This window comes from Cuculus canorus, chromosome 2 (assembly GCF_017976375.1).
Source record: "Cuculus canorus isolate bCucCan1 chromosome 2, bCucCan1.pri, whole genome shotgun sequence".
NCBI lineage: Eukaryota > Metazoa > Chordata > Aves > Cuculiformes > Cuculidae > Cuculus > Cuculus canorus.
Genome location: NC_071402.1, coordinates 128,391,014 through 128,463,102, shown reverse-complemented (window position 1 = coordinate 128,463,102; position 72,089 = coordinate 128,391,014). Strand labels below are relative to the sequence as shown.

At 38.8% G+C, this 72,089-nt stretch overlaps 1 protein-coding gene across 5 annotated transcripts; it reads right to left on the bottom strand.

The window, feature by feature from the left end:
* Positions 1-22,236: 22,236 nt before the first annotated feature.
* On the bottom strand, positions 22,237-42,335 carry TMEM196 (transmembrane protein 196). 5 transcript variants are annotated; one of them, XM_009570843.2, is made up of 5 exons: positions 41,811-42,335; positions 30,198-30,254; positions 28,129-28,383; positions 26,203-26,276; positions 22,237-23,881 (listed from the first exon to the last, which is right to left on the bottom strand). In XM_009570843.2, the coding sequence occupies exons 1-5, from the start codon at positions 41,967-41,969 to the stop codon at positions 23,875-23,877; spliced, it is 552 nt and encodes a 183-aa protein (XP_009569138.1). In that variant the 5' UTR covers positions 41,970-42,335; the 3' UTR covers positions 22,237-23,874. The 5 variants fall into 5 exon arrangements, with proteins under 5 accessions (XP_009569138.1, XP_053916666.1, XP_053916667.1 ...); XM_054060691.1 differs by having other exon boundaries at positions 22,239-23,881; positions 41,805-42,332; XM_054060692.1 differs by having other exon boundaries at positions 22,244-23,881; positions 41,823-42,325.
* Positions 42,336-72,089: the final 29,754 nt, after the last annotated feature.

Sequence of the window (72,089 nt, the reverse complement as noted above, 5' to 3'; positions counted from 1 at the left end):
GTCACAGTAATAACAAAAAATAAAGCTTGTTGTTTTATAACCAATAGAAGTTGTGGTTGGTTAGTAAAGAATTTATCCATGAAAGTCAGACTTTTATGAGCATGAAATTGCACACTATTGCCTTAAGATTTGAGTTTAAACTGATTTAACTGAAGTGGTGCAAAACCTTGAAAAAGGTATTCTTTCTGCGATATAAATCTAATTTATATCAGCTTGACTTGGTTTAGTGAATGTAAGCTTTCAAACTGGTTGAATCCACATGGAGAGTTAAATGATTTTTTGGTGTATCAATTTCATTAAATGTGTTAAAATTCCTTTTATGTTGTGGGGGCCACAGAAATGCTGTAGTTCTATAAAAACAGGACTTATGTCAGATACTAGAAATCATTGGACTCCCAATAATACATTAAGTGGTGAAAAAGCCTTTGAGACTACTCAAATACTGTGTCACCAAAATGTTTTCTTTGAGTGAATGTTCTGTGAAGACAGGACTTAGTTTTCAGAGGTAAAACAAATGGTATAATTTGCAGTACTTTACTGCAAGTAAGTTGGATTACTGTTAAAGAACTGACATAAAAACAGCTTTCAGGTGTCAGACTGAACTTGCAAAACTGAAAGAGAAAATGTCTTCATTTACTGTAATCTGTATTCTCTGGTGGCTTTAATCCTTCAAGGTAATTAATGTCTGTTGAAATTAACTATGTTATATGCTTTCAGCTTGCTGGAAGAAATAATTTATATTTTTTATTTCATCTGTCCAGGTCATATTTAATCCTTGCAATGTGTTTTCACTTTTGCTTGAAGACCTTATACAATAACTGCATCCACTTCTATTCCTAAATGAAATATGTGTTTTGTAATTCTTATTTATGAGTGGATTTAGTTTGCATTGAGAACATATAATACTCTAAGGGCTACACTCGGTTTTATCCAGGATAATAAAAATGTAAATCTGCTCCTTAAATAAAAACTCCAAATAAGATGGAAAGGCTGTATGAACAAAAATGTGAATGTCTGTTCCTCCCTGTAGGCAGGCAGGGCAAGATGATGCCCTCTGTTCCTGCAGCAGTCCTGGGTTATCCCTGCAGAACGCTGTCACCAGAAAACTCCCTTCTTGTGCATGCCGTGCCTTGGAGGGTGCAGCATATGCACTTTCTGGCAAACTACAGGAAGTCGCACTCTGACAGGCTACAAAAAAATCTTTTGCTTTATTTCAGGCACTCAAAGCTGAAAGCCTACATCAAATAATAATGTTTTAATGTCTTCAGATAGTTTATGTGGCCTCCAGAGGGCTGGGCTAAACCCTAAACTATGTGGACAAGGCTGGTAGACTTTAAGGAGAGTTGTGTTGCAGCAGCTGCATTGCTGCTTCGCCTGGAAGCCAAGAATTGCTCCCCAAGGCAGATTGTGCTGTGGTTGTGTTGCGGGTATTTTAGTTGAGATCGGATCTGCACTTTCTGACTGAATCTGTGTTTATCCCTGCTACTGTGCTTTGGTTTTCACTGCAAAGTATTCCTGGAACTTCCAGATTTCCTTTCAAGCTAAAATAACTTGGAGGATAAACTTCAAATCCTAATGGTCATTAAGTCTTTGGGGTCAGTCCACTGCTAATTCGAAGTAGTCTCCTTGAAACTCTGCTAGTGTAGAAACGTGATCTGTGCATCAGCTATGTTTCCATGCAAATCCACATTTGTCAGGTCACACTGCCTGCTGATGCAGCATAGCATATCTGGACCGAAAGCAGTGTTGACTTGCAGACTCCTAGAGACTTCAGACCCAGACTTGGGCTTTTGTTACCTAATTATAAAGATGTTCTGACCAAAGAGAGGAATCTCAATCCAACTGCAACCTCCCCCAGTCATAGTTCAGTTCTGAAAAGCGCCTGGACACTAACACTTAAATCCTGATATCCTCACATTCATTTTTAATCCTTTTCTTCCCTAGTTATATATCTGCTTTTCACTTCTTGATGTTAGCTTTCAGTTCAAAAACAGTCTGTCTCAGCTGACCTTTTGGCTGTGCTGCAGGGAGCCTGTATCCAAAAAGACAGCTAAAATCAATGTCTAAAACAGCACAGCATTGGTATGTTTGCCAAGTCTCACAGTGGCTGATAAAACTGTGCTGAGCCTATTTTTCTTTAGCAGTCAGGTTGCCAGTAACAATTGGAACCAAAAACAAAAGCTGCGTTTTCAATCACTGTTGTTCTTTTCCTTTCTGTTTTATCTCTGTTGGTCTTGTTTTCTCTATGGAAAGGTCAGACTCCAGTAAGGAGACTAATTAACAGCCACATATCCAGCACCTCTCAGCTGGTCTTTTCTTTTATTCCTTCACAGCCATTGCCATCAATCCACTTTTCTGAATTGACATCATATGTTGGGTAGAAGCCTTATCCAGCTGCCCATTCACGCTCTTTTGTGGCAGCTACAGCTTGTTCCTTCAGAGGGCAGCCTCCATCCAGTATTAAAATCCTGCAAGTCTTAGTTACAATGGAATATACTGCATCTTGTGCAGAGTGGAAGAGAGCCTGTGGCACTGTGCTTTAGTAGAAGATGCACCACTTAGAGCCATGTGCTCGAAGGACTTGGTACGTTTTGAAATTGAATCCATAACAGGTTCCTCATCATACAACTCGTGCTCCATAAAAAAGAGAAATGAAGAAATGCCTCACAGTTAGAAAGAAAGGGTGGATACAGTAGAAAATTCCTGCTCAGTTTTTTTTCTAATATTTTAGCTGGCTTCATGTTTTTCGTGTGGTATCATAAAAACCTACAATATTTTTAATGACAGTTATTGCTGTGGTACCTAGAATGAAGAATCAGTACTTAAAACTCTCAGTTTCATTTCAAGTTATAATAGCTTTGTTATAATATCTTTAACTCTCATCCCAAAGGGAGACTCATCCTGGCATGTTTGTTCACTGAGAATTAAGCATGTAACTGTCATTGAGGGTCTCAGCTTGTGACCCTAAATATGGAATTCCGTTAGGCTAGTTTTGTGGAAGGTTGATTGTTTTTTTTTGAGAGCCACCATTCAATTATATATAAAATCCATCGATGCAAGGGATTAGCTAAAGTTACAATAGTTAAGAATAGTAAAATCTCATTTGAATGGAAATATGAAAGGGGTTATTACTCTCAGGCAAAAACCTAATTTAAGCAAATATGGGATGAAAATGCAAATGCTGTTTTTTTCTCTAACAAAGACATTGTGCAACAATGGTAGATACTTCTGTCACTATACATCCCTATCAGACATCCCTTTATCACTCAGTTTGTACCTGAACAAAATGCTGAAAATCCACCAGATGGCACACTAAAGCCTTGATACCGAAAACTGTAGTCATCCAAGAGAAGGATAGTAACTGCATGGCAAGTTGAAAATTTAATTTGTATTACAATATGTGGAGTGTGCGTTGTTTGGTTGGTGATTACTAGGTCAGTCTTTAATATCTAGGAAATTGCGTAGGGAAACATTAAGGGAAAGAAATAGGATAAACAGCAATTATGTGGGGGTTTGTTTTTTTTTTTTCAGGTAATAATTTGTCTTGATTTCTGGTCACATTTATGGTGTTTGGAATGGTTATCTCCTGACAGTTAGGGACTGACTAGACTTGTGTTTGGCCCTTGATTCTCCAACAGGTTGTTGCCTGCCAGGAAATGTCTGATATGGCTGGTGATCAGTATTGCCTACGCTGTGAATCTACAAGAGATAAAATGTCTCATCAATAAATATATTACTGAAAGAACTGTATCCAAGTAGCTCCTTGGCCTTACACTATGAATATAGGAGAACCTGCTGTAGGATGGCTGGTGCTGGCTGTTGTGACCCTTTACAGCTTTGCGAGTGTTTGAAGGCATTGTTTTTCAGTCATAGGGATATTGTGACCTGTGAAGATCTGGCTGTTGATCTGATGCTGAATCTCGCCTCTATGCTTCCAGCCAGTGAGTAAACTGTGTTCAGACACTGGCTGAAAGTACAGGAAATCATATGAGAACATGACTTTTCCCGTGTGTACAAGAGATGATGTTGCCACAGAAACAAGAGAGGGAAGCAGCCTATGCCAACATAAGGAATGCTAAGGCTTTTCTACAGCATTGTAAGTGCTTCTGATGAATGGTGCTAACAATTGAAATGGATGCACAGGTTGTAAATCGGGTAAATTACCTATCTTTTAACAATCTGGCTGTACTACTTCGCAGTTCATACTCTGAGAAACTTCAAGAAGCCCTTTACTCCATTTTTTTTTTTTTTTAAATTGTCAGGAAGGACAGGAATTAAGGATTCACAGGGGGTTGCCTCCTGAAAAGCCAACTGCCATTAATTTTAAGAGTAGAAAATGTATTTTTGCCATCCTGCTATATTACTCCTGTACTTCTTCAAGATACTACAGAAGCTGGTAGAGAAGCCAAAATAATCTTCTGGTTCTACTAGTTCTCTGTCGTTTTAGCGTTAATATCCTGTTAAATCATATAAAGGATTACAGAGACATTTATAGTGAAATGAAGAATATTCAGACATTTATACTTAAATCCTTGCTTAGACAAAACTCTAGAAATTATATAGGGTTTTTTTCAGAAATTTTTAACTTGCGGCGCTATTCTTAGTTTTGCGTCTCCTACCCTACTTTTTTTAGCTGAAAAAATGACCATATCTCTGATCTGAGTAGTTTGCCATTTAAAAGAGATCCAAAGTAACCACCCATTTGATTGAAAGGTATTTGATTATTTCTGCTTTCAAACTAAAGTCCCAGTCCTGCAATCTGACTTTTGCAAGTGAGTTTAGGGGTGGTTGATGCTTGAGAAGTATTAATAACAAGGATGAAGAATTCAGTTATGTGGATATTTTTTTTTCTTTTCATCCACAGACATTAACAGGCAAATTACCACTTGTATTTATAGTGACTAATTATTCAGTTTTCTTTTGTCTGTATTTTCTTCTGCAGTTAAAGGTATATGCTTTTCTATTGAAAGACCAGAAAACCTGAAGCCCTTACACCAAATGTAATGGAAACTAGAGACAATTCTTTTTTGAGGTTCAAAAATATGGTTAGTTTTTGTCTTGTGACTCGTGGTTTTGTTTTGGGTGAAATATGGACTTGTTTGGATATAATTAAAAAAAGTTGTTGTTATTGCATTTCTAGCCTACAAGACTTAAAAAAAAGGTATACCTCAGATCTGATGGGAGTTCTTTTCTCATACTGTAAAACAAACACACTGAGTGTCATAACATTTGACTCTTTATTGTTTATTCCCCAAAAATATTGAGATTGCTTTTCCAGGAATATCCTTTGTTAATCAAATATTAAGTTTTTAATTGCTTCTAATCAGTATATGGTGTATAAAAATCTGCCAAAACGATGAAGAATTTCCTCTTCAATCTCTGCTTGAAGATGAGCATGAAAATAACAACACCAGTGTAAAACATTTCCAGATTTATTTTTCTGCTACTCTTTTCCAGCAGCATATGCTACTTCAGAAAATCTTTCATTGATGGTCTTAGAAGTGCTGAGGCTTTGGCTATCAATAACAGCATTATATACCTTCGGAAAATAAAGAGTAGAAGTCATTATTCTGAGTGGATGCTGAAGAGCTAGGTGTCATCCTTTGCATTTAAGTACAGCAGCTCCAAGTGCTGAAGCAAATGCACCTGCAATAGTTCAGGTAATCTCCAATGTACCATCCCTATAGTAGCTCTTATCTTGAAAACTATTAAGAGTCAGTCACCTCTGAGCGATTCATTGCTAAGTATCGCTTGGTGCCTGACTGATATCTCTAAGTGGCAGGGCTTAAGAACAGACCTAGCATACCATTTAGGCAATTGCCAAGTTGTTCTAATTTAAAGAGAAAATTTTCTGTTCTCGCTTAACTTTCTGCTTAGTTCATGTTTTAGTTTGACAATTCACAGAGTTCTCACTGAACTGATTCAACTGCTTACCATCACATGCATCCACCCCCACACAAAAATCCCAAGATAACGGAAGTCATGGTTATAGTGAAAAAAAAAATCAAAATAAAAAAAACAAAAACATAAACCCCCCATATTGACACAACAACCAAAGCAAAACAAAACATGAGAATCAGGGACCCTTCTGTGGTAGGCATGACAATTTTAGTGATCACTGAAGTTTTTTTGGTTTTTTTTACCCAAAGCTGGTGAAAGTATTAAAAAAAATAAATGCAGTTTGGGTAAAATCCTGATCTCATTTCAGGCTCTCTTTTCACTCACCCAAATCCCTTAAAAGCGTGAGAAATTTCTGAAATGAAGCATTGTCCTTTATGTAAATCTAAATGTGATATTATTCACAAGGTTCTAATTGTTATTTTTACCATCCTCCTGGAAGCAGATGAGATGCAGTAGTTAAATATAAAAATAAAGATATTTGTTAGTCTTCACTCGAGCAAATTTCAACTGAAGTTAAAGGAATTTGTCTGAGTATAGACCAGCATGGCATGCTTGCTCCCATCAGAGATGAACAGCAGTGCAGCATGCTTTCTCTATTGGAGAGGTAGCCTACTATGGTCTTTGACATCACACCCATTCTCCAAGGCAAAGGTGCCTGTTTGATAGAAGTGTAGCCCTTGGTTGCCATCTGGACAATGCCATGCTCTGCATTTCCACTCCGCCGCAATAGATAGTATCCTGCCAGCTCTGCCAGTATTGGCTTGCACACAGAATAGGCAGTCACTTATGCACGAAGTAGCTGGAGAGGAAGCCCCTCGTGTGTGATAGAGGGAGGAATAATGCCTGCCGTGCTCCTGTTTGCTCTAGAGGTGGACCTCATGAGTTGACTTATACTAATGCACACAGGTAGCAATGATTGCTGTTACTTTAAAATGTACAAAAGACAGGAAATACTAGTGACATCTTCATGAAACAATGGTGATGGGGAAAATGGGTGTAGTTATTAGTATCAGGTAGAGTAATAAGATATTACGACGCAGTGGATCTGCTTCTATTTGGACCTTAGAAATCTACTGAGGGATCTGAAGACTTAAGGATACATTGTGAAAGTACATCTATTCTCTATGTGAGAACTTGCTTTCTCTTTAATTCCTGTTGGTCCATAATGTAGTGGAACTCCTTCCAAGTGTTTGTTGGACCAATTGAAAAATACCAGATTGACTTTGAATTGAGAAAACTCCTCTTTTTCTTTTTCATTGTGAAAAAAAAGATGTAAAGGATCTGAAAACGTGAGCCTCTTTACTTAAAGCCAAGGCTAAGTGTTCACTTTGATTTCAGTACATTCTGGATTGGGCCTTTAAAAAATGACTTCTGCCTGTGCTACACAGGATTAACATGGTAGCAATCCTTAAGCACTCTGGGTAGTAAAGACACGGACAGCTGAATCCCACTTAGCCAGATTTGCATCATCGAAAATATGGTTAATAAAATATTACTAATATCTTCAGTGAATAAAGAGCATACACTGCTGTGCCATATTTAACACAGGGAAACAGTAGCACAATGACTATATAATGGAGAGGCTAGGAGAGTTAGGCTTGTTTGGTCTGGAGAAGAGAAGGCCAAAGGGAATTCACTGGCTGTCTTCAACAACCTAATGATGAGCTATGGAAAAGATGGACCCACAGTCTTCCTGGCAGTGCACAGTGAAAGAATAGGTGGCCATGGTGCAAGTTGTGGCAGGGGAAATTCTTACCAGATACAAGGAAAAGATTCTTCGCAGTTAGGGTGATCCAATGCTAGAACAGGTTGCCTGGAGAAGCTGTGGGATCCCTGTTCTTTGAAATACTAAAAAAATGCTGTGGACCAGAGGGCCTCCAAAAGTCTCTTCTGATTTAAGTTATTCTATGATTCTAGATTAAATGACAGCTTCAATACTGAAAAATAAACAGCAGTGACACTAAGAGGGCCTTGGTCTTTTAAATTGGAGTTTATACTAGTAAAAGCTGAGGAAAGCAGAGCAGATCACAGAATCACAGAATCACAAGGTTGGAAAGGACCCATTGGATCATCGAGTCCAACCGTTCCTAACACTCCCTAAACCATGTCCCTAAGTACTTCATCCACCCGTTCCTTAAACACCTCCAGGGAAGGCGACTCGACCACCTCCCTGGGCAGCCTGTTCCAGTACCCAATGACTCTTACTGTGAAGAATTTTTTTCTGATATCCAACCTGAACCTCCCCTGACGGAGCTTCAGGCCATTCCCTCTAGTCCTGTCCCCTGTCACTTGGGAGAAGAGGCCAGCTCCCTCCTCTCCACAACCTCCTTTCAGGTAGTTGTAGAGAGTAATAAGGTCTCCCCTCAGCCTCCTCTTCTCAAGGCTAAACAACCCCAGCTCTCTCAGCCGCTCCTCATATGACTTGTTCTCCAGCCCCCTCACCAGCTTTGTTGCTCTTCTCTGGACACGCTCCAGAGCCTCAACATCCTTCTTGTGGTGAGGGGCCCAGAACTGAACACAGTATTCGAGGTGCGGCCTCACCAGTGCCGAGTACAGAGGGAGAATAACCTCCCTGGACCTGCTGGTGACCCCATTTCTGATACAAGCCAAGATGCCATTGGCCTTCTTGGCCACCTGGGCACACTGCTGGCTCATGTTCAGTCGGCTGTCAACCAGCACCCCCAGGTCCCTCTCTTCTGTGCAGCTCTCCAGCCATTCTTCCCCCAGTCTGTAGCGCTGCATAGGGTTGTTGTGCCCCAAGTGCAGGACCCGGCATTTGGTCTTGTTAAACCTCATCCCATTGGTCTCGGCCCAGCAGTCCAGCCTGTTCAGATCCCTTTGCAGAGCCTCCCTACCCTCCAGCAGGTCGACACTTCCTCCCAGCTTAGTGTCATCTGCAAACTTGCTGAGGGTGCACTCAATGCCTTCATCCAGGTCATTGATAAAGACATTGAACAGAGCTGGACCCAGTACTGAGCCCTGAGGAACTCCACTTGTGACTGGCCTCCAGCTGGAGTTAACTCCATTGACCACCACTCTCTGGGCCCGGCCATCCAACCAGTTTTCAACCCAGGAGAGTGTGCGCCTGTCCAGGCCAGAGGCTGACAGTTTCTGAAGCAGAATGCTGTGAGAAACTGTGTCAAAGGCTTTACTGAAGTCCAAGAAGACTACATCCACAGCCTTTCCCCCATCCAGTAGTTGAGTGATTTTGTCATAGAAGGTGATCAGGTTAGTTTGGCAAGATCTGCCTTTTGTAAACCCATGTTGACTGGGCCTGATCACCCGGTTCTCTTGCGTGTGCTTCATGATAGCACTCAAGATTACCTGTTCCATGACTTTCCCTGGCACTGAGGTGAGACTGACAAGATAAGGCTGTGCCCTGCAGCAGCCCTCAATCTGTCCTGTGGTCTGAGAAATTATTTATACATCTACAAGGCAGCCATCAGCGGAAGCATTCTAGATGCCTCCAGGAGTGCTCAGAAATACTCAGTAGTTGCAAGATGAGATAGTAGAGGATACACATAACTGTACTCTTCCTGCCCCAGGAACAAACAGAGGCCCCTGGCTCAATTGTGTCAATTCGTCATGGACAGAGACTTTTCCATAGAACCAGGGGATTGTTAGCTGTCCTCCAAGTGTGGTCTCACCAGTGGTGAGTTGAAGAGGAGGGTCATCTCCCTTAGCCTGCTGGCAATACGTTGTCTAATGTAGCTGAGGCTTCTTTGTAGCAGGGCCCATTGCTGGCTCATGTTCATCTCAGTGTCTACCAGGACCACCAGCTCATTTTCTGCCAAGCTGCTTTCCAGCTGAGTTGCACCCAACATATACTGGTGCATGGGATTGTTTCTCCACAGTTGCAGGACTTAGCCTTTCTCCATATTGAGTTTGATAAGGATCCTGTGAGCCCATTTCTCCAGACTGTCAAGGTTCCTCTGGATGGCAGCACAACCTTGTGCACTCTTCAACATCAGCCATTCCTCCTCTTGTGTTATCTGCAAACTTACTGAGGTTACACTGTGTCCCATCATCCAGATCACTCATGAAGACGTTAAACAGGATGCCACTGTTCAGTTAAACAGATGTGAAACAGTAATGCCCCTGTGGTTGTTATCTTTAAAATAGGAAACCCCTTTCACCAAAAATTGCAACACTCTGGCTGCTGAGTTCTGGAGTATTCATCGCAACTTAAATCAGGAAATAAATCCCAAATGCCACTATGTGGTTGCTGTTGGTTCACTGACATTTATTTAATGACGTTTGTTGTACCGCTGCTCAGCAGATATTTCAGCTTGCGTAGTATGTGGTGGATGAGGCAAAGCATAACTAGCATGTTTACTCAGCACAACAGCAGTGTATTGCATCAGCATACTTCGCAAATTGAAACAGGCTTTTTCAAAGCACTCTGCTCCAAAAATAACGTGACCTGCCATTGCAACTCTCAGTGCTGCTTGGTATAGTGACGTTGCTGATATTTGCTAATGGTCAGGTGCTGAAGGAAATTCAGAAATGTCACACTGCTAGCCTCCTGTTGCACAGCATTTAAAATCTCAGCTTTTCAACATTTAGGTAAACATTGCTTTGTTCTGAAAATGGACTGCAATGAAACTGCTTGTGCTAACAATTAATCACATGTCAAAGTGCTGGCAAGGGCTGGAGTCTTATGTATTTCCATGAGCATTGTAGCTGCCCAGGCTAGGCTGGCCTTTGACAAAGAGGGCAATCCAGCAAGATTTTGAATTAGGAGTTTGAATTATTCTCTCATCAGTGAACCAGTCTCCTGGGCTCATTCAACAATCTGCAGTCTTCTGTCAGCGCAGTTACTGTGGAGCATGTGGGGGGAGTCTAGATCAGGAGAGCAGGGCACAGAGTAGTTACTTTAATGACTTGTGCTTAATGCTGACTTTGCACATAGTCTAAATACAGATCCTGTGCTTCCATTATTTCTTCTTATAAGTCTTGTAAGACATATAAATGAGAACTTCTATTGAAGTCAGTGTAACATCCCACGAGGTATTTCTTCATTGTATGTGTTTTTGTAAGGATAAGGACTTTGCATAGTATGTATATGTGAAAGATGAGAGATGTGAGTGGGAAGCTGAAATGCTATATTTGCAGGTTCTTTCATCAATAAAAGAACTCAAATATGCTGAAAGAAAATTATCTTGATTTCCTGAAAAACATCAATTAAACATGTCGCTAAACTGTTTGAGTATTCTAGTTGCAAAATCAACTGGAAAGCATTCCTGTTGGGACTGGCTACTATTATTATGGCATTATTTGAGATTAGTAAGAAACTCAGGGCATGTTATTTCCTTTTTAGTTTTTGGCCACTGCTGGTTAGGTTAATAAGTAGCTAAAGGGTATAATAGCCCTGTTGAAGTGGTAAGGCAAAGCATGCTGAAAGTTCTTACTGGTAGTGATTAGAAGCCAAATATTGCAACTCTTAATACACTTCTTTCCACTGTTGCCATGAAAATTTATCAGATACCTTAACACTCTGAGAATATAACAAATTTTTTGTTTGAAATTATGGTCATGTAATCAGTGGTTTCCAGAACCATTTTTGCAAGCCTCATTTTGTGTTTTTGTTGACATGAGTGTAAACGTCTATAGGGCATGTTGTCTAGTAGTTAAGCATAGATGTTTAATTCATCCATTTGGACCTGCTAGTGACTGCCAGGATGTAGCAAGGGCACCATCCCACAGGCCCTTAGCTAGAAGAGAGTAACTAGTTTCCTTCCACTAGTTCCTTGGTGGTAACTAGGGTTGGGGTCCACTGTGAGCCAAACATATTCGTAAAGCCTAAACGTCCAGTTGCCAGGTCAGGGTTTGGTTCAGAGTCACAGAGATTCAAGATCAAGCACATGTGGACCTGCAACAGGCACCAAGGGTGACCCTCCGCTTAGATGCACCTCCCAAGAAAAGGGCAGAGCTTCTGCTGAGGCTTCTTCCAGCTTTTACTCAGAGAACTATTTCTTCATAACCATTTCAAGGCCTGACAGCTGCTTGTCGAAGTTGGGTCTGAGGCCAATGAGTCAAACCCACAGGAAGGAGGGAATGTGCTCAGGGCCCTGATGGTGACTGAGTTTGAGACTTTGGGCACATCAACCTGACTGTATTTATCTTAACTTCAGATTATATATCAGTTTGATACAATAGCAGCAACCTCACACAGATATTGTAAGCCTTAGTTCATGCTCATTAAGTACTTTGACATTAATAGATTAAATATGCTTTTCTACTTATTTGGACATATTATTTTTATATGATGTTCTTTCAGCCTCTGAGCCAGTAATATGGTATTTGTATTTGAATCTTAAATAGAATTTGAATCCCGTCTTTCAGTATTCCTTATATAAAGGCAATGATTTTGTGTAGTCATGGCTTCCTTTGCAGCATTTGCAGGCAATTTCAAATATACTCATCGGAAAGAGAGACTGAACTATGGCAGCATTGTTGTTATTAAAGAAAGGTAGTTTATCTCACTATGAAAAGACTGTATGAGTAACCAAAATGGTCGTACTTTGTCATGTAGTTGTACTGCTTCTAGGTCTACACAAGGTCTTTTTTTTCCAGTAGCCCAAACTATGAGGCACAATTACATATAGTTAAAGAGAGCTTCAGACCTGAAAAACTGCCGACTGTTGTCAGCATGCAAAGAATCAGGTAGTGCCACAGCAACAATAAGACACAAAATCTTGAGGAAAACTAGCTTGTCACTAAACAATGGGGGAGGCTCAGGAGTGGGAAATCTGTCCGGTCCCTTTGTGGTCAGGAAGGATTAAGAAGAAAAGTAAAAAATGACGGCTTTGAACCCTGAGTTTCTTTTCATGAACAACACCTTTGTACAAAAGATTCAGGTTAGTAATGATGCAATTACCTCAGGTTTATTGCAATAAATTATCAAAATTCAAAGTCTTTTTCATGTATAGTATTTTAAAATTGTTTTATTTTTTATCACAAGTAGAAGAACCAGGTGTTCGTTATCTTTAAAATAATTCCAATGAAAGATATTTTCCAGACTGAGTCTCTTAGGAAATCTGACCATGATAGTGGGTTATCATCATTCCTTTGGGCAACACTCTTATGAAGAAAGGAATATGGAAATATTGGACACAGTTGTTTTAGGAAATAGTAGTAAGGGACAACCTCAAAAACACTGCCTTCCTCAATTTATTTATGGTTTCAGTTGCAGCTTGGATTATTTTGAAAGGGTCTCGGTGTCTGATTCTTCTTCCATGTCTACTTTTCACCTTACTGACTTACATGGAGGTAATACAGTTTTTCAGCCAGGGTAAGAAAGAGGAGATAACAAATCTGAGTGTTTTGGTTTAAATCTTTACTTCTGAGAGCAAAAAAAGAAATTGCTAATAAAATCTGCAATGAAATTTTCAACTAATCCACCTCCCCCCCCCCCCCCCCCCCCTTTTTTTTCTTCTTTTAACTGCGTTGTTTATGGCAAGGACAAAGGATCAGTGATGTTCTACAGGTTCATGCCTGAATGTGCCAGTGCAGGAACTGTTGTTAGGTTGCATTGTGTTGGTGGAATAAAGGTCTGAACTCTTGTACAAAAAGAATCAGATCCTGTGAAAGACTTAAACAGATAAAATGGTGCTGAGATGGATTTCAGGTGGCAATTCAAAAATTCCACTTTAACCCTGGACAAAAGTCAGTATGAGATGTTTTGTGCTGCCTGAATGCTGAGTAGTGCACTGAGATGACCTGCCCCGCTTCAAAAGGCTCCTTCTACAGCTCCATCCTAAACTTTGCTGGGAGCCAGTCTCTAAGTAGAACATGACCTGAGGACCCTACTCTGTGATGTGATGAGAATACTTGCAAAATACATGGATAGTAGCAGCTGTCTGTTCACCTTCCCACCACTGCCACTACCATATTTTTAGTCCTTTTTTTTTTTTCTCAGATGGGGGTGGATGACAAGCTGTTATTTTATGCAGTGGCTAGAAGACTGAGCTGGGAAATGTTTATAAATCCCTTCCCAGCTGGAGGAAATGCAAACCTTCAGTATCAGGGAGTGCTTGTAACAACCCATCTGTAAGGCTGACAGAGGACAGGAAAAATGAGCGGGATTAAAACTGAGCTCTCCTGCAGCTGCTGGAGAGGGAGGTGGCATTGGGTAGTGCTGATTTTTTTTCAGTAGTCCGCTTTTGTTTTCAGGTTTGCTTAGGCAGTTGTGGAGGAAAGAACCACTTTGGCCACAACCCACAACACCTAACCCTGAAAGAAATGCTGTGACAAGCTGACAGAAAATCCAGTGCTTGGAGCTGACTGTCCTAAACCAGTAGTTCCCAGAGCTGTGCTGCTTTAAGTGCTCTTCTGTGCAGTAAATCATGCATACTTCATTTCGACAGAAGAGGGCCTCCCAGTTTAACCTTTGGAAAGACATTTGGTGAACAATCCTGAGAAGTGGGGATAGGAGCTTGCGAGCATTCAGATTGAACAAATGAGCTCTGGCTGTTGAGATGTGATTTAAAAGGTAGAACCATGAAGTCCTCTCAAGGCAGCCTCAGTTTTAAGTGCCCAGTTCCTTCACAGGTTCCTGATTTAAGGTAGAGATTCAGAGTGTTGGATCTCAAGAGCGAGAAATATTTCCCTGACTAGCCAAATGTATTTGGATATTCCACTTTGAGAGCAAGGCACATAAGATAACAGGCTTGCAAGGCCTAGCTTGCAGCTACACACATTAAAAAAGATTTATCAGAATCTAATACAGCTGTACCAGACTCATCAGTGGGAATGAACTTTGCATGGTCTTAAATTATGCTTAGCCTCACTTTGAGTCCATGCAATGCTATTTTCTTTGGAGACTTTCTAAGAAACTCCATATCTGTTGTCTGACTTGAACTTACCAGCAGGACCAGGCTGATGCCAAACTCCAGGGAAGAGTGGTATGAGGACATTGTGTGCTTTGGGGTGTTCCCAGCTTCATGGCTGAATGAGTCAGGGATAATGTTAGTGGATGCATCCTGGTTCACTCACGGGCAGCCAAGGGTCAATTCTTCCAAACCAGTGACCCCAGCAGCAAGGCTGATGCAAACAGTGAAGGCCACAGGGTTCAGCCCACTTAAACCCTTGCTCTGAATCTCTTGCTGCTGATCTATCAAAAAAAGTTTAAATTATCTGGGCCAAAACAACACTATGCTCATTCTCAGTGAGTAGCATCTACTACTGCAGTCACTCCCTGTGCAATCAGTGGCACTGTGTATTGAGGGTGTCAGCTGGAAAAATACACTTTTTTTTCATTCTGTTTTCATTCTGTGTCTTGGAGCAGAAGGCAAGGTGCCTACGTCAGTGATGCCCATTGTTGGACCATCTCCACAGATATTTGCTGAGAGGAGGAACTGAACAGGTCTCTCTGGAAGCCTCCTCCCTGCTGGGCTGCATGCATACCAGTCAAGAGAACGACTTAGGGTGTCTTTCTCTTCCTCACATTTTGCTAATTTCCAAAAACAGCAGAAAACTGTGGAAATCTTAGGAGGAAAGGTCTCCTGTCATTTTTCACCACGCTGTATTCCAATGAACCTATGGGATATTCTCACATAATTTTCCTGGCAAGTCACTGCTATTTCATGCTTAGCGGCTATTTATTTATTTACCTTTACTGGACACATATATTTGTAATATATAAGCCTGGGTTGATGCTTTGTTTTGGATGTGTTGTCTTGCACAGATTTATAGATTGAGAATAATTGAACTTCTTGGCTATCATACACTTTTGGTAGGAAATATTACACTTGTTTATATGGAAAAGGATTTAAAGTTCTTATATTTATAAAGTGAGCATGAGCCTGCCAAGTTATGAAACTTTATTTGGAAATAAATGTTCTACTTAAGTGTTCTTAAGACAGTAGTATAAACATTGAAAATATAAATGCCAAAGATATGAGTGTCAGCAAAGCAGGAGATTTGAAATTATGTTCTTAATTCCAAATAAATATGCTGTTTTGACAGAAACTCTTCTCTTTGCCACTAAGCTGGTGAGCATCTGTTGTGTTTCCATTCCTTCACAGACCAATTAATATCATATCAATATCTGAAATCAAAAGTAAATCCTTCCAAACAATCCTTCAGAGTTCACACACAAACCTTTTTTGCAGTTAGAAGTAGTGCATTTGGGGCACTGTTAAAAAAAGTAACCTTAAAGACTTGCAAGTATTGCAGACTATAAATCCTGTGAGGGGTGAAGGATGGTACAGTCTGCCTTGGGGGACTGTGCAGGCAAGGCAGCTGTGATTGCGTCTACTGATATAAATGGGCATTTTTCACTACTGGGTGCTAATGGAAAGGAGGGGAGAAGGCAGTCGAAATCCCTTTGTCCTTTTCTTCTTTTTTTCCCTCTAGTAAATCTGTACTTGTAAGATTCACTGATTGATCATTTCTGTGCCTTTTGTCTGCATATTCAGTTGCTGCTTTTGCACAGTTCAAGGTTACGGGCCTGATTCTTACATTGACATCACTGCAAACCAAGAGTGCTTATTAGTCATTGGACTCATCTCAATGTTAGGCTGTCATTCACAAAAGGATCCTTGTTTGAGACACTTTTCCAGGTTTAAATTTAGACGTAAGTCTTAGTCCCATTGCTCTCAGTACAAGCAGTTCCTTAAGCGCATGTTTATATGTAGTCCTCGAAAGGGACATTAATTTAGTATTTAATAAGTTGGGTCCCAAGGTACACTTATGTAATACCCTCTGTTCCTGAAGCATGAACAATTATTTTTTTCATTATTTTTTATATGTGTGGGATTTTCAAACCAAATATTGATTATAGTATTACAAAGCATGGAGGATTCCCAAATTTATGACATAAAAGAATAAATTGAACAAAAAAAGAAATCTGTTAAAATGAAAGTGAAGAATTTCATTGAACAAGCCTGTCTTGGTTTTCCTTTTTTTTTCTTTTTCACTGCCATTGGATGTACGAAACATAGATATATTAAACCCTTTTTCTCAGAATTAGGGTTTTTTTTTTTCAAATTTTCCAGTCTTAACACAGGGATGCAATTGGTTCCTTTGTGTCTACACAAGCTCATTGCTGTAGCCATAGAATTAGTACAGAATTAAAAATGTTGCAACACTTTTTTGAATGATAAATTGCAACAAATTAGTATTTCTATATCCTGAAGCTGTTTTGTTGGATGTTCATTCTGGCTGCATTGATTGCCAAGAGGTTCTTATGACCCAAGTCCATAGCACAGGCTCTGAAAAAGCTTATATATATCAAAAGAGGGGGGAAGAAAGTTCATTCCCTCTTGCAAGCCATTTAACATAAGGCAAACATCTTTCTTTTGACAGATGGAGATGTAATCTGCACGTAGATTTCAGCTTTGTTTGGCAGTTGGCTTTGAAAGCTATCAAGAGCAGAGCTCTCTCTATGCGGATCTGGGCATGGATTTGAAGCAATAGAGGTGTGCCTGTGCCACACAGTGCATTACTGTACATGGTATATAATGTGCAGAAGGAATATGTTCGTATGCATGTGGTTCTGTGTTCAGGTTTGTCAGCCCTACCTCTCAGCATGGCTAAGTAGCTCCGGTCAGGAGTGCCTCATTATACAACTGCACCCAAACTGGTTCAGCCTCTGAGGATCATGGGTATTCTGCAGAAATCCTTGTTACGTGGTATAAACCTTTTATGATCTTAAGTATATAGGTGTCAGTAAACTTTCCAGACTGAAACAAGCTCACACAGAAGATCTGTTTGTCTATTGATGGAAATCAGGGAAGGAGATTCTAAAACATAAGGAGTTCCTTATTTTCCTCATTACTTCTAGGGGTAAAATAGGCTGGTTTTCTGAAAAGAAACTGGAGAAAGAAAGCTGAGAGGGTACGAAATTTTATTCAATTTTAAAATCCCTATAGTGTATAGATTAGTTCAAAGCCATCAGGGAAAGAGATGAGATGAGAACTCTCAGCCTGCTGACTGTAGGTCCGATGTAGCTTTGGTAAGGCAGGGGTAAATAGAATAGGTAGTTAAAGATACTGTCATGATTCCTTTGCATAGGGAAGAAAGAATAAGTTTACATGGAAAAATGGGAAAGAGGTGAATATATATATATGTGTGTGTGTGTGTGTATGTATATATGATGTCTAGAAATCTGTCCCACAGTGAGGGATTTTAAGAAGCTTACCCAAGAGAAAGTTAATACATGGTTCGATTCCAGTTTCTCCCAGGCTCCTTAATTTAGCAGGCAAGAGCAGAGTGAGAGCCTGTGCCTGGGAAATAAAGCAAAAAAAATCTGTGTTGAAACGAATAATTTTAAAGTAGGGAAAATCCTTCTCATTAGAATAAAAGAGGTGATAGATTTCATGTTTTGAAGTCTTTAAATAAAGATCAGATTTCATTCTAAAAATACATATTGCTTACTTGGTTGTTATGTGATTGATGCAAGAATTGTCAGATAGTATCATGTCTTGTGCTATACAGAAGGAAGAAGTAGTTGGTCATAAGGTGTTTTCTGGTCTTAAAATTTGTTCAGATATTTCTTCATTCTTGAAAGTTTTAATTTGCAAACTTGGTGTTATTCATGGTTTTATACAATAATTTTAGCAAGTATAATATAGAAACAAAACAATCTGTTGCATAAATACAATCATACAGAATCCCATGTCTTTTCTAGCATTTAGATTGAGAACTCTTGGGTCATTGCAAGATTCCTGCTGCTACCATTGTGGGTATCAGTATTAACCTGTTGTCCTTTATGTGTGATGGTTACTAAAGGAGCTCTGGCACATAGATTTTTCCAGAGTGATACACAGTTAAGAAATAGTCCTCAGAAGAATATTAGCTGTCAGCATTCCTGGAGTTTATGCCTGGATTTAGAGGGTAAGACAGCAATGATATCAGTAAGTGTAGCAAACCACAGGAATTTAATACTGTTAGTCTGGGTGCTTGGAATTCATGATTTAGATTTAAATTTGCCTTGTTTGCTGTCTCTCTGTAAAATGAGGTCAATTATCTGTTTTTCCTTTCTCTGGACAAAGAAGGTAAGAATTTATTCAATACTAAACACTTTAAAGGCTGCAGCTGCATTTTAGTAGACGAGAAGAGATAAGGGAAGATATAAAACATGACCTCCTAAGAGAGAAAAAAAGAGTTCATCTAAAGATGCAGGAGAGGAGCTGCACAAATTTGTGGTCCCAGGTACACAATTTGATTTGTCACATGCTTGCTAGTAGTAGTGCGTTGTGAGAAAGAGGGCAGGAAATCCTAGTAGCTCTTAGCTCGTTTTACATCTATGTCTGCTTTCTTAAGGGTACAAAGAGAAGTTGTGTTGACTCATATACCTGTTTTTTTATCAGCAGAAATATATGCAGCACTGTAGTGACACTTCGCAGCTCAAAGCTTTTCCAGTTGTGCCTGTGGTCCCTCTTCGTGCCTGCTTTCCTAGAGTGTTCCCATTGCACAATAAGCCAGTTCATCAAAACAGCTATTGTCATGGATGCAGTTATTTTTAACTAATGTACGTGGTCAGCCAGCTCAATGTGCCATAACCGCGTATAGTTTTAGAAGGACACAGGTTACAGCTTGTGGCAGGATTAAAACTGGATTTTAGGAAGGATCTCTGTGAAAAAAAGAAACCTTCTACTGATTACAAAGCAAAATTACACTGATGTGGAAATCATTAAAGCAACATGCTGTGACTCAGTGGTTAAAGGACATAAAAGATACCTTACAGCAAATCAAATATAGTACAAGGCGAAAACAAACAAATAAGCTGCCAATCCTGTATATGCTCAGGGATCATTTGAGGGAACAACAGAGCAATTGTGAAGCTGCTCTGCACAGCTTATTGTAGTTCCCTGGCAGAAGTAGATATGTCTATCCTGTGTCTTTGATCTTTCTTTGACTACTTTATAGGGAGATGACGAGAAAGACCTTGGTGTGGCCCTCTGGACTATTTGCTCCAAATCAAAGCTTCTGTCTGAGCAAAACAACACCTCCACAGGCAAACAAATCTCTCCAGGAACATAACTTTCTGCTGAAATTCCAGCTACTGATTCATTCCACCCAGTTCACTCTTTTCCTCCAGAACACTGATTCACATTTTCATGACTTTATATTTAGGGGGAGAAAAGGCCATCCTGAACAAGCTACTCAAGTTCACTCAGAGTTCCTCAGGCTGACAATGTTAAACTAGGGTGAATTTAGCATCTTCAGTCTAATCAAATTATGTTCTACCAAAAACTTTATTGTTTTATTGCTGTTTTTTTATTTTTCCCTCCCCTTGGAGATCTGAGTATGCCTGCCTAGTACAAGTTCTAAAAATATTCTTCAGAAATGTCTCTCTAGATGAATGTAAAACTACCTTGTGGAACATGTTGGAGGTTTATAGAGGAGCTAAAGATGTCATTTTGATACAGTAAAGGAAAGCTAACTAGAATCATTTTAGGCAGAAAGATTGTGCAGTAATATCTACAACAATATGGTAGTCTAATACCAGTCTGCTTTTAGATATTTTTAAGCTTTAATTAAAAAAGGCTCCTGTTGACTCCTTAACCTGCTTGGGACTGGGATCTGAAAGGATTAAAAATGGCTTAAACCATCATCCTCTCTTTTCTCTCTGTTTTCAAAATCACACTCTCAAGAAAAATCTTCGTATAAATATGACTATTTGTGATTATGGCTTATTGCATTTAGGTTTCCTACTGAATCTGATCTGCTTCACTGTCCTTCATACCATCCCAGACCATCTGAAGGCAAAATCATATGTCCTAATGCAACAAATATGTATTGGACAGTGTGCAAGACAAAGATTTGAAACATATTATATGCCCTTTTCTGCACAAAGAAACTGTTGATTGTTGTAAATTCAAAATGTGTGTGTTTCTCATAGGCTGAGGTTCTATGAAATGCCAAGCATAGCCTAAAATACTGAAACATAGACTAAGGACTTATCATCTAAGGACTTATCATCTAAGTCCTATGCACAAAGTTCAATAAGTAACCTCCTTGAGGAAGACTATTGCTTGACCTAGTAAACAACTAACTATCTCTGAGAGAATCTGAGCCAGCATCTGCTTCTACAGCAGCATGAGTCAGAAATAACTGCATCAAGGACAATACGTGCTTCATCTTACTTAGGTTAAAATGGATTTTGGTTCCCAGACTTCAAGCTATTGATGTAGATATGTTGGCTGGTCACATTCTGCAAACTGAAAGTTTTATTTTTCATGCAGCTTTGTAAGTGGAATGAATGTCCTTTTCAACTGTATGAACAATGAAAACATACAGAAAATATTTCCATCGTGGTTGAACTCTGTATGCAGCTATGGAACAGAATTTAATTTCCTAGAATTCCCCTACCACATCCATATATTACAGTAATTTATGTTGAATTTATGAATTCTGATTCTCTTTTTATGTCTCAGGTAGGAGCAGTCTTCTTTATCACATTTGTTCCAAAGTCTTTTGAATTCCAGCTTTGTGTTTTCAAGGCTTTTATTACTGCAGGGACCAGCCAGTTTTTCAGCGTTCTGCAGGCTTGGCAGTAAAAGGAGAAAAAAGCCCCAACCCTAAACAATGGAGTCTTTTGATCTATGGGGCCTAGACCTCTCTCCTTCCAGCACCCCCTGGAAAGCAGCAGAAGTGGTGTGGTTGTATTTCCTAAGTTACAGCAAGGCTTCTGACGTTGTGAGCATAGAGAGTGTATCCTCCTTTTCCTTTCCAAAGCATGAGAAAGTGGCGATTGCAGTGGACTACTGTGTTGGATATAGAAGAATCACTTATTCCCTTGCACCATCCCATACTTTTACTACCATGCTAGAAATTAAATGTTGTGATGTTATGGTCTGTTCTATCAAGTCATTCCTGAGCAGATACTGAACTGCAATTTTGAACCACTATCTGGTATCTGAAGCTACCATTTGCAGTCCTAAGGTGTCACAAGATACCTCTCCACTCCACAAACTGTAATTCTGCATCTCCTACAGAGCTAGTGATGAACCTCAGCCAGGTATTTCTGAAGTGGATTTTTGAGTAATTTTTATTTTACTCTTGCTTTCTTTGATAAGGCCCTTATACACTCTTTGTACTAATGCAGTGAGGAAAGTTATCTTGCAGAACCATTTCCTCTGGTTTTATGTCCAGCGTGGATTGCTTCAACCGGTATGAAACTCTGCAGCCCAGGTTGTGTCCAGACCTGCAGAAAAAGTCCTCCCAGAAGGGGCACATACTGGGAACAAATATATCCAATGTTTCCTGCTGCTGAGGAAGAGGAGCATAAAGCAGAAGAGACAACAGCATCTATAAAGTAGGCTGGAATGTAGTAGGAAAGACAGTCTAAAGGCTTTTAGAACCTGTAAGGGGAGTGCTTTCCTTGAGCAAAAATACCTTTAACATCTAATTCTTTTGCTATGACAGTATCTGTATTTTTAATGAACTTGCAACAGTCTCATTAGCAATTACTAATACATGTAACATATTAGCATATCAGGGACTTAGAGAAAAGCCCTTTGAGACAGTAGATAAATGAAGAGAAGCCTTATGAGATGGACTGGTTTTTGACTCACAAGCTTATTTGCATAAAATTTAAGCATGACCTTAAATCACAGTGAAGATGTTTTCTATGTTGTAATTAGATGGGAAGTTCCCATGCAAACTTAAAAAATCCTAAGTTAATTGAATTTAAGTTTGTATTTTGCTGTATGGTGTCACCAAAATTGTAATTTCTAGAGGTTTTTATGGCATGGTTTGTATAATAATAAAATTCTATTCACGGGGGTATAAATGGCCAAATGTTGCCAGTCATCAAGAATGCTCATATCTCAAATTCACATTGAAGATCTGAGCTTTACAGCACATAGACCCACTATGTAATATATGTGATATTTTATGAATATTTTATATGAATATTATGCTGTATACGTACTGTTACAAATTACTTCTTCCTTTTATTCATGGTTACATGAGCCAGTTGGTCCTGCAATAAAGTTTGGGGTCAGTTAAAGCTGCTGTTTTAATATAAACACAGCTTTAACAAACCCCAAACTCCATTGTGAGTGTGCAGAACTGTCAGCACATTCTGACCTTGACTCTTCAGTCTTCTGCATGCATGGCAGTTCAGCTTTGCTAGGTCTTTCTTACAAGAAAAAACCCCAAAAAATCTCTCTGTAATCTCTGTGTTAGACTTCATTTTATTTGTTATCTTTTATGAACAAATTACGAAATATACTTCATTCACAAATTGGAAATATTTACAGTTTCTTTACAACAAGGCATTGTTGAGGTTTTGATTTATGGTGTTCTTAGAGCATTCTGTCTTTCAAAACAAAGACGATGTTGTTTTCAGCACACTGTTCATTTACACACCGAGTGTGAAATGGGAGCCTTTTGGAAGAGTAATGTGCATTCTCTTTTAATACAATCTACTAGGAAAACTGAGGCTGGATGCATTTGCAATGTAGGGAGAGGGACTGTGCAGATGCATTGCTGGTACTGTGCCACATGATCTGGAGTTGTCATGTTACACCAGATGCTGCTAAGTGGGGAAGAGAAAGATTCCCCTGAACCATTCTTCCTTTGCCCTCTTCTCTTTAGGAATCCTGTGACTGGGCTAAATGTAATCCGGTTTAATTATTTTTTCCTGGGTTTTGAGTCTTCATGAGAAGAAGAGTCGTGAGAAGTCTATTTCAAATACTATCACAATTCTGAAAAGTTACTCAGACCAAAAAAACCTAAAAAGAGTAGCCAGGAAATTAATTAATATTGTATATCCGTAAAATGTTTTGGAGATAAATTTTGGACATGTATCTAAAAGGGAAATGCAACTGTGCTGTTCTGCAGTTGAGACATTTGAGCCATAAAAGCTAAGACAGTTCCATTTTCTCAATTTCTTGGAGTCTTTTTTTTTCCTGAAGAAAAGTCTAAAACCACTTCCTTCCATGGAGCTTTTAAAAATCTCTTAATATACACTTCCATTATAAATCAGATGTGGGCCTCCATTGCTTAGGTTGTCTGTCATTTCCTGTAAAAAGAATAGAAAACACTGATTAAAATTACAATTATTTTGTAGTGTTTGAAGCTTAGTTAGCTAAGGTTGTAACAAAAATTTAGCAAACTCTGAATTTCAAACATTCAGAAAAACTATGTTTTTTATTTGGCTTGAGATATCTCTGTAAAAAAACCAAACAAACCAGAAATCACATTTCTTGCGGTATAAATTAAATACATTTGAAAGTTGATATACTCATTGATACTGTTTGATTTGGACATTACTCTCAGAACATATATACAGCATTGATGGCATCCATGCAAGTTTTGTGATGTTGTCTTTTGAAAGTGCATCAACTCAAGCTTGTGTGGTCATCTTCAAAGGAACAAGATGGTAATCAGGCCTTCATTTCAATTCAAACTTTTTTCTGTGCTGACATGCTACAGATTCATTCCATCTGATGCTAGCTACAATAGACATTCAGGAAGCAAGTCTAGATCCAAAGAGGATCTTAGGGTTTTGACTACGTGCCTTGGGAGGGGACTGATTTTAGTTTTCACTTAATATGCCAGACTGCAATTTTTAGCAGTTCAGCAATTGCTACTCAAGAAGCAGATGAATCATCCCAGAGTAAGCTGACCTGATCATGAGTCAGAATCCTAAAGCACATAAACCTAAATTTGTTTGGAGTTAGATTTTCTAATTCTCAGATTACAGTCCAAACAATACCCACTTAGCAGCTGTCTAAGCCTGGAGATGGCTACATTAATAAAGCACTTCTCTGACCCTCAAGGCTGCAAAGCCACATGAAGCTTATGCTCAGAACTGCCTTATTCTGAGCAGTTCTGGCCTATTTCATACCAAATTAAATCACAATGCAGAAATGAAGTGCTCTTCTGCTTACGTCTAATGACAGATCCCAGAGAACATCCAACTATGCCGAGAGGAATGGGCACACATAAAAATAAAATTTGGGCCATTCTTTTTAAAATTCAAGTAGATAAGGTGGAGGTGCAACTATTGGACTAGTCCTAAAATATTTGCATGAGAACTAGAAGCTTTTTTCTGTATGGAAAGATTAAATTCTTCCACCTCCTCAGTACAGGTGGAGAAAATGTGGAAGCAAAGGGATTTGTTTGTCCCCCTTCATGGAAGCTACTATGAAGGTAAAAAGGAAGATTCATTTAGCTGAACAGAAAGAAAGACAGAAAGAAGGAGTCTGACTCTATCACATAGTAGGTAAAGAGAAGAAAATTACATAACCTAATCTGTATTTGTAGTCTGACTGTTTCCCTTCTTTTAATCCTCAATATTTTATTTATAGCTAGTTTGGGAGGCAGAGACCAGAATTTGAAATTTTCACATAAACTGAAGCACTGGTGCCTCCTTTCTGGGGTGTTACTAGATACATTTTGAAGTAGATCGCAACACTTAATTGTTGTCTGCACAGTTTTTGAAGAAGGGATGTGCTATTCCTCTCTACAAAGTAAACTTGGGGCCATCAAACCAAACAGATTTGCCAGTTAATACTTCTAAATCAAGAGTAAGCTTCAGAGAAAAGACAATGTGGAAATTTACTGAATTTTGAGCATTTCTACCTCCCAGCTCTCCTCTCCATTTGGCAGATGATGGTGTTGGATGTTTTTTGTATGGTGCTTTTTTCTCCTCATACACTGAAGGGAAACATGAATGCCTAACACTGAACTCAGGATCATGGTCTGGGGGCTGCCTGGGCTGAAAGAAGGAAGTATGGTTGTATATTTGTAGGTGCCCAAACCATTTGTTGGATCTACATTGAAGATTCAGTCAGCTGGGAAAGGGGCTAAGAAGACCAAAGCCATTTAATGTTAAGTATCAGTCAGCCACAGTTTAATAGCAATCTGTCAGAAGACTACTGGTGACTGTGCAAGTTTCCTTTTGTAAGCTTTATCAGTTAAGTTCTCTGCAGACATCAGCTGTTAGAATATCATCATTCCAGGAAACATTGAAAATAATTTATTTTCCCCAATATTTCTGTTGTCAAAAATAAAAGTATTAATAAATTTAAAAATGTTACTGAATTCAAGAAATGAAGGAGCACACAGATTAGAAGCAGAGTGAGTCAGTGGTGGTAACATCCAAATAAGAACATTTGGATGCCCATAACTAGGGTGAACACTTTAAATACTCAACTTACTTCCAGATTGCAGCATTCACCATGTAGAATTATGTCACTGCCTGGAAGCACCATTCCTGACTCAGGGTGACATCACAGCATCAGCCAACTTTGATTAGCTGAAACTATGACTTCAACGTAGAAGTGGCCCTTCCTGAAGTGACATAACAACATGGTAGCTCCCTAGTGTTCAGCGTACCTTGGAGGTAACTCTGGTGTCGGGGGAACCACCGGGCAGCTGGGCAGGTCGGTTATTTCAATACCCCTCAATCTCTAATATAAATATAACAATTATACAATAAATATAGCACAAATAAATGCACATGCAGTAAACGTCTATTTTACTGTACATCAGTATAAAAAAATACAAAATTGTCTTATATATATAACACTTTAAAGCTTTTTTCTAAATCAGGGCCTTGTTTTTGTAATTTAAGTAGCCTTCATTAATTTTTAGGGGCATACCTAAAGAAGTTGAGCTAATGTGTTCAACCTGCAAGCAGCAGGAAGTCCACAGGCCATAGGTCTAAAACATCCTAAATCAGACTATCAATGCATGCATACTTGATTCTAAAACACACATGCAAGGAGTCCACCATCGGTAGGGTGCATCCCACGTTGCTGAGCATGCATCATGGCTTTTCACCCAAGATAGGTGGGCACCTGGCAGTCCTCACTGCTAAGTGTCTAAAAGCTCAATAGATCAACAGACCAGAAAAGGAGGCAGTGAACTACAGCTATACATGGTCATCTTCAGCCCTAATTGATAGGGTTGGCATGTCTCTGTATTTTGAAAGGGTTTTCTTCCCAGGCATTTTTCTTTTATCTCTCTCTTTTTCTCTCAAGTGAGCTTCAGCTTTACCCTGGTTTAGGCGAGAGCCTCTTTGAAAGACAGCATATAACCTACCATCTGCAAGACCATGGTAATACTTGCCTACAGAGCTCATCAGAATTCTGCTTCATTTTAAAATGAAAGATGGGAATGTATCACTTCTCTTGATTTTATCACCCTGTTTTATGTTAATTTTGTAATTTGACTATTTAAAATATGTTTCAAACATATTTTTAAGGTGAATTCAGTCTGTATTTCTACTTGGAGTCTCATTTTAGTTAAGAAACCAAAGAACAGTGACAAGTCATTTTTACCAAATTGTCAGTTAGCTCCTATATCATGTTGTTTCAGGGAATCTGAAAACATTTTACAGTCTGAATGAGTTAATCCTCGCTTTGCTGTTACTAGTTTTCAGTAGATATGATGCAGACTGTTGAACGTAACTTTAATGCAAACTTGCATGTGGAGGTTTAGATGGACAGTCCACTCGACTTTTGTTCCCTTCTCTACTCATTTCTCAAATGAAAGGCATTGGAGACGAAGTCCAAACATAAAGCACAAGGTGTCAGTGAAGGTTTTCTCCTGAAATACTGATCAGATCTGTAAATCCAGAGAGCTGATTTCAAGAAGTCTATTGAATTAATTCTTTTGGCCCTAAGTGCTCAACTTTGGGACCTTAAGTTTCAGTACCTAAACGTAGACCTATGTAAACACCTTGGTAAACTTCCTTTTAACAGAGAAAGGCAATAAATGCTCAGTGGTGCAAATTCAACCAGTTTCATTTAGGTGTCTAAATATGCCCTTAGGTGCCTAGGTTTAGTCATCCAGGTTTGTGAACTGTGGTTTTTGTGTTTAAATAACCTACTTTATAAGCTGAGTACTTGGGAGAGGAATAAATTGATTAAATCCTGGAAGCATGCAATGATGTGGTTACAGAAATCGTTCTGTGCTTTTTCACAGTACAATACATGATAATCCATATTAATAAAGCTTCAAATTATTTATGAAGTGCTATATTTAGCAGCTAAGCCCTTGAATAGCTGTACAATGGAATTACGTTGAAAATGGATGTACTTCATTGAAATGGATGCACTGCAAATATACAGTACCTAAAAATAGCTCCATATAATGCAACATAATAAAGTTTGCACAGAATGGCAGTGTTTCATTTCCCAGAAGTTCTTTCTCATATAAATCTGAAAACTGAATACATCTCTTGCCAATTGTAAACATGAACACGTACAGAGGCATTTTAGGAGAAGCAGAACAAATAAGGGAGGACACACAACTCACTTTTTCTGCCATTTCATGGGAGTGATGCAATGAATGTTCTCTTTCTGAGAACATTCTCCTTTGTTCATAGCTGGCTAGCCGACAAGTGAGCCATGAAGAAAGGGTGCAACCACCAATTCCAATGCATGCAAGAGACATGGAGGCAAGATGCAAAGAATAGAGAGCAGACGACTTCTTTGTCAGAGCACGAAGAAATTGAAAATTTAGGATTCCTCCGATTAGTCCACAGATGCAACAGGCAGAAAAAAGTATCATCTGTCAGGAAAGACAAGAGAGGTTATGTCACAGTAACATTTTTCAGAGACAGATTCTTTCACATAAAAAATGAGACTAACCATAATTCAATGCTTTGATAGCATCAGGGATTGCAACACTTCACAGACACTCATTTTTAACTCACTCAGCTCACACAGAGATGCAAAGGAATACAATACCTTCTGGTATACAAGAGTTAAGACTAGCCTTGCATGTGAAATAAAGCTGGGTAGAGTGAGTTGCTCATGTTAAAATATAGTCAATGGAAGGACTAGTAGGACAAAAATCTGATTTCCAGAGTCTCATCCAAAACAGTAACGTAAAAGACTGTGTCATAGTTTTTTATTGTACAGTTTCTCACCACTCCTCAGGAGTGATCACATCATATATTCACAGTGAATCTCTCTTGCTTTGCATGCCATCTGACTCTGCCTCTTGTTCATTTCTAATTTGTTCAGTCAGATAGCAGTTTGGAGGCTTCCTACAGATGTTGTGCGGACTTCAAAAGCATTCAAGGTGAATGTGCTGAACAAAGAAGCAACAGAAACAACAAAGGAATCTGTGATACAGCTCCTTAGAAGGACAATGTGGTTTTTGTTTGTTTTTAACTTGGTTTAAATGTTTCTGAAATTTCAGGAGGATGTGAAACAGGCTGCAATTGAGACGTTTAAAGACCTCCTATCGCTTTAATCACAAAGATGTCACGTTGGTTCACAATATCCTTGAACCACAAATGGTTCTTGGACTTGAGGGCAAAAGAACTTATGGAGACATTGCTAAATTATCGTCTTATTCACCTCCCTTGGTACGGCTGGCCCATCAGATGTTGATCTAGATGGACCCTTGATGTTACTCAATACAGCTTTGTACATGTATCTAACTACTGTGGTAGGAACAATTTATAGAGCTTTACAGACCACTTCGGTACACAGCTGTACCGATGAGAGTTTCATCACAAATGTGGCATACTTACAGTACGTCACAATCCACTGGGAAGTGACTATTCCATAAGACCACCAGAACAGACAATTTTTAGAAACTAGTTATGGTCCACATACTTTAAGAAATGAGGCCACCATTGTAACAGAATTTAATTCATTGATATTCAAAAATAAACTGAGATAGATCTTGATTCCCTTCACACTTTTGCTGGTTTTACATGACTACCATCAGTATATGGCAGAATAATTAAGCTGACAGAAAATTAAGCCAGACATTATAATTTATGAAAGGATCATGTCTTTAACATAAAGTTCTGCTGTGACTTGTTTAATAATAAAACCATTTTGCTGCAGTCAGAAAATTTACTCTACTTCTAATTCTTAGATGAGACAGAAAACTTCCACCATCACCGTAAAACTGGCTTATTCATGATTCTGATTGCAAAAAGAACTTACTAAAACAGTGAACAGCTGTGGTATCTAGAATCAGTCTTGGTCAGCAGCCTCATTGAGATGGCAGCCCAGTTGTGCCACACTTCACAGAAATAGGTTTTTGAAGGAGAGAAATTACAATCCAGTGAAGTTATTGGGGAACATTTAAATTTCTGTCAACAGGTTTTCATATCTATGCAGACAGTGATAAATAGGGATGCATGTCTTAAATAGGCATGACCTAAGTAGGCCATTTCAGAACTGCCTTGTTTTGCTTGATTAACCCAAACTGCTTTTTGTTTTTTTGGAATGCTGACTTGCAATTTTTACTGACTTTTTATCAGAAACAATTGTACACAGAAAACTCCCAGTAAGGAGTTCGAGTTAGATAAGCATGACTTTCAGATACTTATGTATTGTATATGCAGTGGAAAAACTTACAACAAGTCCAGATTTTTTTTTGGCGCACAATATTCCACATATGCCACAAAGTAGAAACTGTAAAGAGAAAAAAAAAAACCACAATTATTTCATCATTTAAAGTCTCAAGCTCAAATCCTGCTGTATTGGTGACCATAACGGTAGGTTAGGCAATGGTTACAGTTGCTAGCATTTTTATCACGAACCATATGTTTCAGGAAGTTATAACTCAACCATAAACACACTTATCTGAGAAGAAAAAAACTGGAATGAGAAGTCAGACCGAGGATTCAGGAAAAAAACCGAAAACCTACTTTTAAGCTGCTTGGGTAAATAAATCAAGAAAAAACGCTCAATGTTGCAAGCAAAACTTGGCTTTTTAGTCTCTTTTTTCCTTCAGAAAACTTTAGCAAGGTAGTAGTCAGGGATCCAAATAATCTACTTTGAAGCACAGCTGAAGTACTTAATGCCCTGCTCCTACCATCTGAAACACTGAAGAAACTTACTTGTATTTTTGTCCTCAAGATAGTGGAATTCTGGGAAAAAATGCAATTCAATCACCTCTGTGGGTGCAGGTGTAAATACAAGTACATCTGTTGATGTAGCTACGCTAAGCAGGTAGGAAAATTTGTTTCAGATTCTAGATAGCCCACTTTGCAAGAGATAGCGTGAAGGTGTCTATACTTTTTTCATGTAGTTGCCTTTCACAAACTGATCTGCTAATTATTGCGTCAAGCATTAGGACTAATTAGCAGAACCAGAAACACCCCCTACCAAATAGATGTTAATGCTTTTTAGTCACCTGCATCAAAGACCAATGACATTCTCTGATACCATTTTTTCCTTCTATAAAAATGTTTAAAGAGAGAAACAAAATAGTCCCTGAGGGAGCAGTTGTGGAGGAACTACAGTAGTTGTATGAAGGCAATAAGGCCTTCTCCAGGTGTTTGTAATAATGTCAACAGATTTCTTTGACACCTCATAAACTCCTTCATTAAGAAATCTGTGCTACTTATTTTCAGTAAAGCTAGCCCTATACCTCTATCGAGAAGTAATTTTAAAGTTTAAAAAATGGATTTTTCCACATTCTCTTTTCACTGAGATGGTATTTCTAGTGAAATACTCCTAGTCAGTAAGTCCAGCATCTATAGCAGTAAGCAGCCCACACTGCATTCCAGGAAACTGACGGACAATTGGTGCACCACTGTGTTGTTCTCCTAACAAACGTCCAAATGTCAAATGTTCTAGTGAAATACCATCTGCTTGATCTCGATTCAGGACTAAATCACAGAGCCTGGCTGTTACATAAGAATTAAAAAAAAAAAAAAAAAAAGCAGTTTCTATAAAGCATTTAGAGTCCATGTGATGTATGCCATGCATATCCCATTTGTCCTCCAAAATTTTGCAACTTCAGTATCTCCCTTGATAAGATGTAGTAATATCTCCCTCCAAATGAAGTAGTTCATGCTTACTGGCAAGCATAAGCCTTGAGATGTATTTTTACTCTGAGTTAGGCCCATTAAATCAGTTCCCCACAACAAATAGGGTTAAATTTTGTATTTTTTTTCTCTCTACACTGAGGATGGGATTGTGGATTGTGGATTCTGATGATGGAAATGGCTGGGTCACATAGACCATGGTGCTGAATGGCTCAGGACATACAACTGCTAATTGCTACCAGTGCTCACTGACTGGAGTGAAAACCAAAAAAACTGATGGTAGGGATTGCTCTTTCATTTTCACACAGGCAGAGGAGATTTCAGCTCAGAACTGTCATGCCTGCCTTGTAAGTTTTCACTTATGCTTTCAGTGAAGTTTTGGAGTTTCACTCCCAGTCCTGTCATTGCAGATTCCCTTCAACTGTAGGCATGCTTCAGATTCTCACATGTAGTGTTTTGTATTTCTCAACATTAATGGAGAAACCTAAAAAAAAATTATTGAAGACATCGCTGTAATTAAGTTCTATTCAGTCAGATTTGATAAAGTGGATTAATAATATAATTTCTCTCTGCAGTGATTGAACAGGACTAAAACAAAAATCTTGTATAAAGAAAAAATTATGACTTCTAGAAAGCTTACAGAAAGTTTCTGGAATATACCATCAAAGATATTTTCAACTTGCAACAAGTATATGTTAACAAGTTTAAAAAGTCGGAGATGGAGTGGAGTGTTGTTGAAAATTTACCTTCAAAGCTGAAAGAAGAGGTCACCTATTTTTTCAAGAATGCTCTAATTCTGCTCCTGTTAGACTCAATGTGTTTTGTTTTTTTGGTGTTTTTTTTTTTTTTTTTTTACCATTGGTCTCAAGGAAGAAGACTTTCTATTTCTCTGGTACAGTGTTTGTTAGCTAGAGGGCAGTGCCTTGCATATGACCAAAGGAGCAACAAGCAAATTACAGATTCACTCAGCATTTAAACCATCAGTTTAGGCAGTTCTGCTATACTTTACTGTTTATCAAGGACAGGACACACACTCTTCCAAACCACCTTTATGTAGAGCCATATACATATATATTACCTAAGGCATTTCCCACTTGAAATCCAAGGAATAGTGAATGAGACAATCTGCAAGCCCTAAGGTACTGGCTTCTCAAAAGCAAGGGGTAAGTACCATATCCTATAGTTGTTAAAATATCTGAGGGACTACTTGAAGTAAATATCTGGATACAGGAGTTGAATGCATATTTAGTAAGTTTGCTGATGATACTAAACTAGGAGGAGCTTTAGACTCCCTCAAGGGCACAGAGGCCTTACAGAGAGATCTGGATAGACCTGTTGGCCAACTGCCAACCATATGAAATTCAACAAAAGCAAGTGACGGATTCTGCACTAGGATGTGGTAATCCTGGGTATACACAAATAGTGGAGGACAAGAGGTTGGAGAGCTCTTGTTGAAGCATAGATAGTCGGTCAAGAGAGATGATTGTCTCAGTCTACACTGCGCTGGTGCAGCCCACCTCAAGTACTGTGTGCAGTTTTGGATGCCTCAATGTAAGAAGGACATCAGACTATTAGAGTGTGTCCAGAGCAGAGCGGCCAAGATAGTGAAAGGTCTCAGGGGCGAGACTTACAAGGAATGGCTGAGGTCACTTGACTCATTCAGCTTGGAGAAGAGAAGACTGAGGGATGGCCTCATCTCAGGCTACTACTTCCTAAAGGTAAACAGTGGAGGGGGAGGTGCTGATATCATCTCTCTGATGACCACTGATGGGACATGAGGAAACAGAATCAAGCTGCTTTGGGGAAGTTCAGACTGGACATTAGGAAAACATTCTTCACTGAGAGGGTGGTCATTCACTAGGACAGGCTCCTCAGGGAAGACATGGCACAAAGCGTGTCAGAGTTCAAGAAGCGTCTGGATGATGCTTTTAGTCATATGGTTTAATTTTAGGGAATTGGACTCAATAATCCTTATGGGTTCTTTCCAACTTGAGATATTCTATGATTCTATATTCTACAATAATATTTTATTGTGACAGGATCTGTATATGTAGTCTGCATGTATTTCCTCTCTCTGTATATGTACAATATTTATACAGAAGGAATAAGATGTCCTATGGTTAAAGAACTCAACAAAGAACCAACGGAAATTATTCTACTCCCTTCTCTTCTATTTGGTTCAGTTCAGTTCTAACTCAGAGGAGTTCAGTATTCCTGGTTCTTTCACATTCTTCTGTGTGAGCTTGAGAAGGTCATGCCAATGTTTTATCATCTGTATGACTATAAGACAAGCAAGTTGTGAAACTGAATGTGCTAGTCTGCCTGAACATATTAAAAATACTTGGAAGAAAAGCACTTTGGCAGTAGCAAAGGAGTAATATTATTTGGCGTTTTTTTTAGATGACAGTGTGCTACAGTTATGGAGAAAAGGCTTGCCCAGAAAACAGTATGTTTTTTTTATTTATGACAGCCAGCATTTTTTTGTTAAAACCAATGGATGGATTGGAGCCATAGCATCAGGCAATTCAACCTTATGTGAAGATTTGAAAATTATAAGCCAAGTTTACCACTCTTTTCTGAAGGTGAAGAGGATTCTTATTCACTGAAAGCAGTGCAAAGCTGTTTTACAGAGAGAATAATAGCAGTACCTAGGGTTCAAGAGCACTGCTCATGCAGAGTTGACTTATACAGGTTTCTTGGTGTAGAGACCTCTAGAAAGGTTAGGAGTTTAATGAGACATTATGTGATTGACTCTAATCATTGCTTTTTGATAGAGACTTGGGAATTTTTTTGTTGGTGCTGTAGTAGTAATTTCCTGTAAAATTTTTGATGTCTCAGTGATGTGATCAGCAGTACTGAAAAGTAAATGGGAGAAACTACACTAGGTTTTTGCCCAAGAAAAAACATGTAAGTACAACTCAGACTCAAAAGGAATTCCCTATGTTTGTTCCTGTTTGTCTTTTAACTCTTCTGTTTTGCAATACTGCCAGCTGGAACACAGCTACTGGGGACTGTGTTGTCTTGCCACTCTCTGGCTGTTCTTGGCTATCCTGAAAGATGTCATGTTCATGTCCATATGTCATACCAGTTAAACTTGGCTTGTAGCTGTTGAGCTACACTGTACTACAGTTCACCCATGACTAACTGATATTGTCGTGGTGCAGACTTGCTCCTACTTGATCATTGATTAGCCACAGTCAATTTTTACCAACCTCTTGGACTCTTTAAATGTAGTTACATTTTCTAACCACATCAACCCTAAAGTAAGTCAAGGCAAACACGCTTATGCTGAAAGTACTGTAGATCATGACAGGAAAAGAAATATATCACTGTAGATAAGCTCCTCATAAGAACAATCAATTCAGTTGAAATGTTCACAGCTCATGCCAAGAAAAAGTCTAAAACATTTCATGAAGGATAAGCTAAATTAATAAGCCCTCCAAAATGCTCAGGGAGACAGAAAAAGACCTTTAGCTGGACTTGTTGAAACAGATATTTCACTGTTGGACTTTTGATTTAACTATTATTCACCAGAAAAATTGTGAAGGGCTAAAAGATCCAAAATGTCACTTAAAATCCCATATAGTTCACTATTTGCAATCAATTTCCATTGCTTCTGATGTTACTTATGATTGAGGATCTATTTTTACCTCCTGTGATATATGATGTTTCATGTCAAGACTAGCAGAGGAGGCAAGGATTGACTATATCATCCAGTAACAGATAGGGGCAGAACAACTCTTGTTTTTTACCAGTAAGGTAAAAAATTCTAAGATATTACAAAGCACAAAAGCTACTTAGAGACTCAGTGGTCTATGAGTGCCTCAGTCCCGTATTCAATGAAGATTTACCAGAGACCTAGGAAAGTCAGAGTCCCTCTGATAGCACTAATGTGATTGCAAGGTGATGTGGTGGTGTCTGTATGTCTACGGAGCCTTTACCATTCACACTGCATCTGTGCCTGCTTATGTTCAATATAGATATTTGAAAATCTCTCTTTTGATCTGTTGAACCTTGTAATAAAGAACCAAAGACCTCCCAGAAAAGGAGAATGTCTATTTTCAGCCTGCTTTAATTTACTTTATATTAAATATGGGCTTAAAACAAAACCTCAGATCTAAATACCCAGAAATTTTGTTGAGGTGGCTGAACTCTCAGTTTAGATTGCAGTTCTGTGGTTTGGATCCATCCCTATTTCATATTTTCTGGAACAAAATACTTGGCCTCTTTCACTTTCTCCTAGAAAAAGGGGGCTTTCTCTCTGGTAGTCTGAAGAAAAAAATCAGTTTTAGTTATATCTGCTCAGAGCCAAAGATTTGTTGGTTTCTATCATGCAGAAGAAAAGGAACTATTTTTATTTTATATATTGAAGCTAAGAAATCTTTCTTCTGTTTTGATAAGGCAAAAACAATGGTAAATGTAATTCCCTTGAGAAAATGAAAACTGTCTATGGAAATTCTTTCAGGAGTGAGGCTAAAGAAAATAGTAGCAAAAACCTGTTGATTATAAGAACCACATGATCCCTAACTACTGTTCATGACAAAGAAGAAACCCAAACTACATACGCTGTGTGGAAAGCCCTCCAACTTTTACATATGGGTCATGCATATGTATCTAATGAAATAGAAGAAGGGAAATTATTACAAATTTGAATATAAAATGGAGAAAATGCAAGCATATCGTACCTATTCAAATAATGCTCTACTTGGAAGAATAAACCATCAAGCAGAATAAACAGCTTCACTTCTGTCTGCTCTTGTCAGGTGGTAAACAAGAAAAGTCTGTGTTTTACAATAAAATTGTATAAACATATGACTGCCATGAGAATACCCAGGAATTTGAAAGTAGTTATGTCTAGAAGGAACCATTCTATTTAATAATATTCTTGCTAAAACTCCACCCAAATGAGAAGGAAGATTAAACCCCTAATGGGTGAACTGAGCAGAAAAGGCATCTCTAATTGCAACTCTTCTTCAAAGTAGTATTTCAGAACAAGGATGAAGTTTTCTTAGTGTAGGTATAAAGGACACAGAATCCACTCATGAAAACAAAATTAGAGAAAAATGACAACAGGCAAAAAAGAGCGAGCCTAGGTAGTAGGTTTGGTTATTACATCCATAGAAAAACAATACTTTTTGCGATGATGTTGCTGTCACATGCAAGGTGTTGTGGGGACTAGAATGTCTAGCTGGCTGCAAGTCATCCAGACACAGAAACAAAAGCAACAGCATTGCCACAACCCAACCCTGTGTCCCACCAAATCTGTCATGCTCTGCTATTTGAAGTGAGACATAGTGTTAAAACATGACTAATCTGAGCTAAAACCTTGAGTTGGTAGTGTCCTGTTTGGTCATATCAGCTCAGGTGGTGCTACAGTTCCTACTAGTTCAAGCCATATTCAAGGAGTTTAAATTCTACCCCGTTCCCTGGGATTAGTGTTTCCATTCATCTCGTTCTAGGCCTGCAGAGATGCTTTACAAATGGGAAATATTTTTTAGAAATATGTAAGGAAATTAAGAAATTAGTCTCTGAACCTGAAAGTCTACCTATCATCAGTGATTCAAAAAAACTCTATTCATCTGGGAAAACATTCAAATTCTCAGCCCCAAATAATAATATTTATTTACTGTTTAGGGCCTATCAGAATAGCAAGCAGTAAGTAATGCTTTTTAACAAATATTTAGTTTAGAGCATGACTATTTTCATCTCAAAAAGTAGTAAACTAAAGATTTTTCCCTGCAGGTGAACTTAAGTCTTATCTCAGCTAAATATTTAAACATATGCATAAGTCAATCTATATTCAACAGATCCTCTCGAACACAATGTGGGGACTACAAGTTCCCTTGGATAGATTGTCTTCCATCTTGGCTTATGCTTCTGCAGTGTCTGAGTAACAAAGAAAACCTACTGAAAGACATCACAGCTGGAGTGAAGGCAAGGCAAGGAGTTCCCATGCTTGGCATGTCCTCCCTTATCTATAGGTAGAGAACTCTCTCCAGCTTTCACTGAGATCACTGACAGTGCTGCGATTCATCAGGAGCAAAAGCCAGCCATAAATATAGTCAGTTTGATGAAAATGCAATGCACATGTTAAAATAAAGTAGGATCACATCTGCATTTTGTCCGCATGCTAAACAATAATGTGGATTTTTTAGTGTTCTTTTGAAAAAAAAAAATAGTTTGACTGTTCTTTCCAAAGGAAACTTGGCAGCAGTAAAAACTAGATGCGAAATTTAATGTTTTAAAATTTTAGGCCACCAACATTGATTTACGGGTCTAAAATTATTTTCTTCTTCTGGAAGAGTTCCATGCTGACTGAATCTTTTTCTTTTCCTTCAATTCTTGGGTCAAAAAAAGTCACTGAAATCAAATATTTCAAGTGTCAGTTTGGAGCAAAATTCTGTAGCCAAACTATAAGTACAGATTTGCAATGGGTGTGTGGACTTCCATTATGCTACAATCACAAATCACAGAAACAGTAACTCCACCCCTACCAACAGATAGGCCAATCAACATCCAGAAAATGCGTTTAGATGTTTGTGTTTGTAAGGGAAGAAACTATTACTCTTGAGGGGCATAGCCATAAGCGAATCCTCAGGCATCTCTCCTGCATATAAAGATAGATGGCATATTTATCTAAAGATGTGGCTTTTGTCTGTCACACTCTCTCTTTCTCTGTGAGAGAACCTCATTTATGACAAGAATTCATTCACCACTGCAGAATAATTGAGAATTAGAGCCAGATGCATATGTGAATATATGACTATATAGTCACTAATTACAATGATAGTGATGCAACCATTATGTTCTAAATATAGATTGGAAAGTATGTGACTATTTTAAAAACATCTGTGAATACTTTTTGAAGGATCATCTTTTTTTTTTTTTAGTTTGTGCAAAAGCTTTTGCTATGGATGCTGTCATTCTTGCTCTATGAGTGTAGTGGTTCAGCACTCATTGGTTGGATAACTGTCTTTGAATGTTGGTTTTCAGAAATAAATCTCAATTTCTGGAAAAAAAGAAATCTGGGGGACACTAAGTACAGCCTGTGGAGCAGATTATACCAAAGCAATCATAAAAAAAAAACAGAAAGAAAATCCAGAAATCAACATTAGGTTCACCTTTGGTTTTGTGGGACTGTATTTTTTTCCCCCTATTAGCAGCCATGGCCTATTTTTAAAAGAACAGATTGACTATGATGTAAAATAAATTGGATAGTTGTGTCCACATCCTCCAGATAATTTAAGAAGTCAGTCACACCTTTAGTTGCTTTCTTTTGGCTACTTTTTAAACAACTCCTATTATCCTAATCTAGCTCAACTCCAATGAGAATAACGAATTTAGGAACTGTTTTCCCATTTCCCAGAATTTTTTGATGTAGATGTTGTCTAGGCTTTCCATTTCTTCATTCTTGTCTACTCCACTTTCCCTGGCTTGCTTATACATAATGCAGGGTATGCAAGATCAGAGCACTTGAGCCCATGCTTAACTTCACTGGCGTCTCTAATCCTGTGGGCAGGATTCACATGCTTAAAGTTAGGTCCATTCCTTAGTAAAGTATCTGGCTGAATGGAGACAGTGAACAATAAGGACTCTTTTAAGAAGAAAGCTAATCTATGTCAAATGCAAAGCATCATAAGGAGGCAGACATAGGAGATAGAACGTGTGTGATTTTAAGATGCTCACATTTCAGGAATTCAGGTTAAGGTTTCCATGGTGATGCTATCTTCATCTGCTTTCTTATGAACTTGGGCCTCTGCTGAGTTCCACCCACGTAAGTGAAGGATAGAACGAGGCCAACAGTTTTCCAGGTAAATTACTACAGAAGACGTGACACTATTCAATTTAACTTCAGTGTTTTGCATATACTACCATGTCAAGTATTAGTTTTTCCTTTAATGCCCCTTTCTTTACCTTATTTTTCATTTCTCAAAGGAAAACCTTGATTCAAGAGTGTGAATTGGAAAAAAAATCCCATATTTTTGGCAAGACATATTCTTTAATACAGGCCACATGAGATCAGTGTGAGATCCAGTGACCAGAAAGGTGGTTTATACCATTTCTGCAGCAGGATAATGCTGAGTTTCATACAAACAAACCTTTCTCCAGTTGTTTTAATTTGGACCTAGTTACTCATGGCCCTAAGCATCCCTGAAGAATGGTAGATGTCTAGCCCCTTTCCTCTCCTATCTCACCTGCTAGTAGTCCTCTAGTCAGAGGAACACAACCTAATAGATAATTTGAATTGTTGGAGTGGTACAGAGAGGGTGCCATAATGGTGACAATATAGACCAAAGATCTTTAGTTCAAGGCAAAGTAAGTACACTTTTATAACCATATTAACCGGCTTTGCATACTGCTGTGATTTCTCATTTCCTCTACTACGTGAAACATAAGCTGTTTGCTTTCACTTTATAGTTTCTTCGCATCTTCTCTCTGCCTACACAATATGCAGCTGTTTGCCCAGTTCCTATAAGGTGGTGCCTGCCTCTTCTGGCTCTGGTAATGGGCATCCTTCACCCATTGGTTACATTTTCAAACTAGTCCCTTTGAGTTCCCTTCTATGCCCCTCCACTAACATATGGGGTCAATTTCCTATAAATATCTGAAAAATCACTTCACTGTCCTCTACTTTATACCTTTCTAAAACTCAGTGCTCAAAGAGCTTGAAATCAGCCAGACTGCTGGTGTGTGTTAATGCAACCACCTGTTATACCTATCAATTGTGGTTTGTTGTTTCTTTATACTCACTCATATCCTTTTATCCTTCATCTGTCTCTTGCTTGGATTTAGAGCTAACATCTAATGTAATAGGATCTTAATCTATGGCTAGTACAAACTCTGGGGTAACAGCAACCATAAAAATGAATGAGGCAGTTGTGCAGGAAATGTGCATTGTCATGAAATGGTATCAGCTGGGATAGCATTGTCACGAAACGCAATCACTGCATAAAATACTGATCTCACTGACTGGTCTAAACTCTTTGACTTCACTGAAACCTAGGATATTGCCCTCTATCGTTAAATCTTCAGAGAGACACATGTTTCTGAGCAATCATTTTTCTTCATCAGCAATGATCAGAAACCTCCCTCTTTGAAGTGATTTTGGTAATAACATTACCTGTTGGCCAATATCTCATCTTATCTGGTCTTCATTCTCATTTCTCATGTACCTGTTCTGCAGTACAGAATTATGCGTGTGTTTATATACTGCCAAAAATATTTATGACTGTCGTCAATAATTAATAATTATTGACAGTGAGAATATTACCTGAAGCACTTTGTCAGAATGAATCTATAAATTACAGGAGGTTACGCTGATGAATAACCAAAAGTGTTTTGCATTTATCATCTTATTTCAAGCAAAGCAAACAATCCTTTTAGAAATATTGCTGTACAACCCAAGCTTCCCAAAAGCAAAAGGAGTTCAAAAATGCCCACTCATGTTTAGGAATATTCAATATTTCCTTCTCTTTGTTTCATAGATATAAATAACAATTTGGAGAAAAAAAATCTTCCTAGAAACATGCATCTCTCAAACTGACAACAAAAAAAATATTTTTGAGAAGTGAGAAATACTGTGTGATATAAACATGCTGCTTGTATTAACCCATCGTTGGTGTCTGACTTTTTTTGTCTATTTTACAAGAAGCTCAGGCTGCCTAGATCACAAGAACATATCTTTCCTTTTCCTTCCAATTTCCTCTTTCACTTTTTCCTCCAAAAGCTCAGAACTCAGCTGACACGCTCTTGACGTTATTTCAGAACACCCTACGATGGTCTCACCATAAGGGATGGGGCTGTTCTGTTTTAAAAGCAAAACTCAGAGCCAATTTAAATATTGCAAGCTTTGGCCCGTGTTCCACTCGAGGCATCGGGCTTTCCCGGGTGTGAGAATGGGTTCGCAGAAAGTTCAGTTGTTCATAGCAAAATCGAAAAATGAAACAGAGCAAGAAAGAAGGAGTCTTCTCCCTCACCCCCCACCCCCAAGACACACACACAGCTCTCCCCCCTCGCCCCACGCGAATGCAGACCGTACCCCATGCACACCCGAAATGGACCAGGCGAGGCTCTCGGCGCGGCATGCACACGCGGAGGGGAAGGGAGGAGAGGGACGGGAGGGGGATGCCTTCGCACGGCCGGATCATCACCATAAAGAGTTAAAGAGAGAGTGAAATGGCTAACGTACACACACCCCGCTCCATACCGGAGAAGAGTCTCCCAGCTGAGGTTTATGCTCTGTGAGGACCAGGCTGAAACTGACCGCCCCCACGGCCACGCTGGACACCCCTAACCCTATCTCCAGCACGGAGAGCACCAGGAGGCTCCCGATGATCTGGCTGCTGGTGCACATCCTCCCTCGGTCATCCTTCCTTCCCGATCAGCCGGGGAAACAGCGCATCCTCCTTCTCCTCCGCGGCCCTAAGTCGTCCGCAAACTTTTCCCCCTCCGCGGGCCGCCGGGGCGCAGCGGCGCATCCGCGGGCGCTGCCCAGGGGCCGGCAGCGAGCGCGGCCCCGCCGCGGAGCTCTCCAAGGTGCTGGCCCGGCGGCGGGGAGAGGCGCCGCTGGCGGGCGGTGCAGCGCCGCGCTCCTCAGGGGCTGCGCCTCCTCCGGAAAAGTCGACCTTGTCTGATCGCCTCCTGCGCTCTCATTGAAATGACCTCACTAGGATTTTTATTTTTTTTTTCACCCCCTTATTTCTTTCCCCTCCTCTCTTCCCGGGTTGGGGGTGGAGGGAGAGGAGCGTGGCGAGCCCACCCCGTCTATATTTATGTATGAATCTAGACCCAATGCACAGGCGAGGCGCTCCAGCAGCCCCGCCCCGGGGCCAGAAGACACGGCGCTTCCCTCCGGTCCTGCCCCCCGGCACCTCCTCCGTCCCGCACCCGATCCGGCTGGTGCGCCCGGAGCCGCGGCGATGCCAGATGCGAGCTGCTGCCTCGCGCGTAAAGGTGAGCCCCCTCGGTGGGCTGTGCGCAGGTCGCCCTCCTCCCAGGTGCTGTGCCAAAATCCAGGAGGAAGTCCATCTTCCTCTTGTATTAGTAAAGGGGCCGGAGTCCATCATGTCTCGTCACTGCTAAACTCTCTGGTCTCTTTGAAAACACTGTTGCTGAAGCAGACAACTGCTGTAGCCATGCCTGTCACTCTGACAATGGCCAGAACTGTGGCAGTCCTAAAGCAAATCATAGAATCATAGAATAATAGAATCATAGAATAGTTAGGGTTGGAAGAGACCTCAAAGATCATCCAGTTCCAACCCCCCTGCCGTGGGCAGGGACACCTTCCACCAGACCAGGCTGCCCGAGGCTCCATCCACTCTGGCCTTGAACACCTCCAGGGATGGGGCAGCCACAACTTCCCTGGGCAACCTGTGCCAGTGCCTCACCACTCTCATGCTGAAGAAATTCTTCCTTATATCAAGCTTAAATCTGCCCTTCTCCAGTTTATACCCATTCTCCCTCATCCTACCACCACAAGCCTTTATGAACAGGCCCTCCCCAGCTTTCCTGTAGGCCCCCTTCAGGTGCTGAAAGGTCATTGTAAGGTCTCCTCTGAGCCTTCTCTTCTCCAGCTGAACAAGCCCAACTCTCCCAGCCTGTCATGCAACACAGCAAATTATAGCGACATCTTGAGCTGCTCCTAGAGCCGTAGTGGATTGCTTGATACAAGTCTTTGTTCCAGTGGCTAAGATTATAGGGAATGCTTTGTCACTCTGACTGTATTTTTACAATCCAAATGTGGTGAACGATGCAGTGAACTTATATACTCAATCCAGCACCTTGGGTCTCCTAACTGTGGATCATCAACCTCCAAAGAGTTCCCTTAACAACAGGGTGAAAGCACTGCTTCAACAATTACATCCCAAAATCTAGATCATGGCTCAAAAACATCAATGTCTTGCAGGATTTAGCTATTTTTCTCCATATACACTTTTTTATTATTCTAAAGATAACATATTTGGAACTTTTTCTTGTATGCAAAAATCTAGAATTCTTATCTGTACAGAAATTATGCACTCAGATATCGGAATCTAGAAGGGCAGCCCAGAATTGTCTGTTATTTTTATTTTTATTTGGAGGCAAGAGCATAAGATTAGCAAGGTTCTGATTGAACTTATTTCTTCGGGTTTCAAAACCTTTGGCTTGTGTTTTGAGAAGATGGCCATTGAACCACTGTCATGAAGGGAGATAGGATGCTAAAGTACAAGAGGACAAGCTATACATAGGTATTGCATACACTTGAGAAGATTAGATCCACCAGTACAGGCCAGAGTTTAGTTCTCATTTGTAGAACCCTTGCATAGCTAATTGCTGTGAGTGGAGTTACGCTGTCAACAAAGTTTTGTCACTTTAAGCTATTTATGTTGTGAGAGAGTGAGAGAAAGGGGTCCTAGGATAGGAACTTAATGCTTTCTGGTTTAAAACGTTGGCTGTTTTATATTTTCGCACATTTTTCCCAGTTCACAGAAGCAGAATGGGTGACTGCATCTAAAGGAAAGCTGAATTATAGTTAAAGCTGAATTGTCCCCTTCTCTTATGTTTTAAATGGTAGCTGACATCTGTTATCATTAAAAATCAAGGCACAGCATAAAAGTTCCTAAGCTACTATATTTATGTAGGAGGGTAGAGAAAGCACAGATTTTCAAGTACCCACATGGGTGTAGGAAGGTGTTTCTACAATGACAGTATCCTTATTATGTCACATTGTTACAAACATTAAAGTGTGCTAAGGTGCAATGATTTTACTGCTCAGAGTGTGTTTTACCGGGACTATAAAACCCAGTGGTGATAAGAGGGGAATTGCGTAATGACAGATATAATTAATATATTTAATACTTGCAGCCAGATAGAGTGGCTGTCATATCAAGATGGAGATCATGTGACAGAAATCAGATTTCCATAAACAGCTTGTTTTATGTAACGTTTCCATTTCAGTCATAATACGTTGTCAGAAAGATGTGGTGGAAGGAGACCTTGTGAAAAGAGTGTCCTAAACGGAAATCACTTCCTGTGATGGTTATTAAAACAGATATAAAACTAGAGTTCAGTGGCAGGAGAGGAAATGCTCTAGGTGCCTGCTTTCTAATCTGCAGATGGCATAGAGGTGAAGAGCTAAGTGAGACCTCAGTCAAAGTTAATAAGACTGCCCAAGACGAGCTGCATGAGTTATCTCTGGTTTGTAACCTTTCAAATAAAAACAGAAAGGAAACACAATATTCTAATCATTATCTTATTAAATTAAAAGATATAGTCTTTGTCCATGTAATCATTTTAGTTTATTTGTACTGTGGTGCTGCATCATAATTAAGTGCTGATCTAGGCAATTAACTTTACACATGTGGACAATCCATGCATGCATTTCAGCACATGCCTACATCTTTGCAGCATTAAGGCACGATTTTCTAGAGTTATTTAACTGCTTACTGTCTCAACTGGCTAGTTTTGAAATGTTTCCTGTATTTCTGATTCCCATAACAAAAAGATTATGATGTAATACTGGGGGGAGGAGGGGAATTAAAAGTCATTCAACCCACAGGCAACTTTTCATTATAACTGCAGAAAGTTAAACACTGAAATCTCATCTCCAAAGTACATTTAACTACAGTCAAGAGTGCTTTGGATTTTTTTTAATTTAAACTGCTGTATTCATGAACAAAACTCATTAATCTTAAACTTCTTTACTTCTTTGATAGAAAACTTTTTTTTCCTCTTTTTTTATCATTGGAGACTTTACTAATGGTTCATGACAAAAAACGTCTAGTCATACAGTTGGAAGAAGGGTAATTGAATGACATAGTACTGGCAATGAAGAAATAAAAATAAGAGTACAAAGATTCATTTATACTAAGTCCCTTTTATACAGCTCTGATGGCCAAAAGGAGAGACCGTAAGAAGGTTTTAGCCTCTCCATTGGAAATGAACTGTTTTATGTAACGCTTCTGAGCATGTAGTCGTAGCTGAATGCATCCTGTTAAAGTGGTTGAATTTATTTATTCCCTAGTTTCATGTGTCACTAAAACAAGACTTTAAAGAGCTTTATTGTGAATAAGAGCTGGGTCTATTACTTTAAATTCAGAATTCAGGCCGCTGAATCCAGTTCAGCCTAGGTAAATTGTGAATAAAATTGAAACTGTACAGACATCCTGTGTCTGCTTAGAAGGTAAGAAGTTGGTGCAGTACCAAGAGGGAAGGTACTCACTCCCTAAACACTGGTGTTACTATGTGGGTATAAGGTAGCAGCCTTGAGCAAATAAACGGAAGTTTGAGTCATCTTGGGAGCTGGATTACTCTTTTACCTTATGGATTTATTTCTAGCCAGTCCCAAGGAATATGAGTTGATCTATCTTGGAATAAATGACACACAGTAAATGACTTCTACCAAGACATTCTTTAGGAAATGGAAAATAATCATCTTCAAGGGCAGCTTGCAAATCCTCTTGTTTTTACATGCACCTTCTGCTTTCGCCTTATTTTGCATATTCCCTCTCTTTATACTGTTTTGTCAACTTTATCCATTCAATTCAATTTGACTGAAGCAAAGGCAATGGAGAGCAGCACTCTAACAAACAGATTTTAAGTGTTTTGGGTGATACAATGCCTTGGCTTCTACAAAGAGATGCCAATGGATTTCATTCTAAAACCAGCTGTATCAATCGCATCCTGTCTACAGAAATGCATACAAAACAGCCTTTGTGCAAAATTAACTCTTATTACATTTTACTCCTCAGTTTGTTCATGCTTTAAATTATCTTGCACTGACATTCTTCCAAGGGAAGCAAAACACATCAGAATCTTTTATGGGAGAAGATAAGGGACTTTCATTGATTTTCTCTGTTTAAAATTCAATACTCAGACAAACCTTCTGCTGAATGGGTAGCAAAGTTGGGATCTGTGACATGCTGTTAAGGTTGTTAGGTCATAATTATTTTTCTTGGATCAAGTTACTAAGGTATTGGTTTATATCGCACAATAAATCTGATGACATATTCTAAAACTACTTGACATGCTTTGATTCATGAGAACTCAGAGGATTTGTGACAGTCATTGATGTTTGGTGGAAAATTTCACAGGTTTTGAGGTTTTTGTTGGGTAATAAAAGTTGGATAGACTCCATATAGCTCAAGTTTACAGTGGGCATATATTACTTTTCCTTTCTTATTATTCTTTATTCTCCCTTCTGTCTACCACTGTAAGAAACTCTGATCCCCTTAAGGTACCCTTTACTAGCTTGATTAGATGGGATTCTTCTTTGCTGGAAGAGATCAGAGATCTGTGCACAAATTCCATCTCCTGTTCCTCATCAAAATATTAAGAGTACTTGTGAAATTACTTGCCCCCATGTTACATACAAGTATGTGAGTCAAAGGATCTTTAAAGTGATTTGCCTAACGTTGTACATACAGTTTGCAGCTGAACTGAGAAGGTCTCTGTCATCCAACATCAATGTCCTGTTAAATAAAGACTCTTTCTACATTAATATGGTTTCTGTGGAAACTGCAAGAAAGGATGATCATCAGAAAAGACTAAATTTTCCCAGGAACAGTGATTCCCTGACTCTACAGTGGATAACTCTAAATCTGGGAAGACCCTTGGATGCATCTGCAGACCTGTAGTTGCCTAGCAGCTCTGTTCATGTGTATAATACACAGCACTGAAGTGCCTAATTAAAACAAGTACTCCTCTGTTACTAACATGAATTTAGTACTTATAAACCAGTTTCTGCACATTTCCTGGTGCAGTAGTGCTGTGCTAAAGAGGCTGTCATAGAGATTTGGGAATTATAAATCAGATGAAATGACATTCAGTAACCCAGAGAATGAGTTTCGTAGATCCATCACCTCTGATTCACTAAAAGGAGATGTCATCCACTGGGGAATCTGGGGCAGAATGGAAAACTGGTTGCTCTAGGAACTGTTTTGAATGATATGATCAAACACTGTGTGTATGAAGTAGTTATGTATTTATCAGACAATCAATAAAATATTTACGTTTTCTCACAGGATAAACAGGTTCTTTACTAGGGACACAGGAAAGCTCAGCTGTATACACTTTGCAGAAGCAAAGAGGGCTGAGGTTGGATAAGACTGGAGGCCAATAACTTATCATTCTGAGTTGGACTGATGTTTTATGCTAAAAACCAGAGGGAAAGAACATTTTAATGGAACATATTGTGTTTGTTTTCATGAGGAAGAAAAATAAAGCCAATACTAGTCTTCTTAACAATGTAGGAAAATGTCACCTTTTTCTACCAATTTTTGTCCCTATTTTGGGGATAGCAAATGTAATTTTGTGATCATGGCAGCATAGCTTGTAGGAAAAGGGTGAGTAGAAGACCAGAGATGGATTGGTAGGGACTGGCAGGGCTGGGAAGTGTCAGCCCTGTAGTAAAGGAGTTTGGGATGAATCAGTGGTTATTTTCGTGGGCTGTGGCTGTGAGAGAAAAGATGGGACAGTTCAGTTGGCCATGAAGGGAATGGCAAGTGAGGGTGTTTGGAAAGTTGTGCAGGGTCTTCTTGTCTCTTGCTTATCCTTGCAAGTACGCATGGACTCACTAGGAACCCAGGCCTTTTCACGTGAATATTTTGAATAGGTGAGGGGAAGAGAAGGGTCATATAATGCCATTTTTTCCACAAGAAGGGCAAGAAGAAATAGCGTGGGGCATAAAATTAAGAAAAAACTTGATGGGGACCTTTTGTTTTGATGCCAAGGGGATGTGAGTTAAAAAGTGTTGGGACAAAGACTGCATTGCACACTCTAAGCTGTGCATCAGCAGGAACAGAGATATATGTGGATCCATTAAGTCTCTGTTTCATCTGACTTATGTCTGATGAAATAATTTGCTCCCCTCGGCAACCTGAGGACTTAAGCAATCATGTTGTTTTTTATGAGAAACTGAGGCAGAAACAGGATCTTAGGCTGAAGGAGTGAGTCTTTGTTGAACTCTTCAGATTCTCTCTGTCTAACATGTATATTACAATCCACATCTTAGCATCTCTTAAGATTTCTTTGAAGGAGAGGAAGCTCTGAAAAAAACTAGGACATGAGAGGAGGATTTTCACACCACCTGTGGATCTAAGTTAGAAAAAAAGATTCTGTCTAGGACCTTTGCCTAGATGGTTGCCAAGAAGATGATCTGCAGTAATATACTAAATAGAGGCACTTCAAATTTCTCAGTCTCATTTTGAACCACTGGAGAAATAATTCCATAGTTCTATAGTACACATCGTGACTCCAGTTCTGGAGCTTTAGAGCTATAGAGAGGTGTTATAGAAGTATATAGCATGTTTGTAGCAGCTCTAAAATTTTAAAGAGCCATTGCTATGCAATGCTTTCTTATACCGTACTCAGTAATCATTACATCTACTGAGACAGTGAGTATTTTATTCAGACCATTTCTGAAACTTGCCCATGATCTTGAAGCTATTGCACTTTAAGTAATAAACTACCATACTAGGTGTAAGCATACAAAAGTTACCAGATACAGTTCCTCTCATCAGCTATGCCACAATGATCTCACTGACATCTTCTGAACACATCTCATATTCATCTTGTCCTCAGCATTACACTGAGGAGTTTTCAAATGACATTTATGTTGTCTCTGCTTGCAAGAAGTCTCCACCAATTTACTCTGCTGGTTGGAATGAACACTAAGTATACTGATCTGAAATAGAGTAACCCAAAACTTTATTCCAAATAACTCATCCGAGGTAATGCCCAGAAAAAAATCATGACTTAGTCACCATTTTTTTTGTTTTAGTACGTTAACCTTGGATGTTCAAAACAAAGCAAAAGAGAGATAACATCATTACTGCCTTGCTATATAAACAGAATATATAAACAGTCTCTGCAGGATAGTAAATTAAAGTGCTCTTTGAATTTCATGACTTACATAACCTGTCTGACATTCTGCCATCTTTCAGTCTCTGGCCTTCACGTTGTGGAATAAGTTTCATATTCTGCAGAAATCCATTAAATCAAGATTCAATTAAACCCTTCCAATCTGGAGGCAGTCAAAATATTTTTTTTTATGCTACAGGCATTAAGAAAGCATTATCAAATCTAAAATGCCATAAAAGGAGCGTCTAACTAGAACCTCAGTACATTATAGGTTTGCCATCATTTTTTAGAATCCTGCAGTGCATTCAAGTAATAAAGGTTAGAAGGTGTCTTAGTAACATCAGCCCTCATACAGTGCAGCACTCAAGCCTGTGTTCAAAATTCATCATATAACACTGTCCTGAATGAGTATGAACCTAGCACATGTACAGCTAAATATGCGCTAAAGGGCTTTGCTGAATCAGAATAATTACAGGCTTTGTCATGTAGATTCATGAAGCTCAGGTTCGCCTAAATGGGAGCATGGTCTGAACAAGGGCTAGAACAAACCCGCACATGTTAAGTGGCCTGACAGACTGTATAACTCATGCATGGCAGAGGTTTATGCTGCTGCAGTAACTAGGAATAGTGCCAATGCAGAAAGCAGCACTCAAGAACCTCAGGACCAGTATCCGTTCCCTTTTTTGGCATCCAATATGCTGTAGGAAGAGGCAGAATCCAGGCTCCAGCTGTTGCCTGCTCATATTCTTTGCATGAGTCATGAAAGAGGTACCAGCTGGGATGAACCCTGTTAAGAGCCCTAACCTGAAGCCTGTTAGGATAGCTTTGCAGATGAATGAGGAATGTGGTTATTTCCCCTTTGCCAGTTCTTTTAGTTAGATCAGAATCTCCCACTGAGTAATTTTTTCCACTAATGAGATTCATTCTGTCTAGCAAAGTCCTTCAGCGTGGGGCATCTGAGCTCTTATACAAGGTTTAGAACTGGGTTTTCTTTTGCTGCATTTTACTTTTGCAAAGCAGTTGTTAAACTTCTGTGCCCAAGGTAGAGTACAGAAAAAAATAATTAATAATTCAAAATAAACATTCAAAATAAAATGAAAGTATGGGGGAAATAAATTTTAATTATTCCAATTTTTCAGTGCTAGGCAAAAGCAGGAATCAATGGTTAACAAAAAGGTTTTACTTCAATTGCACGTCTCCATCAGCCCTTTTGCCGAACAGTAATAATCATTTTTATAAGAATCACACAGTATGGAGAAATTGAGAATGAAGTCCAAAACGGTAAGCTGAAGGGGCATAGAATTGAAAAACTGATATGTTAACATACCTGGAAATCATAATTTTTCTTGGGCTACACCCAGCAAATTCTTACTTTCTGTAACACATTATTTTATTAAGTATCTATAGTCTGATCCAATTCTTATCTAGTTGGTAGAATCCTTCTACTAAATGAAAGTAAGTTGGATTGTGTGTGGCTGTATAATGGCTATTAGGTAGTCAACATCTACAAATAATTTTTACAGCTGAAATAACACAGGATATATTGATAGAATGAAATCCTACCACATCCATCTATAACACTGAGATAATTTTTGGTCAATAAGTTCTGTATATTGAAGATGGTTTAGCAGCAGCTAAATCTGTTGTTTGTCTCAGAAAGTTTTCCGGTCACCGCTGCTGTGTGATTAGGGAGTTTATGCAGAAACGGCCAGCGTTAGCAGCAGGATGTCAAAGCCAACCTGGTTTTCTTTTCACCTAATAAAATCATGCCTGGGATTTGTATGAATACATGCTGTAGATGTAATATTATAAGTTAGAATTCTGCCCTTACAGCTCTGAAGAACATGTTTATCTGAAATAACTGTCCCTAGAGACACACATTGAGTCCTCTGGGCTGCCGGCCGCCCTTGGTGCATGTAGTTCCCATGAGTTTCAGTCAGGTTCAGATCACTTTACCCATACCTAACAAAGAAACCAGGTCCTGTTGTTAAAATCTCCCCTCACTTAGCTACTGCCATGCTTCCTATCAGGAGAGCTCTGCTTACTCAGGTGATTGCCACCTGCACGAGCTGAGACAAGGTAGTGCACTTGGGTTTGCATCTGAGCCTTAATGATCTGTGCTATGATACGGTACTGCTAATCAGCTCTCTCTTTCTAATTAAATGTTAAAAATAACAGCTTATCAACAAAGCTGTGTTCCTTAGCTAAATTGTACAATGATTAATTTAGTAGCATTTTAACTTGGGTGGGCAAGAAAAGAACGTGTCTCAGCAAAACACTGCTGTGGAACATCTTAGTTGCAATTGTTTCAAGATAAAGTACTGAGGGCATAGGAAGGATTACAAATAATGATCTTAAAATTACATCCATCTGGCAGCAATTACTGTAGTTAAGAAACGAAAAAATACCATACCTTCCCAACCATCAGAACAGTGAGTACTAGCTAATAGTAAAGACTGATTTTGTAATAATTTCTAGCAGTTCTATTGCAATAATTTTCCATTGAAAAGGCAATCACAGAGCTGTGTTGTGGTTTCTGATTCAAAGCACATTCCCCAATATGTGTTCCTGATACATTTTTTGACATTGTATGTTATAGCCCAGAATGATAATTACACCAAACTACTTTAAAAACTGCTTATTATTACATAATTATTTTTGAGGGTTAGGGTTTATTTTGTGAATGTAGAGAGAAAACTAAAGCATCTTAAAATAAAATAATAATGGTCTAAGAAATGTATATTTTAAAAGCTCTCACAGACTCTCTCATGCTTTCCCTAGAATGAACTACATAATAATTACGGTTTTTAACTTTATTTACTCCCATCATATCTCTACACCTTTTTATTCATCAGCTGTTTCTCAGAGATGTAGTACCTCAGGGAAAGCCTTCACCCCTGGAAGATTGTCTTGTCATTCATGATTCATTTATAGTTCACCTCACTGTAGATATAGATTTTAAATCAAGATATAGAATTTGAAGAATATAGGAAAAAAACCAAAACATATGGTTTACAGGAGACTGTCTTTTTATATTACATCTGTTTTAGTATTGCTTCAAATTATTTAATGTTCCTTCTTCTGGTTACTGATTTAGAAGGAATATTGTGCTTTCCTTTTTGTCTGATTTGATTTAGAGCATGCCCTTATCAGAGGTTGGTTCTTGTTATATGTCAGCACTTTGCCTACTCCAGAGCCATTTGTTCACACAGAAGAACACACTAAGTGTTTTCACTCCGAGTCTGAATCAGTAGGGTTTTGCTGTGATGCCAGCTTGAGGCATGGCATTCTGTGGTTTTGGACAGACATGATGATGCTTTGGCTCAGAGCCTGCCAGAGAGAGTATCCTCGTTAAAAGGAAGGTCCCCAACTCTTTAAGCTTTCCTTTTGACATGGTTCATGATATAACCACCTTTCCTTTTGAAAGCAGACCACGTCCCTGGCTTCCACTCTTGTTTCAAACAGGACAAAGGCTGAAAATTAACTGAGGAGCCACCAGGCTGCCCTTTCCATTTTTGGAAACAAATGACTGCTTTTTGATTTCAATTATTTGCTGTCCATTTGCAGAAAGATTTGAAGAAAAACATTAATTACAAATTTCTTTTTCTTTCCTGCTGGGCAGAGGGAATGCTGTATAATCTTGAGACTTCAAAACATGTCCATAGGCCTACAGTTTTCTTAATTGAAATAAACAGAACAATTAGTAGCTTGATGAAAAGGGCTGAAGTTATTTCTTGTTATTCAGTTTCCGAAACAACCGACTATTATTCAATGTACTTTAACTCCAGAACAACATTTTTGAAATTAAATTAATTCAAAGAGATCATAGGAAAATGCCTCAGGGAGAGGTAAATACAGCATAATCTCTGACATAGGCTATTTTAATAGATGTCACTGGCTTCAATCTTTTGTGTTGCCATATGGGGATAAAGCACGCTTTGAAATTATTTGAGCAGTAATGCAAAAAGAAACAAATAAGAAGAGCAGTACAAACAATATCCATAAATAGATAGGGTCAAACAATTTTAAGAGAATGGTTCTTTTGAGAAAATATAAATTACATGGGAATGACTCAATTTCAATTTTATTTTTAATTAAGAAATGTGAAAGATTTGCTTAATTTCCTCTTAGTCATTTTGTTTTCTGTTTTCTGTGGATTTTCTGTGAAATTACTCTATATGTAATAGTGACTATTAACTTGATGTTGGCATTCTGTGGCAAAAGGGAACATTTTAACTTGACTTTGTTCCAACAGCACAGAAATCAAGTTAGAAGGATTTCTCGCAAAAAAGAATGTAAGGTTTCTGACGCCTTCCACAAACTGTCATACTAGTCGTCTGTGACAACTACAAAGATTAAGATGTAGGCCAACTAGTTTGTCTTCTCTGCACGCAACATCAAAATTAATGTTTTCTATGTGTGAAGACGTTGCATGACTCTAAATTCCCTAGTTGGGTACAAGGCATTTCCTGCTCCTCTTGTCAATCTGCAAAAGAGAAACAGTCCCTCTTAATACTGAGAACACTCTGTGTTGTTCCCTACTCATTCTCTCTCCTCTTCCATTTCTCACTTCTCAGTAGGTAAAACAGGAGTTCCTCATCAGATTGCTACTGTATTGTAGAAATACTCATATCTATGAATATTTTTCTTCTTTTTTTTTTTTTAAATCATATTTGTTTGAAGAAATATTTTAAGCTATCAGCTTCTTCCTGTGTGTGTCTGGAGGTACTAATGTCAAGTATCGCAGTCTTGGTCTTGCTGTGACTGAAGTAATTTGAAAAACTCATGCAGAGATCAGGTACACTGGAATAGCTGCTGCGGTAAAACTGACTGCAGAAGTTTAGCAATAACACGATAGCAACGTTGTGGAGTATATTAATTTTCTACTAGGTGGGAGTCCATCTCACTGATTTTATCAGGCTTCTTATCTGAGAACATGGATAGAGATACATGGCTGCTTACTATTCCACACCATCACAAAAAGCTATTATATCGGCAACATACAGCTAAAACGGTTTTGGAAGAACAATCTGGATTTTCATCTGCGTCTTGTATTAGCAATGAAATTGCCAGCTGAACCCTAATTGTGGAGTCTTTATGACAGGTAATAATAGGGGATGCAGAGAAGAGCACAGCTTGTATTTCAGCTTTCGTGCTGAGCTGAAAAACTAGCAGCTTAAAAAAACCCCATGTTTTTATTTGTAAGCGAAGCACATTTTATTTGGGTGTCACCAAGAAAGAATACACAAGGGACTGTACTGTAGATGGAAGCTAACCCTGGGGAAGTCAACAAGAATTTTCCCAAAGACTTTTGTGGAACTGGGATTTCGTCCAATATCATTTTTTTTTCTCAATATCCCGCAGCTTTACAGGCTTATAAAAAAAGGCAGAACAAAACAACAACAAGCAACCCCAAAACCTAAACAATACTCATAAAGAACACAAGAAAGATTCCTCTGCAGAAATATATCTTTTTTCTTTGTCAGATGCTCTGCTTTGCAATGTAGGCATGCAGACTTTGGCAGGAGCAGGGCGTAGTCATCCTCTGAAGAATATGGCTGCTGAACTTGGTGTCCACTTGGTGGTTTGGCACATAAACCCAGACTCTTCAGATGGCAGTCTTGTTCTGTCTGCCTATGCATTGACTGGAATTTATCATTAAATCCACAGTTAGCCCTTGATACATCTCTGAGCAAAGCACAACCTCAGATCATAAGTGAAACTAATTCTCTTAAACACATAAGCCCAGATAGAATTTTTGTGACAGCAGATGGCTTCTAACTAAGCTTTGTAAGATATTTATATGTATACATATATGTAATGTAAGATATTTCATTTTCATCAGTTGTAGCTTTCTCTATAGCTAGTTCTGTGCAGTAATTGGCTTAGTAAAACTCTCACTTCAAAATGTACTGGAGCTGACGACTGAACTTGGAAACACACAGCAGTGTTTTTTTTAAGATGAATCTCAGACATGTTTCCTAGAATATGAAGCCCGCTCAGGTTAGCAGTTTTAAATATAGTCTGGTTGGGAATGACTTATGCCCTCCCTTTGTTGGAGTTGTCAATTATTTACACAGACATCTGACATTCCCAAGTCTGCCTGACAGCAGACTCTTCTCTTTGAGCTCTTCTTTCCTGCTTTGTACCCACCAACCTCATGCTCAGAGAAAGTATGTAGTGACTCTAAAATGTCACAAAACCGGAATAAAGTCATCTTACCTCAAGCATATGTCTCATGAACAAAACAAGATAAGAGGCAGGAAAGCTGTGGACCCAATTCTGCTATATTTATTCCTATTTTTTTTATTCCTTTCGATAGCAAGATAAAGGTGTATTTGATCCTCTAAATCTTAAGCCAGGTTTTCCTTCTCTGTAATGTATAATTTAGACCAATACGTTTAATTTTTATTCCATGGTCTTCCTGGTTAATCTTTAAAGGTTTCCATTATATAGAGAAGTGTTTATTAAGAAAAGCTTCAGTTAAGCACCTCCAGAATTTGACTCGCTTCCACTTATGAACATGTCACTTCCTTTTCTAACAAAATAGTTTATGTTGATTCTGCAAAGTACAGAAGATTTTTTGTTTATTTTGAGGAGGGAGTTTTAGGACAAGACTCTCTTGATCTAAAGCGTAACAGAAAGGTAATACATTTCCTAAATATAGAACCAGTAACAACTACTGGAAGGGAGAGTCACCCTGCAGGAAGACATGGACATAGGCTGCAAGAGTGGGCTAACAAGAACCTGATGAAGCTCAACAAGGACAAGTCTAACACCTGGGAAAACATAGTCCAAGAGGGATCTACTCAGTTGGAGAGTAGATCTGTGAAAAGGGACCTCAGGGTCCTGGTGGACAACAAGCTTAATATGAGTGAATAGTGTGGTGCTGTGGCAAAGCAAGCCAATAGGATGCTGGGTATTGCATCAACGAGGTCATCACCAGCACAGAGAAAGTAGTCATTATCCCACCATACTTGTGGCACTTGTCAGGCCACACCTAGAATACTGTATTCAGTTTTGGTCCCTGCTATACAAAAAAGATGTGGACAGGCTGGAGAGGATCCAGAGAAGGGCCACAGAGATGATCAAAGGACTTGGAAGTCTGCCATACAAGGATAGGCTGAGAGGACTGGGTTTGTTGATGTAGTAGTTGACAGGTGTAGTTGAACTTTATGATCTCAAAGGTCTTTTCCAACCTAATGATTCTATGATTTTATAATTGTTCAGCCTTGAGAAAAGAAGCCTTAGTGGAGACCTTATCACCATGTTCCAGTGTTTAAAGGGTGACTACAAAGAAGATGGAGACTCTCTCTTTACAAGGAGTTACATGGAAAGATGAGAGGTAACAGGTACAAGTTACTCCTGGGGAGATTCTGATTGGACACAAAAGGAAAATTTTTCACCATGAGAACAATCAGCTATTGGAAGAATCTCCCTGGGGAAGTGATAGGTTCCTCAGCATTGGACACTTCTATGATTCAGCTGGATAGGGTGCTGGGCCATCTTGTCTGTAGAGCTTATGCCAAGAAAGTTGGACCAGATGACCCTTGAGGTCCCTTCCAACCTGATATTCTATGATACTTAAGAATATGTATTTGGATGGAATTCAACTTTTCGGTCCTGATTTTTAATAAGCCTTTGGAAGGAAGACTCTTTCACAAACAAGGTTCCTGTAATTCCATATTCACTTAGTTTTTTGATGCCACCACAGTACTAATTGATACTGGGAGATCTCTTGCTGGCTGCAGTTTCCTTTTTATTTCTTAGACTTTGAAACATCTTTTGGAAAAGGAAAAGAAGCACAGAGGCCAGTTCTGCTTTCCATGACAGTGATGCAGACAGGTCACAACTGTTTTCCTCAGCTCATGGAAACCTCTTTGCTGGTCCAAACACTGGCTGTAAGAGTAAGACCTCATCTCCTCCAATAAATTGAGTGGCTGAGACTCAAGAAAAAAGACCAAGTTATATAAAAAAAAAAAAAAAATTAAGCACTTCACTTCCTGTGGTGGTGTCACCCCTGCTTGGGTCACCCAGTACACTTAACTCACTTGGAACAACACCCTCCCTTTTTTACAGGCCACTTGTTGGCTTAAAGTCAGGCTTGTGTTAACACAGGGTAAATCAGGCCCATTAGGGCAAAGAATTCCCATCGTAAGAAGGCAGTGAATCAGCTGAGGCACTCCTTCAGCATATGCAAAACTTTTGTGTTTGGGGAAGAAGCCCCTTGTTGCCTAATAAAAGAACTAATGATCAGTCACCTCTTGACTAAGCATACATAGGAAAAGAATATTAACGTCCTCATTCTTTGTAGAAATGTATTGAGCCGCTTGGGCTCCTGTACATCTGGGACAGGACCCCCTTATTGCCTGAGAAAGAGATCAACCATCAGTCACTTCCTGACAGCTTAAAATGCCTGACACCTGGATTGTGGCCCAAGGGTAGTATCAGAACTGTATGATCTGGTAAAGTTATGAACTGACACAGCTGGTGAAAGGTGATGGAATTACACCATCCAAATTGTGGTCACAATGGAAAAAATACATGATGAAAAACAATTATCTTGGACTCTGTAAGTAAGTGGTCCTATGGAAGGCTGTTTGACCTCTTATGGATGGCAGCAAACTCTCCTGCTCTCAGGAGTAACATGCAAACTCGATTGCTTGCTGATGAAGTAGACAGAAAGGCCAAGTTGACGCTGGCTTCTTCAGAACTCAGTTGTTGCCTGTTGAGGTATGTATGCCATTGCATCTAGTAAGTATTCTCACTAAACTCTAAAAGATGAAAATTTTAGCTGTAGGCTAACCTCTCTACTTACCTCCGTATTTTTCTCTCTGTCTATCTATCTGCTTAAACATACACGTATGCCTTATATCTCTGTGCTTATATATGTGCTTTATGATTTAGATACTGTGTAGTAAATAAAAGTGAGTCCTGCCATTCTCAAATCTATAATTAAGTTGCTGTTTTGTTTATAACAGATTCTATGCACTCACCTTGCTAAGTATTAAATTGGTTTATGATTAAGTGCTGCTCAAAATCCAACAATTTGATCTACTTCAAATTATCAATAAATTCTAAGTTGCTGTTAAATGAGAACCATGTAAAATATTTCATTCACAACACTTCTATGAAATTAATTTCCATAAATTTTGCTACTTTGAAGATAATTTTCCAAGCAGCTTCTTCTTAGTCTTTTCTGCATTAACACGTGTGGCAGAGCAGTGGTGTCTGTCACTGCCACTCATACCGATCTGAACCTGTACAAAAAGGTTGCCCACCATTAATCCACCTGATGCTTCTGAGCCCAGGAGTAAGAGGCAGATGATGCAACTCCATTTGTGTTGTTCATTACAGTCTGCTCTGCCTTAGCTACACTGACTCAGTGGCTTGAGTGAGTATTTGATTGTTGTCTAAAAGGGCTAACACTGCTAATTATTCTGGCTGTTAATTATTCCTGCAGAGACTTGGTTTCCCATCTTCTTGGAAAAACGTATATCAATCTTGTACTCCATTTTCACCTTCACCTTGTTTTAGGCAATAGGACATTCTTTGTGTTGGCAGAGCATTAACAGGTACCAGCTCATGAGTTGGTATCAGAGAAATTTGATAGTATAACTGTTACAAAAATTCAGTTCATTTGTATAAATATGCATTAGTCACCCTAATGAGACTGGTTATACCAGTTCCTCCTGTCAGTAACTCTTCAGTCTCTACCAACAGCTTAGGCACTGAGCTTTACAGACTTCAGATTAATGGCAGATTTTTATTGTAGGTTGTCTTAATACTAGAGAAGAACAAAAGTCATCTACTGCGGGTGCCAGTCAGGCTAATCAGGTCTGTCTGGCAGTCAAGCCAGCTTTTGAGTGCAGCAGACTACCTTGTGTCTCCAGTTTCATTAGTACTCTACTCGCATTCAGACCCTCATGAACTTCAAGGCCAGTGTTGAAGATTAGTGCTCTGTATGAGGCCTCATTAGATACCAAATCAGCTGGAACTCACTGACAAGTTGTGTATTTGCCTTTATTCATCAGGAGAACGTCAGTCAGGCAACCACTGCCATGCACTTTTCACAAGCAGGTAATTTGGTTCCCAAAAGCATAACTTGATAGCAAATACATTAATTTTCTGCAATAATGTTGCTAATGTGTGGGTATAAGTGGCAAGTTGAAGGGGTCAGAGGGAGGCCCTAATGACTGACTATGGGAGGAGGTCAAGGACTGCCCTGTGCCAGACAGCCAATTCCAGCTGCCTCCTCAATAGTTCCACAACAGGACACAGCTGAGCCAAACAGTGGAGTTTGTGTCACCTCTGAACCAGAGAAGTTTTTGGTGCCATGGTGAAAACATATGTCAGAAATGAGAGGAAAGGAACAAGGCCAGAGAAGCGGAAGGAGTTCCACGCTGGAGCAGAGACACCCTCAAAGGAACTGCAGCCCGTGGATGAGGCCACAGCACAGCAAATGCATCCACAAAGGACTGCAGCCCATAGTATTTGAATGTTTTTCATCTTTCTTTCCCAGTACCTGAATCAGTAATTAAATGTTGTAAATGAAGTTAAATTCCTCAGGTAAAGTCTGTTTTGCCCATGGCAGAAATTGCTGAATGATTTCCACATCTTTATTTTGACCCACAAGTTTTCTTGTGTTCTTCCTATTTTCTCCCCTGTTCTGCTGGAAGGTCTTGGGGTGAGCAAGTGGCTCTGTGGGTGGTTGGCTGCTAGTCAGGGCCAACCCACCATGTAATGCTCATTTTTTTCTAAAGACTACTTTTTTTCCTAAATGTTTCTTGTACATTGTATATATTTTAACTCTTTAAACTACATTGAAGTAAACTTGAGAGAAAATCATACTGGAAACAAAGTGAGGGAAAATAGTTTCTTAGCTCTAAATACCAAGTGGAGCATGTATGAGCAGACTTACTGAAAGGCATAATGTGAGGTATGAACAGGTATTTGGGGTCCTTAACCTCTGAGAGACAAATTAACCACTTAAAGATGCATCCGTATAGTTAAGGTTTACTGAGACAAGTGTTATTTCCTTAATAGCAACGTTCATGTGTTTCTTCACCTGTTTTAATATATTTAAGATCTTACAGGTTGCATGTAATTTTCATTTCAGTTCAGGGTTACTCACTGGGGTTAGCTTCTTCTAAGTGTACAGAAGTTAATTCTTTGAAGAAGACTACATTACTAGACATATGAATATGCGGGAAGCCAATATCAACATCATGGTCAAATATTCATGTTTCAATCCATCTCTCAATCTGACCAACCCTTTCTTGTGTCTGCACAAAAAAAAAGCAATTGAATTCCTCCAAATTTAAGTTGTGAGATCTTGCTTATTTTTTTATATGAACACTGTATGCACCCAGGTATATGCAGTAAGTAGCGTTTTTCTATTTCAGCTCAGACAAAATTCAGTAAAGACAAAACTGCTGCAGCTGACCTGTTCAGTAATCCAGAATAGATTCTTATATTTCTATGCCATTGTCCTATTTCAAATATGAGTAGAAGTGTTTTTGTTGTTCTCTCTAGTGTGCCCTCTGCCTTGTTTTATCCTTAGTTTTTAGTTATTCCACTCTTTAATTATGCTTTGCTTATTCTGAGGATTACCTTTTAATGACATATTTATTATTTAAGGAGAGGTGCTCTGAGCATAATAATGGCAAATTTTGTTTTAATCGAAGAATGTATGCCACATTTTGCTAAATACAAATATAATAGCTACTTACTATAATAGAACTTACTATAAATAAAGGCTGACCTTAGGAGTGCTGAGCAAAAATAAAGAACTTGCTATTAGACTTCGTAAACGCCATGTGCTGTACAACTTGTTTGAGAAGATTCACTTCAGTTTTATATTTTCAGTCTCCGTTTTCATTTTTTTTCAGGGTGAGCTCCAGAATAGAAGCTTTTCATGAGTGATTGTCCATCTGGAGATATTGCTGTGAAGATACTTTGAAGTACAAACAAATGTATTTAAAAATAAGGCCCTATATCTACTTCAGATATATTCCACATCAACAAGAACCCATGCAGATAAGGCGGTGGGTGATGAATCTAAAGAAAGAGGGAAGACGCATCCCACTATAAAAATCTCTTCTGGAAAAAACAGTAAAGTTACGAATTACATAGGAAAAGGAGGCATGCGCAGACAGTAAGAAACTGACTTTGGCTTACTTTTGTTAAAAAGTGAAAAGTATGAAGAGTTTAAACTTTTTAGCTTGTTTACATTATTAACTAGTTTTTCCTTTCTATAATTAAGTGTGTTTCAATACACAAGGGCTTCAGGCACCATGTGATGATGATGATGAGAAAGTGGTTTGCTATATGAATAATGAAACATCCTGTACTGGTATTTCACAATGTTATTTTTGGAAATCCTCAAATAAACTCCAAGTAAATTAGAAGCTATATACACTTCATAAGGTTAAAAATGGTTTTAAACACATCAAGGATGAGTAATCCGATAATTTTTTTTCTCTAGTGTCATAGGTCATAGTGGTTCAGCTCAAAGCATCCAAAGTGCACACAGGAGGAGAAGCTCGGATGTTTGCTGCTGATTCAGACAGGATGCAACATGTTCACTCATGATCTAGTCAAACAGTAAAGCGATTGCTTGATGCTGTGATAAGGTATGAGCACTTTCATGATATTCTCTTCGGTAAAGCTCATCCTCTGTTCTTTTCCATATATTTACTTGACCTTGCAAATCACCTTGACTATCTTCTCACTATTTTGGTGAAATTGCTAAACACCAATCTCCCATTACCTGCTTACAATTTCTAGATGAGTGAACCATATCATTGGTGCAATTCATTTTTCTACCAGGTGACAGAACAAGAAGAAAACTGTATTTTCTTGTCATCAATTTTTAATTCAAATACAAGCTCACTTAACTAATCACATTTATTAGCATCGTTCTCATACAGTAGTTTTCTAGTTTGGAATTGCTCATGGAATATTTTCTACAAAATATACATTAAAATTAATGATATCAGCATGAACTAAAACAATAAATCACTTCTTTCTTTGTCTAGCAACATAATTTTGTAGCCCTTTCTTCATTTTACTTTAATGCAAGAAAAAACATTCACAGTATAGACCAATGTGGTTGTGGGGCTAGATAGTTTCTCTACATCCTAATGATGATGGAGGTTTGTTGCCAAGCTTCCAGTTCTTCATTCATTATAATCAGAAACAGTAAAGCTGTAACAACCTTCTCAGAGTATTAAACAGTTATTAAAAAAAAAAAAAAGTAATTAGAAAGCAAAATTCACAGTACAAAATGTCAACCCAAGACAGACTACTTATACATACTGAGTACAGGCAAACCATTTACTATCATAGCATAAGTAAATACTTTGAGTCGAGGACTCACTCAGTGTGAAATTTTGATGGTAATTAGACAATGCCAAAATGGCAAAGAAATCCTTCAAATCTGGCTTTATGGGGGTATGGACACAGCAGGACATGTTTTGGATACTATCAGAATGCAATGAATAAACATTGATAGCTGCCTACAGTACCTGCTGTTATAGCCCAGAGCATTCAGATGGCTAACAGGATGTGTGTTTTCATGTGGACCAATTCCTTCAGAAGCTCACTGTGATCCCATTGGCCTTGGTGGGAGGACTGTTTCATCAATGGTGAGTGTTCTGGCATCCCCAGATGATGGAGCCATAAAAAGTTTTAGATAGAGTCTAATATTACTCCTACAAAAGTTCCTTCAGGAAAAATGAGGTTAGGTTGAATAAAGGAGACACATTTTTTTCTGTCTTAGTCAGGAGACCGAATATCTGTCTGAATAGCCACATTGGGCTGTAAATCACATTGGGAAGTCTTCTTGCCTGAGGAAGAAATCTTTCTAGATAGTACTGGAGACAAGCCAGAGGGAATGGTTATTGTACACTGGCCTGAGAAACAATCCGCTCTTTGTGATGGTTCACAGCAAGCTAACAAAAGGTATTCTATAAGGCTTTGCTTATTCTAAAGCAGATAGCTCTCTTGAATGCCAGAGAAATAAAGCTCTTTTCTTAGAACTTCCCTACCAGCTCCTTCTCTCCTTGTGGATCTTTAGGGTATTTATTTTTATCCTGAGAAAGTGTACATAAAGCACAGGTGTGGCTTAGGCACATCACAATGAGAATCTACTGTGAGGTCTGCCACAAGGTCATAATAAATTGAAGGCCAAAGTAATAGTAATCTATTACAAGCCCAAGTAGCATGGCAAATTAATCACTGCTTATACAGAAAGAATAGCTCCAATAGTTATATCAGCTCCCAAAAATTAATATTAAATTCCTTCTAAAATCCAATCCTTGAGAAAATATTTCAACTTGCTTTCCTAGTATTCCACCTCATCAATCCAGACAAGCAATTCCATTCAACACAACAGACTTGCAAAACCAAGGCTTTTCAATGATCTTTTAAAGTCAACATATTTTGTTGCTGAAGATGAGAGAATATAATGCTGACTTAGGGGACTTCCCTCAGCTCCTCTCGAACATATTCTGACTGGGAAGATTCTGTGTATGGTATGGACAAGGCCATATTCACCATGTTGTGCAACATACTACCCTCAGTTTTCAAAGTCTTTGTCTTGAGAAGTCCTAATCACGTTTAAAATGTGGGAAGGAAATATTTGTTAGAAGCATAATCTCCCAAAGAGAAGGAAGAATATATCTAAGAAGGTAAAAAAGTCATGAAATTTCTCCATTTCAAGATGAATAAAAGCAAATAAATGTTTAGCCTAGAGCAGTCAACATAATCTTTATTTTTATTTTGTTTGATACCACAGAAGAATCAATAACTTGTGTGAGGGATACTGTGTGTACAGTATGAGCTATGCTATGCTTTCAAAACTACAAAATAATTGTTAAGGTGAAAATCTTACAACATTATTTTGATAACCAAGGATACCCTCCAGCTCAGTAAGTCTGTCAACAGAGCTATAAACCAAAGGATTTTACAGTTTGAGGCAGAAAAATGAAACAATGGAAGTCTTCTAATTTTAAGAGAGTGGCAGAAAAGCAAGAGGTTTTAGTCTGTAGCAGGAGAATTCCTGGTAGTAAAATTCACCGATGAATAAAAAAGCCTGAACAGGAGAACAAGTCTCCCGATGAAATAACATCTAATAAAAAAATATTTAAATGCACCAATCCTGAGCTACAGTAGAGCACATTTCAGAAAGCATTGCTGCTATCATCTCTCTAACAGTCACAATCCAAAATCATAACATACAATTTTGTGCAGACTTGTGTATATAGATATAGCTTCATCTGAGACAACACTGAATTCCGGATCAAATTTTATAATATAGCTTGACACTGGAGAGGTGTTCCTCCTGTGTGTGTACAAATACACATATTTGTGCACATTAAGCCTTTTATATGTACACACATAAAAATATTCACAAGGAATTATATCTAACATAACAAAATGAAGTGAGGTAAAGACACGTATCAACTTCACAGTTAATATCCAACCGTTATTGTCTATGAAATCATACTGCTTTGTGATATTCATCTGAATTCAGTTACAGCAGTGATTAATATAACAAAGTGTCTAATTCACTGAGAGCTTAAGAATTAAATGTGCAGATATATTAAACTGGTATATATTTAATAGAAACAAACTAATAGAGACTAATAAAAAAGAGGGGAAGATGCAACCAATATCCTATTGATGTCCATAGGTAACAACAGAATGCTAAATATTTTGAACACATGCTTCAGCTGGCAGAAGTATCAATCCACACCAAATAAGAACCTGAATTTTTATTCATCGCTGATGCCAAACAACCTTTCAACCAATTTATTTCTAATTTAAGCGTATAATCTTGATTCTACTTGGTCTTTATTAAGACATGTTAAGACTGAAGTGAAATGTACATCTTTGAGCAAATATGACTGGATTTGTGGATGAAGGAAGAGCAGTGGATGTCTCTTACCTCAGCTTTAGCAAAGGTTTTGACACTGTCTCTCAATACAGGAATATTGCCTCTTGGGTACAACATTCTTGTAGCTGAGTTGAAGCACTACAGTACAGATGAGTGAAAACTAAATGGGTGAAAAACTCGTTGGATAACTGTGCTGGAAGAGCAGTGGTTTAACAAGCCATACACCACTTGGAGGCTGGTAACAAGTGGAGCAGCCATCTGTACCAGGACTAGTCCTGTTTACATCCTTATTCGTGACCTGGAGAAGTGACAGAGTGCTGCTTGCTCATCAAGTTTACAGATGAGACCAAGTTGGACAGTGCGGTTGGCATGCTGGAGGGCAGGACAGCCTTCCAGAGAGCCCTAGGTGGGCTAGAGGAATGGGCCAACACAGATATCACGAAATTCAATGAGGACAAATGCCAAAGTCCTACACTGAGTTGGACTAACTCCTTGCACCAGTGATGGCTGGAGACGTCCAGGCTGCAGAACAACTCTGGGAATATTGGTAGACAGTGAACATGAGCTAGGAGTGTTCCCTTGGCAGCAAAGATGAGCAGCATCTGTGACTTTATTAACTACAGCAGAGTTAGTGGATGGAGGGAAGTGATTATTCCCATTTACTTAACACTTGTTAGACCACATCTAGATATTGCATCCAGTGTTGGGATCCTCACTACAAGAAAGATGTTGATAAATGGGAGTGAGCTGCATAGAGTGCCACTGAGATGCTTGCAGGATGCAGATTTTGCCCTGTGAGGAGAGGCTGACAGGACTGGCCTTGTTCAACCTGGAGGAGAGATGGCTCCAGGAGGCCTGGCAGCAGCCTGATGGGGCCTATGCAGAAGTTATTGAGAAGACAGCATCAGGCTCTTCACAGTTGTTTGTTTATTGTGGGAGGCTGAGAGGCAATGGGCATAAGATGAGAGCCTTCAGAGAGCCTTTCAGTCAGGATATAGATTGGTCAAGAGAAGAGCAACAAAGCTGGTGAGGGGACTAGAGAACAAGTCTTATGAGGATTGGCTGAGGGAACTGGGGTGGTTTAGCCTGGAGAAGAGGAGGCTGAGGGGAAACCTTATCACTGTCTATAACTACCTGAAAAGAGGTTGTGGAGACGTGGGTGTTGGTCTCTTTGCCCAAGTGACAGGTGATAGGATGAGAGGGAATGACATGAAGTTGCACCAGGGGAGGTTCAGGTTGGAAATTACGAAAAATTTCTTCACTGAATGGGTTGTCAAGCACTGGCAGAGGCTGCCCAGGGAGGTGGTTGAGTCACCATCCTTGGAGGTATTTAAAAGATGTGTAGATGAAGTGCTTAGAGATATTATTTAATAGTGGACAGCTATGGTTGGACTTGAGGATCTCAAAGGTCTTTTCCAGCCCAGTGATTCTATGATTCTATGACATAACACATACACGATAAGATTGATCATGAAGACAGCAGAGCAGTGGAAGAGACTGTCGGGACAGACTGTGCTGTCTATACCCCTGGAAGTTTTCAATACCAGGCTGGACAAAGACCTGGAACAACATGATCTGATCTCTGAGCTGGTCCAGCTCTGAGCAGGAGGTTGAGCAAGAAACTTCCTGAAGTCTCTTCCCACTAGTATTGCCTTATGATTATAGGACAGTGTTCGCTATGTATCCATGAGAACATGAGTAGGCAAATATTTCTCATTCCACATTCTCGTTTATCAGTACAAAGGTCCCAGGTCTATCCTGATGTGTTTTTTCCTAAGGAAAGTTCTGTTAGGCAGGGGAAGCAAATCTTAGTAATAAAACTAACAAACTCAATCAAACTGCATAAGTTCCTCATGCTGCATTAGAAATTATTCACTTAGTATAAAATAGACCCAGCTGAATATTTTATATATTTATACAAATATTCGCCATGGAATGGTTGAATCTGAGATGATTCAGCAGATTGATCACATGGTATCATTCTGCCCCATTCCTGGATGAGTGTACTAATCTTAGTCAGGCATGAATATTTAGAGTAGACTTCCTTTCAAAAAAACAATTTGCAATTCTCCCTTAGAAGTCACTGTCATGGTATTTTTTCCTGAAACTGGATTCATTTATCAGAACATTTGAAAAAAAAAAAGCAACACAAATGTAAACACTGCAATTGCAAAGTTTCTTAAAGTCCTTCAGAATGTTCACATTTAAGATTTCTGATTTCAGAAGTTTTAGATGTTTTAAATGACTGCTAATTTGTACACATGGGGGGAGACTCTAAACTCATTTCTTTTCTAGCTCAGAAAGTCATGGAACAGGAAAGGAGGGAACTATGAAGACAAATAGAGCAGCAGGCAGGTTTTATTTGCCTTATTATCATTTTTTCATGCATATACATCAGCAGAAGAAAAGTAAACACAAAACTAGTGATGAATGGTTCAGTCTTTTAATTATGTTGATTGTTAAAGAAATCTCTGGATAAGATTAAATTAAAATAAAATATTAGAAAAACATTACAAATATTGTCTATTCTTTTCAGATTTCTTATATAGCCTTTCTATCCATTCTAATCATCCTGAACATTTTAGGCTCTCAAGGGTATATGCTTATGTAATTTTCCTATAGTAATTTCCTCTTTAGGTTATTGAATATCTAGAAACTGTTACCATGGGGAAATAAAAGAATTACTAATTTCAGAGTAGTATAATCTAAGTACAACTTGAAAATAAGAAAGGCTACTCCAGAGAATTTCAGATAGAGAGCAATCCATTGCAATGAATATGGAAATTTAAGGCTGCAGTTGTAAAAGATTCACATACCATCTATAAAAGCTTCAGTTAGCCCAAACTATTGATGTCAAAGTTTTTCTTTTCTAAATCTAGTGCACAGCTGTGTAAATTGCAAGGTCTGGGGACTTTTGTTTTGCCAGTAACCTGTTTGCCATTACATTCAAGACACAGAAGAGAATTTGAAAAGGCAGGAAACATGAAAATAGATGTTGCAACAATAAAATAAAAAAAAAAGAGGGGTAGGAAGGAGAGAAAGAGAGAGATAAAGGTGGCAAATGTGGCATAATAAGTTGACTAAGTATATGAAAAGAGAGGGAAGGATCAGAGGAACATATTCGTCGGGGACAGGTCAGCATGGTTACTGCCACAGTCCTCATCAGCTAATTCTACATCTCCATTAACACTTTACACTGATACCAATTCCCCAGCAGATTTCTATAGTGTGGTGGGACTGTTTAGAAGACGATTACTATCCACAAATTAAGAGCAATAGATTCTCTTATTTTTAAAAATAATGAAATGAGGGCAAAGTATTTGATTGTAAAATCAGATATGCTGGAGTAAGGAAATCCAATCCATCAATATCACAGCAATTCAGTATGAAAGTAATACATTAAAGACACAAGAGATAAAGAGCTTGAAGTCCTGTGGATACTCAGCAGAAATCATTGCATTTTTGACTTACATAATGTACAGTACACTGAGTCAGATTCTCTCCTCAGCTTAAATCCACTTATTGCAAAAGAAATTAATGATCACTGAAAGTGAGCTACGTATATGCTATATTGCATGTAGTTTAGTTTGCTGCTTAAAGCTGGCCTGAATATAACCTAGGGCAGCCTTAGGGCTGCTCCAGTTTAGAAGAATTTCTTAATAACCTAACATAGTGTATCCTTTCTACTTTCCATCTTAATCAGGTATAAATATAGTTTAGCCAGTTTTACTTGGACAAAGGAAAGAAACAACTTTTCTGGGCTAATCTTCATGTCAACAGGGTCAGCCCAAACTGGCTATTTTGTTGGAAAGTGGTCAGATAATCTGTCCCAAGGGACATAAAAACTCCAGTTCAAAATACTTGAGGTACAAATATAGCCTGAATATAACCAAGAATATTTGATTTCTTTTACCAAAGCACAACCTGAGCTGAACCATCCACTCAATATTTGCAAGAACAAACAAATAAAAGCCATAAAAATCTTGGTTCCAGTTAAATTCCCTTTTCCTGCTGGATTAGTATACAAAGAGTTTATATCTGCTCTATGTAGACAGCCACCAATTTAGTCAGCATTTGGGAATCCCCAGATGACATAAGAAAAGACAGAGCTTTTGTACAACATACTGCAATAGTTCTGGGCAGATGAACATTCCTAAGGCATCTAGAATACCACTTCAGTTTACTTGGGGGCTTGTTCATCACAGTACTAAAATCATAAAAAAAATTCAACCAGCTGAGCTGGTGAAAATCAAAGCTGCGTAGCTCCATTGTTCAGACCACAGCATGGCCTAAGAAGTGACAATTGAATTGATGAGACAAGCCATTCAAAATGCCCTGATTGTTTTGTCTTCTTCTCAGGAAAGCAGGGAATAATTTTAAGACAAAAGTTTAGTTCTAGTTCCTTGTCTGCTCTTAAAACAGACTGAAAACCCAGTACCTAGCCTTTACTGGGGAAAGGCAGAAATAAAATCCTGCAAAAAAAAGCCCCAAACCAAACAACAACAATGAAACAATTGCTATCGTTATGTCTTGATTTTTGGGCAGAAATCCTAAGAACAACTGCACTGAATTGCTAATAAATGTGTGTTTTCTATACACAGTAAATATAAAATGTTGTTGAATTAACATCTGCTGTCCTCCATCATCACAAATTCCATTTGACAATCCTTCTTCATGGGACCAAATAGATAGAGAGAAGTATTTATGGATAATCTATGATATAGAATCTATGATTCTATGAGTCTATGAATCAGAGCTTTAGGTAGAATAATTCATTAGATTTCTTTTTAAATATCTCCAGTGTCATTACATCTTTTAGACCTGCAGCAGAGTCAGTCCTGTGGATTACAATGATCTGTTTTCCTTACTCCAGACTCCTCATTGCCTAACTACAATATCTTCTTATTAATTATTTTGGACTTATGGACTTACATTTTCAGACTGTCATTGGAATTATTTGGTTTCTCAGTACTTTGTAGTGTTCAAGGAAAGTGGCCTTCATCTTCATTATTTCTTACATCAAAAAAAAGTGTCCTTGAAATAAATGCACCTCTCCTGTAACAACACAAAAAAAAATCTAATGCAGCTTCTGATTTGTGGAAGGTTTCTGGAAAATTACTGAGCTTCTGCATTAAATTATAGTCTAATATCCTCTTGCTATTGTGTGTTTGGGTCTGGCTAGCATTGTTGTTAGACAATTGCCAAAAATTTCTGTTGCTTGGTATGAAATGTCATGTAGACATGCCCATTTTTCTTCCTTTCATCTAATGCCTTCATACTGAGATATCTGCTTGGCTCTGCTTAGTTAACACCAAAGTTACTTTAAATTTGAGACAAGCAGAATTTTGGAGGTATCCGTCTTGCTGTCTGCAGCCAACGGATGTGGGCCTGTAAAGAAAGGACCTTCTGCTAAGCAAAGATTTGTGGTAATCCAGGCCTTCAGCATAGCACAATTTTATACTGTTCTATTCTTCACAAGTGTACATATTTGGGTCATAAATGATTGGATACTTGACTCTCCTGTCTAGGATGCTGTTAGTCTTTCTGTTCAATGAGGAGCAGATTTTTCTTCTGTTACTCTGTGTAAGAATCATAGAATGGTTCACTAATGAATACCAGTGGAATCTGGTTCTCTATATACATAAAAGGAAGGAAAACACACAGTTTCTATGGACACCTCTATTACCCCAAAAACCTTTTGCTTCATGTTCTGGTTTAGACTAGATATTAGGAAGAAATTTTTCACATTTGGCGTGATGAAACACTGGATCAGGTTGCCCAGAGAAGTGGTAGATGCCACATGCCTAGAAACATTTAAGGTCAGGTCAAATGACCTCAGACAGACCTAGTTGAAGATATCCCTGCTCACTGCAGGGAGGTTGGGCTAGATGACCTGTAAAGGTCCCTTCCAACCCAAACCATTCTATGATTCTATACTTAAGACAATATATGTTATGCAGGATGGGGTTTAATATTAGTTTGATGTTGTAATTTAAATACTACTGATTACTGAGAAATATGGCTAGCATTTCAGAGAAATGGCAAAAGAACTAGTTTTCAAGGAGTTCTAGCAATCATTTAATAAAAATTATATGAGAGCAGAAGTAGAAAAACCAAAGAAACATAAAATATAAGAAATTATGCTGCACATCAAAAGGTGATTTATGGTTCTACCAGAATCCCAGTTAGCCATTCAGAAGAAACACTTCTTCTGAAGCACCAAAGCAGGCATCTGGAAATGCCTGGAAAATTTTGAAAGTTGTTTTCCCTTTTGTATTTAATTTTTCTCATAAATGCTTGATTCAACCAAACTGAGGGGACTTGAGGGCTGATAGAAGAAATTGCAAATTGGAGTCTGGAAAAATGATCATGTGAGAAGCATGTGATTAAATAGAATTTCTTTCAAGAGGGAGGCACAGAAAAGGTAAACATATCACAGTGCTGCATGATGGAGAGGATATGAAAGGATTAAAGGAGAGAAGACAATGGAAGATATTCTGAATTTTAAACAAGCTGTGTCATGATGTTTAGGGACCATCACAGAGCTAAACATTGACCTGCTACATGTGTGCTGTGCAGTTCAAATTTTCCCTCTATGTCCAACTAAAATGGCTTATGTGATAACTAATCTTGGCCATCAGAGTTTATGTAAATACTAAATTCTATAGGGTAGAAAGTTAGTTATCTTTATATTTAGGATGTCTACATTAATTTCCATGGTAGGAAGGCAGCTAA

What these genes read in the sequence shown, in the direction of transcription:
- TMEM196 (XM_054060691.1), bottom strand. Translation starts at nt 41,969, where the DNA reads ATGTGCACCAGCAGCCAGATCATCGGGAGCCTCCTGGTGCTCTCCGTG. An exon ending in AAAAAAAATCTGGACTTGTT is followed by an intron (nt 28,384 to 30,197) that starts GTAAGTTTTTCC and finishes CTTTCCTGACAG; the next exon opens with ATGATACTTTTTTCTGCCTG. An exon ending in CCCATGAAATGGCAGAAAAA is followed by an intron (nt 26,277 to 28,128) that starts GTGAGTTGTGTG and finishes TATTTATATTAG; the next exon opens with AGATTGAGGGGTATTGAAAT.